The sequence below is a fragment of the Amblyraja radiata genome, chromosome 4, assembly GCF_010909765.2.
Source record: "Amblyraja radiata isolate CabotCenter1 chromosome 4, sAmbRad1.1.pri, whole genome shotgun sequence".
NCBI classification, from domain to species: Eukaryota; Metazoa; Chordata; class Chondrichthyes; order Rajiformes; family Rajidae; genus Amblyraja; species Amblyraja radiata.
Window position 1 is genome coordinate 80423998 of NC_045959.1, and position 64872 is coordinate 80488869.

The 64872-nt window shown below is 44.8% G+C and overlaps 1 protein-coding gene and 1 long non-coding RNA gene across 2 annotated transcripts; both read left to right on the top strand.

Annotated features, from left to right (window-relative positions):
• The first annotated feature begins 4396 nt into the window (after window positions 1–4396).
• dnajc5b (DnaJ heat shock protein family (Hsp40) member C5 beta) lies at window positions 4397–60570 on the top strand. Its single transcript, XM_033019809.1, has 5 exons — window positions 4397–4513; window positions 19435–19569; window positions 33893–34106; window positions 42299–42473; window positions 57817–60570. Exons 2-5 carry the CDS (start codon window positions 19463–19465, stop codon window positions 57915–57917), a joined length of 597 nt encoding a protein of 198 aa, XP_032875700.1. The 5' UTR covers window positions 4397–4513; window positions 19435–19462; the 3' UTR covers window positions 57918–60570.
• Window positions 34970–40423, top strand: LOC116972316. Its single transcript, XR_004411774.1, has 3 exons — window positions 34970–34981; window positions 39336–39342; window positions 40159–40423. It is a non-coding gene; the product is annotated as an uncharacterized LOC116972316 (long non-coding RNA).
• Window positions 60571–64872: the final 4302 nt, after the last annotated feature.

Consider the following 64872-nt stretch of genomic DNA (forward strand, 5'->3'; position numbering starts at 1 on the left):
GCGTATGCCTCGGCCTGCCTGTGCATGCTTCCGTAACACGGAACATATTTAGTGACACCATCTCCGATAGTCTTTCGAGTAGGAGAAATATTCCAGCCCTGAACCAGGGATAACTACAGGCATATGACTTGAATTGCCTGTGCATGCTTCCGTAATATGGAGCATAATATTTGGCACCATCTATACCACTCCTTTCATCTGAGTGGGAGGAATATTGCAACTCTGAACCAGGAGCTGCCGCAGGCGTATGACATGAACTGCCTGTGCATGCCTCCGTAACACGGAGCATAATATATGGTACCATCTCCACCACTCCTTTCATCCGAGTTGGAGGAATATTGCAACCCTGAACCAGGAGCTGCCTCAGGCGTGTGATTCAAACTGCCTGTACGTGCCTCTGTTAACAGGGAGCATTTCTCGTGCCACCATCTGATTCATCAGATGTCCCAATTGAGTCAAACGGCCAATCATATCTGGCATATATGTGGGGACAGCATCCTGTTGACCCAAATCGTCCTACAGGACTTGTCCCACAGACTTAGCTTTGACTTTGCCCCGACTTAGGGTTGTCAAGCTGCTCCCTCTAGGAGCCGAACCGGGACTAGCTGTGCAGATCGGTGCTCTGTAGGTATCATCGTTATACTTACCAGACAGGTTGCACTTGCTAGTGACTCCGAGTCCTTACTCCCTTCTGGAGCCTCAACGGAGTATTTCAGGGAGGAAATAGAGCGCAACCCTGTACTAGACATAGTGGGAGAAATACTGCAACCCTGCCAGACATTTCACAGTTCATATGATTTAAGCAGAAGCATAGCCCCATAGGATCAAAGATTCGACTGCTTTGTTGATCCCCATGGTTGGGCTCTTTTATGAAGGATCTCCAACAGTCCCCTCCACTGTGGAAATTATCATGACGCACCCCTGCACTAGGTATAGCTCCACAGATGTCTAATAGACAGCTGAAAAAAGGCTTCCCAAGCCAGGAGCTCTTTCCTGGAGCCTCAATGGAGCCGCCCGCTCCAGTGAAGTCCCATTCTGTGTTGAAATGGCAAATCAAAATTCCCTACACTATATGGTGTATGATAATAAATGTCCTATCTGCTGCGATAGTCACAAACGTGACCGAATAGCAACCGCTATTAAAAACTGTGAGTTCTATTTTAACTACCTTAACCAGTTCTTTTCACAAATTAAAGAATTATGTGTGATATAATAAAATGCCCCTATGAATAGAGCACACACTACACACAATACACACAATACACAATACAATTTATTTGTCACTTGAACCTCATAGAGGCTCAAATGAAATGTTGTTTCTGCAGTCATACACACATGAAAAAAAAGACCCAAGACACAACACAATTTACACAGACATCCATCACAGCGCATCTCCTCCTCGCTGTGATGGAAGGCAAAAAAACTTATCTCTCCCCTGCACTCCCCATTCCCCTCCCGATGTCAGAGTCAAAGCCCCCGGCGGGCAATGGCAATTGTCCCGCGGTCATTAAAGCCACGCCGGGCGATGCAAGGCCACGCTCCGGGTCTTGTTGTTGGCGCCCCCGGCGGGCGCTAGCAAAGTCCCGCAGCCGTTGAAGCCACGCCGGGTGATGATGTAAGGCCCCGCTCCAGGTCATCCTCGACCCCGCTACTCGGGCGGGAGAAGTTGCCGTTGCAGAAGCCTCGAAAAGCGGTCTCCCACCAGGGACCCGCGGGCTCCCGATATTACTGTCTGCCAGACCTGCGGTAAGCCTCCGAATCTCCGGGGGTCGGGTCACAGCAGCGCACCACCACAGCTCCACCCGCTCCGGACTCGGCCAGCTCCATGATGGTGAGTAGTCGGCAGCTCCGCAGCTGGAACCCCAGGTAGTTCCTGTTGGAGGCCGCTCCACGTTGCAGCCCCAACGACAACGGAAGCCCCGAAAAACGGTCACCCAGCAGGGACCCGCGGGCTCCCGATGCCGCCGTCCGCCAAACCCGCAGTTGCAGCCTCTGAAGCTCCGGAGGTCGGGTGGCAGCAGCGTCCGCCACAGCTCCACCCGCTCCGGACTCGGCCAGCCCCGTGACGGTGAGTAGTCGGCAGCTCCGCAGCTGGAACCCCAGGTAGTTCCTGTTGGAGGCCGCTCCACGTTGCAGCCCCAACGACAACGGAGACCCGACAAAGAAACGGTCGGGTCTCCCGTGCAGTGGAAAGATTTTAAAGTTACCCCCTCCCCCCCACCCCCCCACACACATACCCCAACAAAAAAAATAACAAAAACTACATAAAAACGAGACAAAAAATAATAAAACACAGACGGACTGCAGAGGCCGCTGCTCACGAGAGTCGCGCCGCCCACCGATATAATCATATCTGGATATGAATAGTCACCGACAAGTATAAAGCTATACAGTGTGTAGGAAGGAACTGCAGATGCTGGTTCACATTGAAGATAGACTCATATTTCTGGAGTAACTCAGTTGGACAGGCAGTATCCTCTGGAGAGAGGTCTGAAGAAGGGTCTCGACCCGAAACAACATCCATTATGTCTCTCCATAGATGCTGCCTGCACCGCTGAGTTACTCCAGCATTTTGTGTCTATCTATAGTTGTGTCTATCTACAGCATAGAAACAGGACTTTCAGCTCAAATCATCCATGCCAACCAAGGTGCATCCTGAGCCTTTCCCAATTGCCTGTATTTGGCACATATCCACCTGAAATTATCCTATCAAAAACCTGTCCTAATGTCTTTTAAACATTGTATTTGTACCCACTCCACCATCTCCTACGGCAGCTCATTCCATATATCCACCAACCTCTGCGTGAAAAACTCGCCCCTCGAGCCTTTTTTAATTATTTCTCCTCTCTCTTTAAAGTTATGCCCTCTAGTTTTAGATTCCTCTACCCTGGAAAATAGACTGCAGTCATCCACCTCATGTATGCTTCTCATAATTTTACAAACCTTTATGAAGTTATGCTTCTGCCTTTTACACTGTGTAAAACAGTCCCAACCTCATCAAAATCTCGTAACACTCAAGCAGTGCAGTAGCAGCAACATATTAGTGAATCTTTTTTACACCCTGTGTACCATAATCAATTCAATTCAATTATTTTCCATAAAATGGTGAATAGAACCGCACACAATATTCCTGTTATGATATCAACATTGTCCCACACAGCTGTAACATTATGTCAAATTTTCGTACTCAATATCCTGGTCGAATAAAAGCAAATTGGATTGCCTCTTTCACTTTCACATCTGCCTGTGTCATCACTTTCAGGGAATTATATACTGATACCGTAGGTTTCTTAGTTCTACAATACATCCCAAGGCCCTGCCATTTATTATTTGTCCTTCCCTGGTTTAATTTCTCAAAATGCATAACTTGGCTCTTTGTCTGAGTTAAGTTCCATTTGCCCACTTTCCAGATGGTCTAGAACCTCAAACAACCTTCTTCACTCTCCTCGACTCCATCAATTTTAGTATAATCTGCAAATTCACTTTTATTCTCATGCAAATTGTTAACAAACAACAAAGGTCTCAGCGCTGATCCTTGCAACACACCACTGATTGCGGGCTCCATTCTGAAAAACAACCCTCCGCTGCCATTGTCTGAACCCTTCCAGCAAGTCAATTTTGTATCAAATTGGCTAACTCACCCTGAATCTCATATGAGCTAACCTTCTGGACCAGTCTACCTCATCAAAAGCATTGCTGAAGTCCATGTAGACAATTTCTACTGCCCTGCCCTCATCAATCCTCTTGGTCACATCTTTAAAAAACTCTAAATTATTTTGGTATTCTTTATCTTTCCCCACCCGAGTTGCGGGGTTGAAGAGCACCTGGAGCGGGGCCTTACATCACCGCCCCGCGCGGCTTGGTATGGCCGCGGGACTTTGCGAGCGCCCGCCGGGGGCTCTAACACCAAGACCCGGTGCGTGACCTTGCATCACCCGGCGTGGCTTTAATGGCCGCGGGACAATCGCCATCGCCAGCCGGGGGCTTTGACTTTGACTCTGACTCTGACATCGGGAGGGGAGAGTGCAGTGGAGAGATAAGTTTTTTTTTGCCTTCCATCACAACGATGTGATGGATGTTTGTGTAAACTGTGTTGTGTCTCGGGTCTATTTGTTTGTAATGTATGGCTGCAGAAACGACATTTCGTTTGGACCTCAAGGGGTCCAAATGACAATAAATTGAATTGTATTGAATTGTATTGTATTGTATTAAGTGAATTACAAGGAAAATATTCCTTTTTCAAACACCTTTATTCTTGATTTCAATAAGCAGCCGGATTGGCTGGAGCAGTGTGCGATGCCTATTAGCTAACAGTGGGTGAAACACAACACCACCTTTCAGTCCCATTGGTTTCCAGGAGACTCTGACGATAAATGTTTTATTCATTCTGTCCTAGGTTTTATGATTGGAAGGCCAATCAAATACCTGCTTGAACAAAATAAGGAATATAATCCGAGTGACCTGTTTACCTCTTTACTGAGAACTGAGAGCAGCCGCTTTGTCTTCACTGCAGGTAGACTAAATACTGACAATATGTCTTATCTTGTTATATTTGTAATCTGTAGGAATTTCTATAAAACTACTTCAGAGACCATTGTAAGACCATACTATAAATATTACATCTGTGTCTATAATGTCACTAGAAGGCAGCATAACTTGCAAAAATATGATCAGTTGTTGGTTGTAGCTGGTTATGGAGGCGTTTGGTTACATCAGTTGATGAATGGTTTGTAAATTCAATTTGGCAACTGCTTGTGGTGATATTGCTCATTTTTTTACAATGAATATTCATTTGAGGTCTATCTTGACTGCCTAAAGTTGTACCTTTTGTGAATTATAAAAATATATTGCCGTGAAATACCTTTTGTGTTAAACCTAATATCACACTTTTCTTGCACCTTTATATTATCAATGAATCATTTTTTACATTTGCCATGGCCAAATAAATGTGCATTTTATAGGAATTGGTTCCTTGAATTTCATGATCAAATTGGTTTTAGTAGTCTGAGATACTTATAACTATTTCAATTTGGGCTTTAATCATCGTCAAGACTATTTTGTTTCCACTAGGTGAAATAATAAGTAGTGGGAATCCTGATACGTAAGGTAATACTTTAGGTCTGTGAAGAAGGAAAGTGCAATCTCAACGGACCTGGTCTAAGGACACCTGCTTCTAGCCTATTTTTAATGGATCTGGGCTTCCTGGTATGACCCCAACATCATGGTTTTCCAATGACTTTCCCAAGTTTACAGCTGTAATATATTGATGGTTTTCACTGCTTTCTTTCCCCAAGTTTGGAGCCCTTGAGTCTTTGTAATTAAATTGTGTTATTTGGTTTATTTTTGTTCAATCGATACTTTTCAAGTTCATTCCTATTTAACTACCTTTCATGTAGTCCATTGTCCCCACAACTGCAGTTAAATCTCTCTTTTTGGTGACACTTTCGAGGCCCATGACTCACTTCTGCTCCATTCATCTACATTGAACAAAACGTCCTTGTGATTTTTGTTGTTTGTTTGAGCAGTGCATTAAGGGTTTGTCATTGCAGCAAGAATAGAAACATAAACATGCCTGTGAGTGGCCTCAATCACAGAGTGCATTTTGCACGTGATAATGTGGCTGCTTTTTATCAGAGTTTCGGGGATGGTGTTATCAGGGCCGGCCTTAGGAGGTGGGAAAAACGGGAGCACACCAGGACAAGTTGAATCAGTTGTCATCTTATTGAATGACTATACTAGTTCAAGGGACCAATTGGGGGGAAAGTTCTTTTCACAGCGTGTGGGGAGTCTAGCCAGGGGTAAAGTTGCGGGGAGGGCGGGAGTGTAGAGAAGGAGGGGGTCGGGTTCATGCCAGTAACCCACTCACTCACCGCTGCCGCGGCGCTCCGGGCTTGGAGCCACCGCATTGTGGCTTGGGAGGGAAGTAGCTTGCGTGGCTACGAGTGGCCGCCATCACCGGACAGCGGAACTGACTGCCATCTCAGTGCCTTCTGCCGGCCCGCTCACCTCTGGCAATGCTCTCCATCTGAACAGTGATGAGACCAGCTCAAGAGCAAATATCATAGAGCGGAGTGGGTCAGCGGGTGATGGATAACATCACAGCGGGCGGTGAAGCTTACTCCTGTGTCAACGTGAACAAGGGATCAATTGAGGTTACTCGCACTGACATATGGAGTAAGCTCCACCGCCCGCTGTCCTGTTATCCATCGCCCGCTGACCCGCTCTTGAGCTGGATGCTGGCATGATCCCCGACCGCCTCCTTCTCAATGCTCCTGCCCTCCCCGCAACTTTACCCCTGGACAAACTACCCACACGCTGTGAAAGGAACTCCCCCCCCCCCCCCCCCCCCCCCCAGCAGCGCTGTCCTATTTCAGCCGCTTCCCACTTCACAGCCGCTTCCCATCAGCTGCTAGCAATGAGGGATAGACTTGGCTATCCCTCAGTACAGCAACATCATTCTTAATGATGCTGTACTGAGGGATAACGAAGCCTATCTTTCTTGGCTAACACCCTAACCTTCGGCCTCCAAGATGCAGGTACATTTTCTAGCAACGTAACAACATTTTCAGATTTTAAAAATCAAGTCTGCAATTGAGCCCATCAGATAAAGCATAAAACGAAGTTTAATTTGACACCTAATTCACTTTCATATCTTCAGTATTAACAAAGTTATGGCCATTTTCATACTCGGAAAATAGCATCTTGTTCCCTATTGCTTTTCCATTGACTTAACACAAAAGCTGTGATCGAGGACAGTCAAAAGCCCATAACTTTCTTAAAAATTAAGAGAACTGATTGAAATGTTCAGTTATTATAGATTGAGCATTCTGAAACAAATATAAAACATCTTAGTTGGACGACCTGAAATTAAAGCATATAATTAGTTAATTACCTAATTGTAGCTAATTACAAAATTGACCGTTGTGACGGAAATAGTAATAAACACCCAGACTGCCTTGAAAATTCAAAAATGTGATATTCTCAAGATCAGAACTTTAATATTATTGTATTATATGCTGTAAGTCCGTAACAGATAGGTAAATAAATTACAATGTCTAGCATTAGACCAGGTCTTTATGGAGAAGATCAGTTGCTAGCTGGTACATTGGCATATCATAATAAGTAGCATCATCATACTCCTCAGATTGTAACCAATAAACTCTGTACACCTTGTTTTTCCTCAACTTTTCAATGTTGGCATTGTAAACTACAAGTTTTTGCTCTTCAAACCACGCATGACACGCCTTTCTGCCCACTACTTTCCCATTAAGAATGTCCTGTAGATTCCATTTCTTAAGAAAAGGATAATTTAAAAAAATAGCGTAAGTATCCACTGTCTTGAATTTATATGCCAGATGGAAGGAATTTAATGTTTAATTCCCATAAATTAATCTAGAAACGTCCACTCAATATAATCAAAATCTCTGTAGAACCTGCAATATGGTGTTATATATATGTTGCAATCGGTGATGGAAATGGGTTTTAGGAACTAGGGCTAAGGTCTGTGAGGCTGAGGTTGGGAAGGAAGGCGGGGTGGGGGGGGGGAGTACTTGTGATTGTCTGAAGAAGGGTCTCGACCAGAGACGCAATCCTCTCCCCAGAGCCCCTGCCCATCCCGCTGAGCCACCACAGACAGGGAGTTGAAGGTAGACACAGAGGGGTACACCTTCAACTTCAGAGCCAAACAAAAAACATAGAGAGCCGGAGGAACTCAGCGGGCAAGGCAGCGCCCCACAGAGGGAACATATCACTTATCAGGAGCCGCCACGGGCTAGGACTCTCCCCCCCCCTCTCCCCAAAAGAAAAGAACCGCAGATGCATCCGTCACCGCAAAACGTATAAGAATGAACTGCAGATGCTGGAAAATCGAAGGTAGACAAAAATGCTGGAAAAACTCAGCGGGTGAGGCAGCATCTATGGAGCGTAGGAAATAGCTAACGTTTCGGGCCGGGTCTGAAGAAGGGTTTCGACCCGAAACTTTGCCTATTTCCTTCGCTCCATAGATACTGCCTCACCCGCTAAGTTTCTCCAGCATTTTTGTGTACCGCAAAACGTCAATGATTCCGGGAATGCCGAGAGAGCTAGAGGAAGACGAGATGGGGAGCAGGAGAGAAAGAGAGAGCGGGCGAGAGAGGGAGGGAGGGAGAGAGCGAAAGACAGAGAAACACAATGTGGGTCGGTAGGTAAATTGAATGACTAACTTGCTGCACACCAAGAAGCTCACCAAGAAGAAGCCCTCAATCATGATGGTGAGTTTTAAGAAATTCTCAATATGTCATCAATGCATCGATCTACATTCCTCAGCAAATGTAATTGTGTTTTGAACAAGTATTAATGACGCTGCGTGAATTGTATTCAAAGAAACGCAGTGTCATTAATACTTGTTCAAAACACAATTACATTCACTGAGGAATGTGGTTCGATGCATTGATGACACATTGTATAACTATGTGTTAACTACTGGCTGTTTGTGTCTGATGGCCGTGCAGCGGTTGTTATCCATGTTGGTTTTGTAAAAAAATCTGTATGGCGAATGATTCTTAAAAAATCTTTATTTAACAAAGCAAATTTGTATTTCCGTACGAAATATGGAAAATTAACGCGGGGCTCCCCTTAGGCGCAGGGCCCAATTGGGAGAAATTGGACCAATCGGCTTAAGGCCGGCCCTGGGTGTTATCGCTCGATGCTCCCATTTCTTCACTATCCCACAACAATGGCAGGTATTTCTGGGAAAAATACAAAAGGTGGAGGATCAGTTCATTCCAAAGAGGAAAAAAGATTTGGGGAGTAAGAGGCGACCGTTACTGATAAGGGAAGTCAAGCCTTTGATAAGGTGCCACATAGGAGATTAGTGGGCAAAATTAGAGCACATTGTATTGCGGGTAGGGTATTGACATGGATAGAAAATAGGTAGGCAGACAAGAAACAAAGATATGGATAAATGGGTCCCTTTCAGAATGGCAGGCAGTGACTAGTAGGGTGCTGCAAGGCTCGGTGCTGGGACCGCAGCTATTTACAACATACATTAATGATTTAGATGAAGGGATTAAAAGTAACATTAGCAAATTTGCAGATGACACAAAGCTGGGTGGCAAGGTGAACTGTGAGGAGGATGCGATAAGGATGCAGAACGACTTGGGCAGGTTGAGTGAGTGGGCAAATGCATGGCAGATGCAGTTTAACGTGGATTAATTTATGAGGTTATCTACTTTGGTGGCAAGAACAGGAACGCAGATTATTATCTGAATGGTGTCAAATTAGGAAAAGGGGAAGTACAACGAGATCTGGGTGTCCTTGTTCATCAGTCACTGAAAGTAAGCAGGCAGTGAATAAAGCTAATAGCATGTCGGCCTTCATAACACGAGGAGTTGATTATAGGAGCAAAGAGGTCCTTCTGCAGTTGTACAGTGCCCTAGTGAGACCACACCTGGAGTATTGTGTGCAATTTTGGTCTCCAAATTTGAGGAAAGGCATTCTTGCTATTGAGTGAGTGCAGCGTAGGTTCATAAGGTTAATTCCCGGAATGGCGGGACTGTTATATGTTGAAAGAATGCAGCGACTGGGCTTGTATACACTGGAATTTAGAAGGTTGAGGGGGAATCTTATTGAAACATATGACTATTAGGGGATTGGACACGCTAGAGGCAGGAAACATGTTCCCGATGTTAGGGGAGTCCAAAACCCATTGAGAAAGTGTGTGTTGCTTTTCTTATTCTGAACATTTGTTAGATTCTAGCAATGATGCTTCTTATCCAGATGCAGATTTCCTAAACAGGAAATATGGCCTCTGGCTTTCTTGATTGGTGGACAAAATGTTGAGACTCGCACATTTTTTCTCAGACCCACTCCTGGTCTCTCAGGATAAACTGGATGAATGGGTTGTGGCTGGTGTCATAAAGAATGAGGTTGCGAGGGAAAGATGGATCAGCCATGATTGAATGGCCGAGTAGACTTGATGGGCCGAATGGCTGATCATCCAAAATCAGTACCCTGCCCATATCCCTTGATTCCGTTAGCCCTAAGAGCTAAATCTGACTTTCTTGAAAACATCCAGTGAATTGGCCTCCACTGACTTCTGTGGCAGAGTATTCCACAGATTTACAACTCTCTGGGTGAAAAAGTTTTTCCTCATCTCAGTCCTAAATGGCCTACCCCTTATTCTTAAACTGTGACCCCTGGTTCTGGACTCCCCCAACATGGGGAACATTTTTCCTGCATCTAGCCTGTCCAATCCCTTAAGGATTTTATGTGTTTCTATAAGATCCCCTCTCATCAATAGACAATACAATAGACAATAGGTGCAGGAGTAGGCCATTCGGCCCTTCGAGCCATTCAAAGTGATCACGGCTGATCATCCCCAATCAATACCCCGTTCCTGCCTTTTCCCTATTTCCCCATCTCCCCTATCTTTAAGAGCCCCATCCAGCTGTCTCTTGAAAGCATCCAGAGAACCTGCCTTCCCCGCCCTCTGAGGCAGAGAATTCCACACACTCACAACTCTCTGTGAGAAAAAGTGTTTCCTTGCCTCTGTTCTAAATGGCTTACCCCTTATTCTTAAATCCTTCTAAATTCCAGTGAATCCAAGCTCAGTCGACCCATTCTTTCATCATAGGTCAGTCGCGCCATCTCGGGAACTAACCTGGTGAACATACGCTGCACTTCCTCAATAGCAAGAATGTCCTTCCTCAAGTTAGGGGACCAAAACAGCACACAATACTCCAGGTGTAGTCTCACCAAGGCCCTGTACAACTGCAATAGGATCTCCTTACTCCTATACTCAAATCCTCTCGCTATGAAGGCCAATATGCTGTATCTGCATGCTTACTTTCAGCTGTGATGATGTTATAGCTCTATAATCCAATTTTTTCACTATCCCTCCTTTACTCCTATTCTACTTCCTCTCATTGTCTAGATTTTACATACATTATCTCCATTCACCCATTCTCCATCCCCACTCCCCAAAGGAAGGGTTTGATTGATGCCACTGGGCCTGTACTCGCTGGAGTTTAGAAGGATGAGGGACACCTCATTGAAACTAACAGAATAATGAAAGACACAGATAGAGTGGATGTGGAAAGGATGTGGAAAGAAATGCAAGAATTTAATTGTCCTATCTGGGATACATTAGAAAGGGGTGGTGTGGGGGAAGGGGGGTGGTGAAGGGGGGGTGGGGAAAGGGGGGGTTGGGGGAGGAGGGGGTGGGGGAAGGAGAGGCGGGGTGGGAGATGGGGGGAGGGGTTGGGGAAGGGGGGTGGGAGAATGGGGGTTGGGGGAAGGGGGGTCTGCGGGAGTGCGGAAGGGGTGTGTGGGAAGGGAGGGTGGTCGCAGCAGACGCAGCTCGCACTCTGCTCACCCTGCACCTTCAGCAGCTCCCAGTCCCATTACGACTTCACTCAGACTTCCAGTTCAACTTAACAGCTCCCGCCCCACGCTGCTCTCTGCCCGCATACTGCTCACGAACTCAGCTCCGCCTCTGGGGTTTTATTCTCCCCGCGGAAAGGGCGTTACCTTCATGGTGAGTGACAGGGAAGAAGGCCAATCTGCTGATCTCACGATTTTTAAAATCATCATACCTTTTCTATTCTTTCACCGATCGGACAAAAACTTCATGCGTTTGGAACAGAGGGGAACGGTGAGTAAGGTGGCAAAAAATCCTAGCGATATAGGTTACCGATTTTGCACAAATTTATAAAAATGCAAACTGGAAGTGGTCAAGATGAGCGTTTTAGTAATAGTATAGATAGAAGATGGACAGAATGTTAATTAATACAGGTGTCAGGGGTTATGGGGACAAGGCAGGAGAATGGGTTCAGGAGGGAGAGATAGATCAGCCATGATTGTTCCATACTGGTGTGGTGGGCCGAATGGCCAATTCTGCTCCAATGCTTTATGACTTTGAGAGGCACATGAGAGGATAATGGGAACTGGGCATAGCTGCAATTTGAAACTCAGAAATCAGTGCCTGGGAAGCATAAATTGAACAGGGGTCCTCTTTTCATGTTGCACTTTTGTGAGGGTGGTATCCCTTGCCTTGTCATGGGATGGAGACAAAGAAGTTGAAGTGGATCTGATCACAGGAAGAAAATAAAGCAAAACAGAAACACACTGCAGAAAACCATAAGGTCAAATAATTGCATCAAAATCAACGGGTTAAACATCATATTTCAAACTGCAATGAAAGTATTCTACTGGTCCATCCCACAAATGTTGATATTTAAAACAATTCCTCCACTTTGATGGCCTCGAAAAGATCATCCACACATTTATCTCCTCCCACCTAGATTACTGCAACTCTCTTTACACCGGCATCAGCCAATCTTCCCTCTCCCGCCTGCAACTGGTCCAAAACGCCGCAGCGAGACTCCTGACGGGCACCCAAAAAAGGGACCACATCACCCCGATCCTGGCCTCTCTCCACTGGCTCCCTGTGCGGTTCCGTATACATTTCAAGACCCTCCTCTATGTCTACAAAGCCCTCAATGGGCTTGCCCCCTCCTACATTAAAAGTCTTCTCACCCACCACTCCACCTCCAGGTCCCTCAGATCGGCCGACTTGGGGCTGCTGAACATCCCGCGGTCTAGGCATAAGCTTAGGGGCGACCGCGCCTTTACGGTTGCAGCTCCTAGACTGTGGAACAGCATCCCCCTTCCCATCAGAACTGCCCCCTCCATCAACTCCTTTAAGTCAAGACTAAAAACCTATCTATACTCCCAAGCCTTTCCTGACGTCCACTGAGTGAGAGCTATATGTATATATGTATGTAGTTTGTTTGTTTATACTATTCTTATAACAAATGTAAAGCACTTTGGCCAACGAGAGTTGTTTTTTAAATGTGCTATATAAATAAATGTGACTTGATTTGACTATTTTCACTGCATCATAGACATCCCAATGAGGCCATTGTTGGCATGATTAATTACAGCTTACCGGAATGAGTTTGAATGCGTAGCCCAAAGTGCTAGTGTACGGGGTGATCGCTATTCAGGGTGGGCTTGGTGGGCCAAAGGGCCTGTTTCCATGCTGTACTCTAAAGTCTAAATCAGCGGTGTTTTGGCCATGAGTGCCAGCAGGTAATTCCAAGAAAGGTCACTGGGTGGCAGTATGTGCCAAATGTTCAGAATTATAGAAGAGAAACAGCAGGTTGAACAACACAGGCTCAGAAATAAGTCTGGATGTAAGGTGAAGTCTAAGTGGAACTAGAGAGTATTTCATGAAAAATAGCTTACATATTTTAAAATAAATGATGGATCATTTTTTCCTGAACGTTAACTGAGTTCCACTACAGCTTTGAGAATGTGTAATCATTCTCCCACATTATTCTCCTTCCCTTGGTTTAATTCCGCTAAGGAATAAGTTTATGTTCCAGGGAGAGAGGTGGAATCAGTGCAATTGGTGTAGAGGTTGTGGTCAGGCTTGAAGATTATGGCTTTTGTCTTCTAATAGTGTTTTTGGAACAAATATCTGCTCGTCCATAAGTTAATATTGGAAAAGAAAGAGGTGGCGGTAAAACTGACTGGGAACTGTGTAGAACTAAAAGACTTCATAGATACATAGGAAATAGGTGCAGGAGTAGGCCATTCGGCCCTTCGAGCCAGCACTGCCATTCATGGCTGATCATCAACAATCAGTACCCTGTTCCTGCCTTCGCCCCATATTCATTGATTCCGCTAAGGGTCTTAACCCGAAATGTCGCCCATTCCTTCTCTCCAGAGATGCTGCCTCACCCACTGAGTTACTCCAGCATTTTTGAGTAGCCCTAAGAGCTCTCTTTTGAATGCATCCAATGAGTCGACCTCCACTGCCTTCTGAAGCAGAGAATTCCACAAATTCACAACTCTCTGGGTGAAAAAGTTTTTCCTCATCTCAGTTCTAAATGTCCTACCCCTTATTCCTAAACTGTGGCCCCTGGTTCTGGACTCCCCCAATATCGGGAACATGTTTACTGCATCTAGCGTGTCAAATCCCTTAATAATTTTATATGTTTCTATAAGATACCCTCTCATCCTTCTAAATTCCAGTGCATACAAGCCCAGTCGTTCCATTCTTTCATCTTCTGACAGTCCCGCCATGTGGGGAATTAACCTCGTGAACCAACACTGCACTCCCTCAATAGCAAGAGTGTCCTTCCTCAAATTAGGAGACCAAAACTGCACACAATACTCCAGATGAGGTCTCACCAGGGCCCTGTACAACTGTAGAGGGACCTCTTTGCTCCTGTACTCAAATCCTCTCATTATTAAGGCCAACATGCCATTAGCTGTCCTCACTGCCTTCTGCACCTGCATACTTACTTTCAGCGACTGATGTACAAGTACACCCATGTCTCGTTGCACTTCCCCTTTTCCTAATCTGATACCATTCTGATGACTTCCCAAGTCTGACCAGTGGTGGGCAATGTTCCCGGGTTGTCGGTTAAAAATGCTGAATTCCTAGAAATTAGAAACCTTGTTTGTCCCTGTCACTGAGTCAAACGTTTTCAGTCTCCTTTTATGTAATGGTTGGCTTGAGAGTTGGCCAGAGGACAAGGCCTTCAATAGGATATAATAAGCAAGGTCTTTCTTTCTTCTTATGTCTGGTTCCGCACACACAATATCCAGAGTTGACACTTTCCTGTCAGACATTAGCCAGAGTGATTAGATGTGATTTAAAAACCTATGATTGATATGCTGTAAACAAAGGAATTTTGCTGCATTTGGGAAGAGGGGCCTGGTGGGAAATATTTCAGCTATGAATGCCACCAGCCACCAGGTGGCAACCAAAATACACTAGATCACACAACTTGTTTGGATCAGCTATTATAAAAGCTGCCACAAAAACTTCACGATTACGGTAAGAGCCTAATTGTGGCTTGATTCAACTTGCATGGCACAAACATTTTGGCCTAAACTTCCCCTTTCCTCTCAACATTGAGAGTTAACAAAAAATCCAGGACCAGGCCTGAGGACATGTAACATATTGCATACGTTACATGAAGGAACCCTCTACCTACTCCCACTTTGCCTATCTCCAAGACACCCTTAAAATATATTTTGGAAATAAAGCGTAGGAAATACATTCAGCGATGCCTGGCATCTGGTGTCAGCCAAAGCAGGCACCAGATGCAGGAATCAGACCAATATAATAAAGAAGGTACACAAAAATGCTGGAGAAACTCAGCGGGTGCAGCAGCATCTATGGAGCGAAGGAAATAGGCGACGTTTCGGGCCGAAACCCTTCTTCAGACTGATGGGGGTTGGGGGGGAGAAGGAAGGAAAAGGGAGGAGGAGGAGCCCGAGGGCGGGGGGATGGGAGGAGACAGCTCGAGGGTTAAGGAAGGGGAGGAGACAGCAAGGGTCTCATATAATAAATATAATATAATAAAGAGTTCAATGCACAAATATAGTCTGATGGCATTTTAAATCCCATTGAGAAACCTTTTCTCCATAAAGATTTCAGCTTGTTATGATCAGGATTACTTGGTCAATATTAAGCCTAACCAGTGCATGAAGAGGTGGGAATAAAACAGATATAGAATTGAAAATATAACCACTATCTCTTGAGAAAGAAATATGTTTTCATGTATTTTATCGTGACAGATATTGGTATTAGTTTATTATTGTCAAGTGTCCTGAGGTACAGTGAAAAGCTTTTGTCTGTGTGCTACCTAGTCAAATCAAATCATACCGAACATGAGTACAACCAAGTCATACACAAGTACAACAGTTAGTGCAAAGAGAAAAATATCAAAGTGAGGAATATGGTATTACAGCATTACAGTTACAGAGAAAGAGTCCAAGAACTGCAATGATGTAGGTTGGAAGACCAGGACTAGAGCCTAGCTGATGGCTCATGAGAGGACCATTCAGTAATCTGCTACGTGCTTTCAACCTTTTGTATCTTCGGCCCTGTTGGAAAGGGGAGCAGAGGGAATGACAGGGTTGAAAACGGTTCTTGGTTATGTTGACACAAGGAACTGCAGATGCTGGTTTACCAAGAAAGGCACAAAGTACTCAAGTAACTCAGTGAGTTAGGCAGCATCTCTGGATGATATTTCATTGAGTCATAAAGACATACAGTTGTACAGCACAGAAACAGGCCCTTCCGCTCAACTCATCCAAGCCCCATCTAAGTGCCCCAGATGCCTGCATTTGACCCATATCCCTCTAAACCTTTCCTACCTTTGTATCTTTAAAATGCTATTATAGTACCTGTCTCAACCACCTCCTCTGGCAGCTCGTTCCATATACCCACCAGCTACTGAATTTAAAAAAATGCTCCTCAGGTTTGTATCAAATCTTGTCGTTCTCACGTTAAACACTTGTCCTTTTATTTTTGATTCCCCTACCCTGGGTAACAGACTCTGTATTCCCCTCTTGTTTACCAATAATGGCACAAGAGATGCTGCCTGACCTGCTGGGTTACTCCACCACTTTGTTGACTGCTTTCTTGAGGCAGCATGAAGTGTAGATAAAGTCAATGTGGGCTGCTTTCTCAAGGCTGCTTGAAGCTTAGATGGAGTCTGGTGTTGAGGATGGTGTGTGTGATGGACTGGACAATTTACACTTATACAACTTACACAGTTTACACTTATACCAAGCCAATTAACCTACTAACCTGTACGTCTTTGGAGTGTGGGAGAAAACCCACGCAGGTCACGGGGAGAACGTACAAACTCCGTACAGACAGCACCTCTAGTCGAGATCGAACCCGGGTCTCTGGCACTGCAAGCACTGTAAGGCAACAACTCTACCGCTACGCCACCATGCCGCCAATGTTGGCTTTGGAAGAGCTGTCCCCAGACCACGTGGCTGACAGTCGATGAGAGCGTGGAGGACAGGCGTGGGGGAGGGGGAAGAACAATGGAGGACCCGGCGTGGGGGGATCGCGTGATGGGGGTGGGGGGAAGGATAATGGGGAGGGAGGGAGCGAAAATTCCATGCATGCTGTACTCCTCTCGCACCCATCTATCTTTGATTCTAGTATTCTCTGTCTCGCCACCATTAACCTCCGACCTTGGTTCAGTCTTTACATTTCCCCTCATATCTCTTCCTCTTTCGGCCGCCCCTTAAATCCCAAACTGGTACGCTAATCTCCCAGCTATGTCTACTTTGCCACCATTATGTTTTAGTTAAAACCAAGGTTACACATACCATTTTATACTGTTACATATTAGTTTATGTTTAATACAAAGATATAAATGTATTTATTAAGATCACAAAGGTGCAAAAGTAGAAATAAGTAACTTGTTTAGTGCCTTGATTACTTGATAAATGATTTGATTAAGTGCTGCTAAATGGCTAACAATCACGTGAGGCTAAATAAAATAAGCTGATGTCTGATTACGTAAAATAGCTGACATCTGCTGGCTATGATAAATGTTGTAATTAAGTGTTTTTCTATATAACTTCCATAGATCTTATAGAGACATAAAATTCTTAAGGGATTGGCCAGGCTAGATGCAGGAAAAATGTTCCCGATGTTGAAGGTGTTCCGAACCCGGGGTCACAGTTTAAGAATAAGGGGTAGGCCATTTAGGACTGAGATGAGGAAAAAAATTTTCACCCAGAGAGTTGTGAATCTGTGGAATTCTCTGCCATAAAAGACAGTGGATGCCTATTCACTGGATGCTGTAAAGAGAGAGTTAGATTTACTGCTTAAGGCTAAAGGGAGAAGAGGAAATAGCAGGAACAGGGTACTGATTTTAGATGATCAGCCATGATCATATTGAATGGCGGTGCTGGCTCGATGGCCAACTCCTACACCTATTTTTCTATGTTTCTGTTTCCATGAATTGTTTGTTGTGAATTGTTCCCAAATAGTAATTTTCCAGATTTTAACTATCTCCCTTTGATCACACATGAGCAAATCTCTTTGGTTAATGAAACACGTAGCAATTGTTTGTCCCAATCAGAAATATATAACACATATAATAATTCATTCCATGAGCAGAATTAATGCAAAATAATTAATTGTACACTCTGGAGTTTAGAAGGATGAGAGGGAATCTCATTGAGACATATAAGATTGTTCAGGGTTTGGACACGCTAGAGGCAGGAAACATGTTCCTGATGTTGGGGGAGTCCAGAACCAGGGGCCACAGTTTAAGAATAAGCCAATTAGAATGGAGACAAGGAAACACTTTTTCTCACAGAGAGTGGTGAGTCTGTGGAATTCTCTGCCTCAGAGGGCGGTGGAGGCAGGTTTTCTGGATGCTTTCAAGAGAGAGCTAGATAGGGCTCTTAAAAATAGCGCAGTCAGGGGATATGGGGAGAAGGCAGGAACGGGGTACTGATTGGGGATGATCAGCCATGATCACATTGAATGGCGGTGCTGGCTCGAAGGGCCGAATGGCCTACTCCTGCACCTATTGTCTATTGTCTATTGTCTATAATATGCAAGATTCTTCAAATTGTAGTTTGATGTGCTCATTCTGATATAAAAATGTCTGTCTAGGATCACAAAACCTGCTGCGAAAGCTGTTCAATTACAGTAAGAACATAAGATTATTCCAGCTGTCACGTACTGTTAGGAGGAATTTCTTTAGCCAGAGGGTGGTCAAATCTGTGGAATTCATTGCCACAGACAGCAACGGAGGCCAAGTCATTAGGTATTTTTAAAGTGGAGACTGGTAGTTTCTTGATAAGTCAAGGTGTCAATGGTAACGGGAAGAAGGCTGGACAGCGGGGTTGAGAGCAATAAATGATCAGGTGGCCTAATTCTGCTCCTCTGTCTTATGAACTTATGAACTTATGTTTCTTTTGTGAGTGAAAGTACATTTGCCTAAAGTTTAGTTTCTATTCAGAATGCAGCGAAAGCACATAGATCCCTGTGGATCTCTCTGGAAATTGGGAAGTGGAGCACCCTGTGGTGCTTCATCCATCAGGCTTTGTACTATCAACCAAGGATGAGGGTGTCAGCCCAGCATTTGTCAAAGGGCAATCCCAAGGCAGGTTGTTTAATTGAAACATAACAATTAAATTCTAAGATCCAGAGGAGCCAGCAGACCTTCAACTGGAGACCAGGCCCTGGGCCAGAAGCAACCTATGCCCCATGCATACCTGGCCACTCTGGAATTACTGTTCCTGTACAGATGCAGGGCAGGGAATGCTCGCATATTTGCAAACAAATGTGATGTCCATTTTTGCTGTGCGTGTATATAATGGTAGTTGAGAATATCTCTTTTAAAGCACAGGTGGAAAACAAGGAAAGTACTTAACAACATAAAACAATTATGGGAGCTTTGTAATTAATGTAATGTTTACACTGATAAATATTCCAAGACTCAACATGTAGCAATTGGCTTAAAAAGCAAGACTTGATTATAAAATCTTTCCACATGGATACCCAGCAAGACGAGCACAGAACTGTGGGTCAGTTCATCCAATATTTCAGTAAATAAGCTGTAATATTTTAATCTTCTGCCTTATAAAGTTTAGTTCCATTTTATTTTACAGGCACCAGATACAAGCACCTTAAGTTAAAATGGCTGATCAAAGACAGCGTTCACTTTCTACCTCTGGGGATGCACTTTATCAAATTCTAGGTTTAGAGAAAGGAGCATCACACGAGGAAATAAAGAAATCCTACAGGTATGTAATCCTTCAGGTGCATGAAGTAGTTCAGCAAATGTCCCAACAAAGAACAATCTGTGAACAACAATATTGTGAACAATTTTGGGCACCATTTCTGAGGAAGGATGTGCTGGCTCCAGAGAGGGTCTGGAGGAGGTTTACAAGAATGATCCCAAGAATGAGTAGGTTAACATATAGTATGATGAGCGTTTGATGGCACTCGGCCCCCTAGAGTTTAGAAACATGAGGGAGGACCTAATTGAAACAGAATAGTGAAAGGTTTAGATAGAGTGGATGTGGAGAGGATGTTTCCACTAGTAGAGAGTCTAGGACTACAGGTCATAGCCTCGGAATTAAAGGACGTTCTTTTTGGAAGGAGATGAGGAGGAATTTCTTTATTCTAAGGGTGGAGAATCTGTGCGGGCCAAGTCAGTGGATATATTTAAGGCAGAGATAGATAGATTCTTGATTAGTACAGGTGTCAGAGGTTATGGGGAGTAGAGAGGAAAATGGGGTTAGGAGGGAGAGATAGATCAGCCATGATTGAATGACGGCATAGACTTGATGGGCCGAATGGTCTAATTCTGCTCATATCTCATTGAATTGAATTGAATCGAATTGAATCCTTTATTTGTCATTCAGATCTTTCGGTCTGAACGAAATGTCGTTGCCTGCAGCCATACATGTAATAATAAACAACACACAATAAACACAAATTAACATCCACCACAGTGAGTTCACCAAGCACCTCCTCACTGTGATGGAGGCAAAAGTCTTAGGGTTGCTGTCTCTTCCCTCCTCTTCTCCCTCTGCGCTGAGGCGATACCCCACCGGGCGATGGTAACTCAGTCCCGCGGTTCAAGCTCCGCGGCCCGGGGGTGGTCGAAGCTGCCGCCCTCCTGTCCAGCAGAAGCAGTTGTTGCCACGGGAGCTCCGGAAAACAGGCATCAACCTGTAACCCGCGAGCTCCCGACGATGTCATCCACTGGCCCGCGGCCAAGCCCCGGATTCAGGTCGCCGCCGCCAGAACGCTGCCTCAGCCGCCGGAGCACTGTCTCCGCCCCGCACCGGGCCGCCCACATTGGAGCGTATCAGCCCCGCACCGGGCCGCCCACACGAGAGCGTCTCAGCCCCGCACCGGGCCGCCCACACGGGAGCGTCCCAGCCCCGCACCGGGCCGCCCACATGGGAGCGTCCCAGCCCCGCACCGGGCTGCCCACACGGGAGCGCCTTCCAGCCGGGAGCCGGGCCGCCCACACAGGAGCGCCTTCCAGCCCCGCACCGGGCCGCTCTCACAGGAGTGTCTCAGCCCCGCACCCGGCCGCCCCTACGGGAGCGCCTTCCAGCCGGGAGCCGGGCCGCCCTCACAGGAGTGTCTCAGCCCCACGCCGTCCACCCTCACCGGAGCGCCGAGTCGAGCCGCTGCCCGAACGCCGCCGCAGCTCGAAGACGGTCAGCCTCGCGTTGGTAAGTCCTGGCTTGCTCTACCTCTGGATCCTCGAGGTCAGTCGCAGGTTGGAGGCCGCCAGCTCCGCCATTAGGCCTCAGCTCAGACGGGGGACGAGAAGGGGGATACGACAAGAAAGTCGCATTCCCCCGAAGGGAGAGACAGAAAGCCCTGTTTCACCCCCCCCCCCCCCACACACATAACACAACCTAATAACCAAAAGTTTAACTAGACAAGACAAAAAAAAACAACACAAATAAGTAAAAACAGACAGACTGCAGGCGAGCCGCAGCCGTTTCACAGCGCCGCCACTTCCAGAATAATCCTATGATAGAAACATAGAAACATAGAAAATAGGTGCAGGAGTAGGCCATTCGGCCCTTCGAGCCTGCACCGCCATTCAATATGATCATGGCTGATCATCCAACTCAGTATCCTGTACCTGCCTTCTCTCCATACCCCCTGATCCCTTTAGCCACAAGGGCCACATCTAACTCCCTCTTAAATATAGCCAATGAACTGGTCTCAACTACCTTCTGTGCCAGTGAATTCCAGAGATTCACCACTCTCTGTGTGAAAAAAGTTTTCCTCATCTCGGTCCTAAAAGATTTCCCCCTTATCCTTAAACTGTGACCCCTTGTTCTGGACTTCCCCAACATCGGGAACAATCTTCCTGCATCTAGCCTGTCCAACCCCTTAAGAATTTTGTAAGTTTCTATAAGATCCCCCCTCAATCTTCTAAATTCTAGCGAGTACAAACCGAGTCTATCCAGTCTTTCTTCATATGAAAGTCCTGACATCCCAGGAATCAGTCTGGTGAACCTTCTCTGTACTCCCTCTATGGCAAGAATGTCTTTCCTCAGATTAGGAGACCAAAACTGTACGCAATACTCCAGGTGTAGTCTCACCAAGACCCTGTACAACTGCAGTAGAACCTCCCTGCTCCAATACTCAAATCCTTTTGCTATGAATGCTAACATACCATTCGCCTTCTTCACTGCCTGCTGCACCTGCATGCCTACTTTCAATGACTGGTGTACCATGACACCCAGGTCTCGTTGCATCTCCCCCTTTCCTAATCGGCCACCATTCAGATAATAATCTACTTTCCTGTTTTTGCCACAAAAGTGGATAACCTCACATTTATCCACATTATACTGCATCTGCCAAACATTTGCCCACTCACCCAGCCTATCCAAGTCACCTTGCAGCCTCCTAGCATCCTCCTCACAGCTAACACTGCCCCCCAGCTTTGTGTCATCCGCAAACTTGGAGATGTTGCATTCAATTCCCTCGTCCAAATCATTAATATATATCGTAAATAGCTGGGGTCCCAGAACTGAGCCTTGCGGTACCCCACTAGTCACTGCCTGCCATTGTGAAAAGGACCCGTTTACTCCTACTCTTTGCTTCCTGTCTGCCAACCAGTTCTCTATCCACATCAATACTAAACCCCCAATACCGTGTGCTTTAAGTTTGTATACTAATCTCTTATGTGGGACCTTGTCGAAAGCCTTCTGAAAGTCCAGATATAACACATCCACTGGTTCTCCTTTATCCACTCTACTAGTTACATCCTCGAAAAATTCTATAAGATTCGTCAGACATGATTTACCCTTCATAAATCCATGCTGACTTTGTCCAATGATTTCACCACTTTCCAAATGTGCTGCTATCCCATCTTTAATAACTGATTCTAGCAGTTTCCCCACTACCGACGTTAGACTAACTGGTCTGTAATTCCCCGTTTTCTCTCTCCCTCCCTTTTTAAAAAGTGGTGTTACATTAGCTACCCTCCAATCCTCAGGAACTACTCCAGAATCTAAAGAGTTTTGAAAAATTATCACTAATGCATCCACTATTTCTGGAGCTACTTCCTTAAGTACTCTGGGATGCAGCCTATCTGGCCCTGGGGATTTATCGGCCTTTAATCCACTCAATTTACCTAACACCACTTCCCGGCTAACCTGGATTTCACTCAGTTCCTCCATCTCATTTGACCCTATTTGTCCCCTGCTATTTCCGGCAGATTTTTTATGTCTTCCTTAGTGAAGACAGAACCAAAGTAGTTATTCAATTGGTCTGCCATGTCCTTGTTCCCCATGATCAATTCACCCGTTTCTGACTGCAAGGGACCTACATTTGTTTTAACTAATCTTTTTCTGTTCACATATCTATAAAAGCTTTTGCAGTCAGTTTTTATGCTCCCTGCCAGTTTTCTTTCATAATCTATTTTCCCTTTCCTAATTAAGCCCTTTGTCCTCCTCTACTGGTCTCTGAATTTCTCCCAGTCCTCTGGTAGGCTGCTTTTTCTGGCTAATTTGTACGCTTCATCTTTTGTTTTGATACTATCCCTGATTTCCCTTGTTATCCACGGATGCACTACCTTCCCTGATTTATTTTTTTGCCAAACTGGGATGAACAATTGTTGTAGTTCATTCATGCAGTCTTTAAATGCCTTCCATTGCATATCCACCGTCAACCCATTAAGAATCAATCGCCAGTCTATCTTGGCCAATTCACGTCTCATACCCTCAAAGTTACCTTTCTTTAAGTTCAGGACCCTTGTTTCTGAATTAACGATGTCACTCTCCATCCTAATGAAGAACTCAACCATATTATGGTCACTCTTGCCCAAGGGGCCACGCACAACAAGACTGCTAACTAACCCTTCCTCATTACTCAATACCCAGTCTAGAATAGCCTGCACTCTCGTTGGTTCCTCTACATGCTGGTTTAGAAAACTATCCTGCATACATTCCAAGAAATCCTCTTCCTCAGCACCCTTGCCAATTTGATTCACCCAATCTATATGTAGATTGAAGTCACCCATTATAACTGTTTTACCTTTGTTGCACGCATTTCTAATTTCCTGTTTGATGCCACCCCCAACTCCACTACTACTGTTAGGTGGCCTGTACACAACTCCCACTAGCGTTTTCTGCCCCTTAGTGTTTCGCAGCTCTACCCATATCGATTCCACATCCTCAAAGCTAATGTCCTTCCTTTCTATTGCGTTAATCTGCTCTCTAACCAGCAACGCTACCCCACCTCCTTTCCCTTTCTGTCTATCCCTCCTGAATATTGAATATCCCTGGATGTTCAGCTCCCAGCCTTGGTCACCCTGGAGCCATGTCTCCGTGATCCCAACTATATCATAGTCATTAATAGCTATCTGCACATTCAACTCATCCACCTTATTACGAATGCTCCTTGCATTGAGACACAAAGCCTTCAGGCTTGATCTTATGAATCTAGTGAGTGTTTGGAACTATCCGCGTTAAAACTGTCTTCATTAGAACAGCAGGCTGAAGATGGTTGTTTCATGAGACAATAAGTGGAGGGGAGAATTACATGTGTTTAAACATTACTTTCACAAAGCCCACCATTGGCGCAGCACCATAATTATGAACAGGCCAAAAGTCAATATTTTTTGCTGACTATATTCTGTGTCTAATCACAGAGAGAGCATATGCTAATAAAAATACGCCGCCAACTTATCAATCCCTTCCCAGAATTGCACTCAGTCATTGATGCTTGTATCTAAGTCTGATGCCAATACTTTCCCTCTCCTCGTCTCCATTACAGCTTTGTTTGGATGCTTATAAGAGACAACACTTTAACTTCTGTCTCCATTTGTTGCGTGCAGATGCACAGCAGTACCTGCCTTTAGTGTTTAAACTTTGCCACTTTTACCTTAAAGCTATGCCATCTAGTCCTTGGCATTTCCACCATGGGAAAAATGTTATGACTGTCCACAACTCATTTTCTCATACCTCTCATAATTTAACATATTTCTATCCGGTCTCCCCTTAACCTCCGGCATTCTTCTAATCCATGTAGCATTCTGGTAAACCTCTTCTGCGTCCTCTTGACAGCTTCCATATCCTCTGTGTAATGGGGCAAGCAGAACTGTACACAATACTTCAAATGCGGCCTAACCAAAGTCCTGTAAAGCTGCATCATGACTTCCTGGCTGTTATGATCAATTCCCTGACCAATGAAGGTAAGCATACCATATGCTGCCTTTACCACTCTCTCTACTTGTGTTGCCACTTTCAGGGAGCTATGGACTTGGACCCCAACATTCTTCAGTACATTAATGTTGTTTAGGATCTTGCCATTAACCATATACTTTCCCCTTACATTTGACCTCCCAAAGTACAACATCTTACACCTGCTCGGATTAAACTTTGTCTGCCATTTGCCAGACCATTTCTGTAGCTGATCTATTTACCGCTGTCTATTTGGACAACCTTCCTCACAGACTGCAACTCCAGCAATCTTAATGTTGTCTGAAAACTTACTAACCAACCCATCAACATTTATGTTCATGTCATTAATATATATCACAAACAACAGAGATGCCAGCACAGATCCCTGCGGAACTCCACTGGTTACAGACATCCAACCTGAATAATGACTTTCCACTACGCTTCTGTCTTCTAATTGTTAGCCTGTTCTGAATACATACCACCATTGTGATTTGGCAAGCAATGCCTAAAAGCAGCTCATGCACTTATAACTGTAATGGATTCTGATGAGAACAATTACATGGGTGGCACGATGGAGCAGTGGCAGAGTTGATGCCTTAGAACACCAGGGGCTACAGGTTCGATCCTGACTATGGGAGTTTTTCTGTACGCAGTTTGTATGTTCTCCCTGTGACCTGCGTGGATTTTCTCTGAGATCTTTGGTTTCCTCTCACCCTCCAAAGACGTACAGGTTTGTAGGTTAATTGGTATAAATGTAAAATTGTCCACAGTGTGTGTAGGATAGCGTTAATATGCGAGGATCACTGGTCGGCACGGACTTGTGGGCCGAAGGGCCTGTTTTCGCACTGTATCTCTAAACTAAACTAAACTAAACAAGTGGAGACACTAAAACTTTGTTAACGGTTTAGGCATTTACTAATCAATGGAATTTCTTTGCAAAATATGAGTGGAGAAAGCTGACACATTCTGAAACCTATGCGTTTATTTTTTTGACGATCTTATTTTTTTAAATCTTGTGACTGTTTGTTTGTTCCTGTCACATAAGTATAATGAAGTCAATAAGATTTTACATTACTAATCTTATTATCTTGCTAATGCTTCCTAATTAACATCTTAAAATTATCCTTAATTGAGCTATCAAATAGGATGAGTTGAATTATGTGTCTGTTGCAGGAACATGGAAAACATGACTTGAATTGCAAAATGGAATTTACTTATCTGATTAATGATGTGAATTACTAATTTGACACGACTTTCAAATAACTTGGCGACCAGCATTGCTAATGGAATACATGATTATGCACTCAAGAAAAACTGATCTCACTTGATTCAACAGAAGAAATAGTTATTTTAAATATTAATTTTCTCTTGTCATCTATCGACTTTTTTTTCCATCTGCTGGACGATCTCATCTCTTGAAGTTGAAACTCCTGATATTGATTCCGTGCAATTAATATTTTAATGACATAGTGTCTCACATCTTTGGAATATATTGCATCAAACACACTTGCACTAATATTTCCCCCATCTTCCAGCATCCCTTTACAACAGATGAAACAGTTTTGCTCACGGAATTCTGCATGATTCACCAAAATACACGTAGGATCATTAACAAACATGGACATATGGGGATTTTCAATCATTCCGACTGTAGATGGAACTTTTTAATCTTGCAAGGTACAGATAAAATTAGCTTACCTTAACAGCAGTATAACTTTTATGGCAATTGAGGTTCAATTATATTACAGTATACCCTAGTTAATATGGACCTCTTTATTAGGGATTTTGGTTACAGCGGATGGGCCCACCGACCCAGGCTGAGCTGCAGACGCCACCCTCGGTCCACATTGTCTCCATGGCCACATCCAGGCCGGGCTGCCAAAGTCATCCCCGGCTCACACCCTCTCCCCGGCTGCTTCCACGCCAGACCTACTGACCTTCACCACTAGGCCGAGTTGCTGGCATGGGCCTGCACCACCTCCCCAGCTGCTCCAGGCTGGACCTACTGCCACCACTGCCAGCCCACACAGCTTCCTCGGCCGTTTCCAGGCTGCACCAGCCGCTGCTGCCGCCACCACCACCGGTCCTTACTTGCTCTCGGGCCGACCGTGGGCCACGACCAACGACTACCCCAATCCTCGCCTCAATTCACCTAGATTCCAGACCAAACGTCTGAAGAAGGGTCTTGACCTGAAACGCCTATCTATGTTCTCCAGAGATGCTGCCTGACCTGCTGAGTTACTCCAACACTTTGGGTCCTTCTTTGAATTAACTAGCATTTGCAGTTCTTTGTTTCTACTATTTATACAATGATATGCTATTAGTCAGTAACCCTTTACTTGGTTATGGTGGACGATTGGCAATAATGGACACCATTCCCCCCTCTATGATCCATTACAGGTATCAGAGGTTATGGAGAGAAGGCATTAGAATGAGGTTAGGAGGGAGAGATAGATCAGCCATGATTGAATGGCAGAGTAGATTGATGGGCCGAATGGCCTAATTCTGCTCCTGTCACTTGATCTTTTGATTATAACGAGGGTTTACTGAACAGGGACTATTCTCTAGGCCATTAACAAAAAAGGACAAATATTGAGGAGTAAACTGCTGAGGAAATTGCAGAGGTACACAACAGCTATAGCATTATGGTAATAGTGTAACTGTCCAAAAAGCAAACGATAATGGGGAAAGTGAGAGAGAGGTTTTTAATTGTGTTCCAGCAATCTTTTTGGTTGGTTTGTTTCTAGCCCAACAAGGAAGGCAGAATTGCTGGAGTTTGTTCAATAAAATAATATTCATCATGTCCAGGTACATTTAGGAGACAGAATCATAATATCATAAAGTTTTGAATAGCTCTGGAAAAGCATGTGGACCAGACCAAGTTAAAAATCAGACAACTTGAGAGGGGCCAAATTTAATGGGATGAGAACAGGTTTGGACTGGGTAAAATGGAATTTGATGAACCCGGAGGTTCACAATCTATTGAGGACCAGATCTCTGGAATTCAAGATAAACACAAAATGCTGGAGTAACTCAACGGGACAGACAGCAATTCTGGAGAGAAGGAATGGTGACATGCCTCTGTTTGGAATTCAAGTCTGGTGACACAAGTTCATGTTGGAAGTTCAGGTATGATCAGAAAGACAGACACACTTATGCTCTAAACTGGAGGATGAGACAGGCGTCCGGCAGCTGCGGCAATGCTTGCACGCCGCCATTTTCGCCAAGATAAAACTAAGTGGCAGCTCACGCAATAACAAGGCATCACTCTCAGATGAACTCAATGCGTTCTACACTTACTTCAAAAGGGCGAACCACAATGTGGCTTCTCAGGCCGCCATAGCCCTGGATGGCATTGTGATCTCAGTCACCTGAGATTATCATTGTGCATTGCATTTGAAAGCCTGTTGGAGAAAATAGAAGTGTGTAGTGAGAATCAACAACATAGAAACATGCCACTGTGTCATTAAGTTCCTACCTGTAAAAATACAGTTTACCCATAACCTCATGCTTCCAAATGTTGTAAGGATGTCTGCTTCCATCAGCTCATGGCCAACATGTTCACCCTTTGGGTGAAAAGGTACTTCTCAAATCACTTCTAAATCTCCTCCCCTTGCTTTAAAACTATGTCCTCTGATTATATGCATATCTGCCAAGGGGAAACGTTTCTCCCTATCTATCCTATTTATAGAATCATAGAATTGTTCTGCACATAAAGGACTTTGAGGATCACCTTGGCTATGCCAACTATGATGCCGATCCATACATCCCATTTCCCTGTATTAGACCTGTATTGCTTTGTGATTTTCCTATCTATGTACCTCTCAAAAGATAGTTGCCAGCCAAATCTAGTAATCGCATCTGCCTCTGTCAGTTCATTCTTGATAAATGGCACGTCCTGTGTGTCAATTTTATTTCAGATCTTCATTAAATTCCTACCCTCTCACCGTAAACCTTTCCCCCTCTATTTCCAGAGTGCCAAGCCCTCATAAAAGACTATCTCAGTTCCCTTCAGCCTTCTCCAAGGACAATAAATCCACTTATCCAACCTCAAACCTGAAATACTCCATCCCATGCAACATCCTGGTGAATTTTCTCTGTGCCCTCCACATCCATGATTGAATGGCAGAGTAGACTTGATGTGCCGAATGTACTGTTTCTGCTCCTATCACTTATGACCTTATGTCATCCTTCCTGTCTATCTATCTATCTATCTATCTATCTATCTATCTATCTATCTATCTATCTATCTATCTATCTATCTATCTATCTATCTATCTATCTATCTATCTATCTATCTATCTATCTATCTATCTATTTTGTTATCTTCCGGTTTGGCGGTCATTCTATTTGCCCAAAAACGGTTCGCGATAGCACTACGATTTTTCATCAGTTCTCTCACCGTCCTCCTATGCTGCCAGTGCACCAAGTTTTGTTCCGATCGGTTGAATGTTGTAAAAGTAAGCGAGGTTTAAAAATCTTAAAAACCGCGCGTGCGCACATCGACCTCTTCTCCTGCCAGTCAGCGCCGCGTGGATTATTCTCTTCCCCTGTCACTCCCCGGAATGGTCTGCCCCTTCCTGCGCCATCATGTCTTTACTAGAGCTGAGAATGGCCAGCGGGGGTTTCCAACCGGACTTTCGGAAGGACCCGACCCAGCCCAGCATGGGAGACCCAGCCCAGCCCATATTCGGAGACCCAGCCCACCCCAGCCCACCCCAGCCCAGCCCAGCCCAGCTCAGCCCGGAGTCGGAGATGTCGCCGATGTCGCCAAACGGAAAGCGGAGACTCTGATCCCGGCAGACGAGAACGACCAGCACCCGCTGTGAGTCCAAACTGCACCGCCAATTCCAGCCCCTACCCCTCTGGTCCCCCGCTGGCTCCTCTCCCCCCCCCCCCCATGATGCCCCCCCTCTCCCCCATGGCTCTTCCACCCATCTCCCCCCACAACTTCCCCCCTGCCCCCACACTCCTCCCCCCACAAGCCCCCAGGCCCACACCTCCTGCCTACACACACACCCCCCCCACACACCCCACACACACCGCCCCCTACACACACCCCCGCCCACACCGTCCCACCCCCACAACCCCCCGCCCCTACAACCCTCTCTCCCCCCACACACCCACACTCCCCAGACACCCACCACACACCCACCCCCCCCACACCACCCACCCCCACCCCCCCCCACACAACCCCACAGACACCCCTCACACACCGCCAGCCGCAACCCCCCCTCCCCCTCAACTCCCCCTGCCCCACAACCCCCGCCCCCACAACCCACCCGCACCACAACCCCCCCTGCCTCCACACACCCCTGCCCCCACACACCCCTCCACCCACACCCCCCCCCCCCACACACACCTCCCCCACACACACACTCCCCTCCCACACACACACACCCTCCCCCACATAGCCCCCTCCCACACCCCTCCTCCCCCCCTCCCACCCCACCCGCGCACATACACATCTTCCCCCATCCCACACCCCCCCCCGCCACACACCCTCCTCCCCCACATGGCCCCCTTCCCACACCACCCTCACCCCCCCTCCTACACCTCCCCGTCCACACACACCCCTCCTCCCCTTCCACCACACACCCCACTTCCCCCCCCCCTCCCCTGCTCCCCTCCCACACATGAAGAGGAGGAGGAGGGAGTGCTCGGGGATGAGGGGAAATGAGCCGCACCTGAGCAGTTAGCGGCTATGGGTGAGTGGTGGAATATTGCGTTGGGGGAACGGGTTGTGTTGGGGGGCCAGGCCTCCCATGTGACTGGGACTCAACCAGTCCCACTTAGTCTAGTGTTTTATAAAGTTCAGTTTCAGTTCGGTTTAGTTTATTGTCACGTGCACTGAGGTACAGTGAAAAGCTTTTTGTTGTGTGCTAACCAGGCAGCAGAAAGACAATACATGATTAAATCAATCCATTTACAGTCTATAGATACATGGCAAAGAACAATGTTTAGTGCAAGATAACGCCAGCAAGGTCCGGTCAAGAATAGCCCAAGGGACATCAGAGGTAGATAGTAGTTCAGCACTGCTCTCTGGTTCAGTTGCACAATAACCCCATTGCTCTATTGAAGGCAAGTATCCCATAAGCCTTTTTTTTACCACCTTATGTACCTGTGTTGCTGCCTTCAGGGATCTTTGAACATGTAGACCAAGGTCCCTCTGTTCTTCAGTAATTCTTACCATTCTATCATTCATTGAGCTTATTACATCTCCTGTCATTTTTCAAGATGGATAGTGAAAAACATCTTCCTATACAGAGACACATGAAATGATCCAGCACCATTGTGGTGGCCGGTTATGTTTAATCTTTACATGGTTATGCATCTTGTTGCTTTTTCTATGACTGTTGGCAAATCAAATTCCTTGTATGTTTACATACTTGGCTAATAAATAAATTAATTACATTCTGTTTAATGTGAGGAGTGAGAGGGTTGGAGGGAATCTGTGGAAATATTATTTCACCCATAGTGTGGTTGCAAACTGGATCACACCACATGAGGAGGTTTTGGGGACAGGTACTCCCACATTTAAAAACTATCTGGACATGCACTTGAATGGAAACATAGAAAATAGGTGCAGTATTAGGCCATTCGGCCCTTCGAGCCAACAGGTAGCAATTGATTGGGACAAACAATTGCTACCTGTTTCATTAACCAAAAAGATTTGCTCACATGTGGTCAAAGGGAGATAGTTAAAATCTGGAAAATTACCATTTGGGAACAATTCACAACCAACAATTCATAAAAACATAGAAACATAGAGAAATAGGTTCAGGAGTAGGCCTTCGAGCCAGCACCGCCATTCAATATGATCATGGCTAATCATCCAAAATCAGTACCCCATTCCTGCTTTTTCGCCATATCCCTTGATTCTGTTAGCCCTATGAGCTAAATCTAACTCTCTCTTGAAAACGTCCAGTGAATTAGCAGAGAATTCCACAGATTCACAACTCTTAAACTGTGAACCCTGGTTCTGGATTTCCCCAACATGCGGAACATTTTTCCTGTTCAAGCCTGTCCAATCCCTTAATAATTTTATATGTTTCTATAAGATCCCCTCATCCTTCTAAATTCCAGTGGATCCAAGCCCAGTCGATCCATTCTTTCTTCATGTGTCAGTTCCACCATCCGGGGAATTAACCTGGTGAATTTACACTGCACTCCCTCAATAGCAAGAATGTCCTTTCTCAAATTAGGAGATCAAAATTGCACACAATACTCCAGGTGCAGTCTCACCAGGGCCTTGTACAACTGCAGTAGGACCTCCTTGCTTCTAAACTCAAATCCTCTTGAAATGAAGGCCCACATGCCATTTGCTTTCTTCACTGCCTGCTGTACCTGCATACAATTGCAGCATCAAATTAATACTGGAGCGAGAGAGAAAACGGGGAATGACAGACCAGTTAGCCTGACTTCAGTGGTGGGAAAGATGCTGGAGTCAATTATTAAAGAGGTAATAATGGGGCATTTGGATAGCAGTAAAAGGATTAGTCCAAGTTATGAAAGGGAAATCATGCTTGGCTAATCTTCTGGGATTTTTTGAGGGTGTGACAAGTAAAATGGATGAAGGGGTGCCAGTGGATGCAGTGTATCTAGACTTTCAGAAAGCCTTTGATAATGTCCCGCACGGGAGACTGGTAACTAAAATTAGAGCACATGGTATTGGGGGTAGGGTGTTGACATGGATAGAAAATTGGTTGGCAGACCGGAAGCAAAGAGTAGGAGTGAACGGGTCCTTTTCAGAATGGCAGGCAGTGGCGAGTGGAGTGCCGCAAGGCTCGGTGTTGGGGCTGCAACTGTTTACCATATATATTAATGATTTGGAAGAGGGAATTAGGAGCAACACTAGCAAGTTTGCAGATGACACAAAGCCGGGTGGCAGTGTGAACTGTGAAGAGGATTTTAGGAGGTTGCAGGGTGACCTGGACAGGTTGAGTGAGTGGGCAGATGCGTGGCAGATGCAGTATAATATAGATACATGTGAGGTTATCCACTTAGGCGGCAAAAACAAGGGGGCAGATTATTATCTCAATGGGGTTAGGTTAGGTAAGGGGGAGATGCAGCGAGACCTGGGCGTCCTCGTACACCGGTAACTGAAAGTTGGCTTACAGGTACAGCAGGCAGTGAAGAAAGCTAATGGAATGTTGGCCTTCATAACAAGAGGATTTCAGTATAGGAGTAAAGAAATTCTTCTGCAGTTGTATTGGGCTCTGGTGAGACCACATCTGGAGTATTGTGTACAGTTTTGGTCTCCTAATTTGAGGAAGGACATCCTTGTGATTGAGGCAGTGCAGCGTAGGTTCACGAGATTGATTCCTGGGATGGTGGGACTGTCATATGAGGAAAGATTGAAAAGACTAGGATTGTATTCACTGGAGTTTAGAAGGATGAGGGGATATCTTATAGAAACATATAAAATTATAAAAGGACTGGACAAGCTAGATGCAGGAAAAATGTTCCCAATGTTGGGTGAGTCCAGAACTAGGGGCCACGGTCATAGAATGAAGGGGAGGTCATTTAAGACTGAGGTGAGAAAAAACTTTTTCACCCAGAGAGTTGTGAATTTATGGAATTCCCTGCCACAGAGGGCAGTGGAGGCCAAGTCACTGGATGGATTTAAGAGAGAGTTAGATAGAGCTCTAGGGGCTAGTGGAATCACGGGATTTGGGGAGAAGTCAGTTATTGATAGGGGACGATCACAATGGATGGTGGTGCTGGCTCGAAGGGCCGAATGACCTCCTCCTGCACCTATTTTCTATGTTTCTATGTTTCAAATAATTCAAACAGATACAGTAAGTAATCATTCATCTAATTTTAAGATATATTTAAAATTCTTGTCATTGATTGACGGACATCTCCTGGTCCTTTTACTTTTGTTATTCATCCATAGAAAACTTGCTTTGAAACACCACCCGGACAAAAACCTCGACAATCCAGATGCCTCTGACAAGTTCAAAGAGATCAACAATGCTAATTCAATATTGACGGATATTTCAAAACGGAACATTTACGACAAATATGGCTCTCTAGGTCTTTACATAGCGGAACAGTTTGGCGAAGAGAATGTGAACACGTATTTCATGCTGTGTAGCCCGTGGGCAAAGGTAATATTTTTTTCCTCCCTGTTTTAAGGCACAACGAAATCTTACGGTTAGAGTTATAGAGTGATACAGTGTGGAAACAGGCCTTTCTGCCCAACTTGCCCACACCGGCCAACATGTCCCAGCAACACTAGTCCTACCTGCTAACATTCATTCATTGTTTCGTCCATATCCCTCCAAACCTGTCCTATCCATGTACCTGTCTAACTGCTTCTTAAATGTTGGAATAGTCCTTGCCTCAACTACCTCCTCTGGGAGCTTGTTCCATACACCCACCACTGCTGCTGGCTTTGCTGATTGTACATGATGGCAGTCTAAATATATACTTTCTATGGAAGATCAGAATTCAAAAAGCAGGAAACTGTAATTTAATGATGATGATTCAACTCCAATAGCTTGTCAGCACTTCTAACACTTCAATATATCTCTGGATGCTTCATGTAATCATCATCAGACAAATTTGCTACTGATCCTATCTCAATGAAAAGCTTGTCAGAGAAGTAAGTTTTAAGGTACATGATGAAGTTGGACGGAGAGGTAGAGAGGATATTTCAGAACCTAGGATGCCTTTGGGGCAGCACAAGGCCACAGCTACTATCGCAGCTGCCTCACAGCTCCGGTAGCCTAGGTTTGATCCTCACTACCAGTGTTGTCTTCCATTGTGAATGTGTAGTATTTCCCTCGGCTGCTCTGGTTTCCTTCCACATCCCAAACGTATGGAGGATCGTTGGTTATTTGGCCACTATAATTTGCCCCCAATCATAGGATCTGGGGAGAGTTGATGGGAATGTGGGGAGAATGAATTGAGATTATAGTCCATGGGCCAGAGGAGCCTACCGTCCACCCTCCCTATGATCCTACTTCTTGGGTGTCATTTTGTTCATTGGTATCTCTTCTGTCAGGAAAATGTGTTCCCATGAAAAAACTTTCTTTTTTTTAACCCTTATTTCAATATATGTCAAAATTATGTTTTCACACTTTGCCCTCTTTCTTGGGGTCTGTGAATTTGGTACTTGCAATTGAGTCTGTTTCTTAGTAAAGTTACATAAAAAATCCACTAAATCATCTTCAACTCTATGAAAATCATCAAGCTCTGCCAGAGGTTTCACAAATTTGTTGCATCAGTTTGATTGGCTTGACTTTGCTGATTCCTTTGAAAGCAGTTGTTGAGTCACAGCCTGAGAACGCATGCAGTCCAAGTAATGCTGATCAGTATTCTGAGGAGGACTGCTTTGCAAAATGGGTGACATCTATTAGCCTTTGCCTGTTGCCTCTCCCTGTGTCAAAGAACACTGTGGTGTCTTGAATGCTGTTTGCATAGTGAAGCAATATGAAAATAAATATGGCTGTCTGGGCTTTTGACTTGCACGTGGTCAAATCCTTGCTCTTTGCCATAGTTGCAGTATAGGATGACTCGCGAGTCTGTTTCTTCTTGGTTTGACTTCAGGGATTGAATCTTAGACTGTGGTGTCTCTTTCCCATTCTGAGAAGTATGAAGTGTGGCCTCTCCTTCCTTAACGAAGATCACCTTCCTTCCATGTAGCCTCTTTGCCATGTCATGTTCACTCCACACATCAAGAAGAAGTTCAATGAGCTGTTTCTTGTTCTCATCCTTGGTCAAGAACTGCTTCCAATCTCTTGGTTTTTTTGGTCTTTCCTCCTTTGATTATTCTCTTCTCCGCACACCCACGCCGTGTCAGTTCACTTGACTTCACTGAATCTGGTTTGTACATATCGGTACTGAAGACTACATCATTAGATGACAATGCATTGAAGATTTTGATGCCAATCTCTTTGAAGTTTGCAGGAATCTCTTTGAGATAGTAGAATGCAGCATTGCCATCTTTCACTATCAATATTTTGTTACTGGCAGGAGGTTGTGAGTTGTCTACATCTTTCAATAGGTAGCGTAGGCCCTTGGATTTATCAGTCTTTGCAAAGAAGTTGTCTGATGTACCAATGGAGTAGGGTACAGGCAGGGCCGGCCTTAGGAGGTGCGGGGCCCAATTGGAAACAATTTTGGTGAGCCCCAGGTTCCCAGCCAAGGTCTGTCAACCCTGTTATTTAATATATATTATCAAATTGTACACTATGGTGCTATGGATTATACACTGTCTTAATCACTCCTGCTCCCATTTGACTGTCAGTAGCTCCACTGGCTTCCAATCTTCACCGTAGCTGCTAATTACCATAAAATTGCATTATGTGATTGGACACAATGCCCTTGGAGACAGCGGTTGATTGGACGGGAGGAGACCGAATTGTTGATTGGACGGGAATTTTAAGGCAAGCTGGTTGATGATTGGACGCAACCCCCTTAGAGACAGCGGTTGATTGGCCACCAAATAATGGTGCACAAATTGACAAATAGGAAAATAATAAAATCGCTGGTCGGTGCTAAACTCAGTGGATTATCTGCCTGTATCTCCAAACTAAACAGTATAACATGCAGGTACATCCATTTAAAATAAAATTTAGTGATTATTTCACATGATTTCTCACTGTATCTGACCAATCTCTGTTTAATTCCTTCTATGTAAATACTTGGCCAATAAACTTACTTACTTAAGATGTTTGGTCTGCCTTCGGCAATGACTCTGAACTAAAAACCTAAACCAGACTCAATTGTATCGTCACATTGGACTCAGTAAACTCACACATCTCTGCATTCAGGAGGCGGCCATGGTTGGAATCACCGGCTCTGAGACCAGAGTGGGTAAAGCGACCTGAGATCAATTCATAAGATGATAGCTCTTCTCAATAAAAAAAACAGTGAAGTTTTTCACTCTAACCATGATGGCTAGAGCTTCTTGCAAGGTGATCTATGACCTCGCTAAGTAAATATTGTCGTAACGCTCAGTTGAGGTCAAATGAAGAAGATATTCATTACATTGTTCAATGGAGCCCATGGATGTGTCACTGAAAGCAGTGAAGAAAGCAATCTCCACACTGCTTGTCCCCGCGTTTAATGAAGTGACTTTTAATTTACTTGAAATAAAAGTTGATTTCTCTTTGTAACAAATGTCAGCCATGCTTCTAATGAAAGAGAAATTAATACACTTCTTTCTCTAACCTTCTGTAATTCATTTGACTTTTATTTAAAGTGGAAGATGCAAACATTGTCAGCTCCACCTGGACTTCACCCAGAGTGACTGGGGAGTCCAGAACAAGGGGCCACAGTTTAAGAATAAGGGGGTAGGCCATTTAGGACTGAGATGAGGAAACACCTTTTCACCCAGAGAGTTGTGAATCTGTGCAATTCTCTGCGAGAGAGAGAGAGAGATAGAGAGAGAGGGAGGGAGGGACGGAGAGAGCGAAAGACAGAGAGACACAATGTGGGTTGGTAGGTGAATGACTAATCTGCACACCAAGAAGAAGCTCGCGGTCTGAGCCCTCAACCATGATGATGAGTTTTAAGAAATTCTCAATGTGCCGTCAATGCATCGATCTACATTCCTCAGTATAATTGTGTTTTGACCAAGTATTAATGACGTCGCGATCCTTTGAATAAAATTCACAGGGCGTCATTAATACTTGGTCAAAACACAATTACATTTACTGAGGAATGTGGATCGATTAATGAATGACACATTGTATAAATATGTGTTAACTACTGGCTGTTAACGTGCTAGTAGTTAACACATCGTTTTTGTCTGATGGCCGGTGCAGTGGTTTTTATCCATGTTCGTTTAAAAAAAATCCGTAGGCGAATATTAAAAAAAAAAAATTGTATTAAGCGACACAAATTCGTATTTCCGTACAAAATACGGAAAATTAGCGCGGGGCCCCCCATTGGCACGGTGCCCAATTGGGAGCAATCGGTCCAATTGGCTTAAGGCCGGCCCTGGCTACAGGGGTCAGAGAGTACTTCATAATCTCCAGTAGATTGAGTTGACTGCCAGAACTTTGTGCTTTGACCATCAGTTGAAAAGCAATATCTCCTTGTTGCTTGTACTCTACAACCTTTCGTTCAGATGTTTTCAGCTTCACTCTTTTTTGTTTCTGCCATGGTTTTGAGTTTCAGATTCTTGATGGGTTTAGAGAATGTTGTCTTTTTCTCGTCGCCCTCTGATGAACTTCCCTTTCTGTTCTTTCCCTGTGGTAAGCACCTTTATGACATCTTTCTCAACTTCAGCCGGAACACGTGCACCAGAAGAGAGTACATACATCCCAGTCTTGTCATCTACGTCAAAATGATTCAGGAAGCTCTTTACAGCATTAATGGCTTTCTTTACACATGCCTCACTTTCCCTTATCTCAGTTGGTTGTTGATCTCTGCGTTGGCTTCCGCGATTGGTACCAGAAGTCATGTCTGCAAGGGTGAGAGTTGCAGAGAGAAAGTGTGCCTTTTCTGTTGAAGTTCGAACCCATCTCTGATAAGCACTGTACTCTCCAAGATGCCAGAGAGCCCAACACCACTACCACCACCTCGAGATTTGCCATGCATCATGATCGTCTCCTCAATCGTTTTGTCAACAGCACATCGGTTTCCTGGTATGAACAACCTAGCGACACTGATGGCACCTCTTTCGAGGGAAGCCAGGGCTCTGGGATGTGATTCTTCGATGTTTGCCAAGAACACAGCAAGGTACGTCAGATAACAGGAGTAATTGTGACCACCAAAGTTGAAGAAGAGATCGGGCTTAAGAAACAGATTGTGCAAGTACAAAGGAAAGTTGTTTTCTTTCACAGACCTAATCAATGAGAGAGCAATCCACACAGAATCCATGTACGACAACCAAAATTGTGCAGTCTTCCCGAGAGATCCTTTTCGAACATCAGCTTTGAAGCTCTCATACGACTCCATCAATGTGTTGAGATCTGCATTGGCCATGACTTCAGCAAGTGCCTGCTTTGTTGGCGATGGGATTAGCTCTTGAAAGATGCCCTTTGATTCCTCTGGTATACTGGACAGCACGGCATCTTTTCCAGCCACAGACAGGAATTCATCAAGAAGGAGCCTCTCATAGCACTCCACCATCGTCTTGTGGCAGTGCAGACTTCTGTCATAGTTCTTTCCTGTCATAACACTATGAGAATGCAGGGTGACTTGGACAGGTTGGGGGAGTGGGCAGATGCATGGCAGATGAAGTTTAATGCGGATAAATGTGAGGTTATCCACTTTGGTAGCAAAAACAGGAAGGCAGATTACTATCTAAATGGCGTCAAGTTGGGAAAAGGGGAAGTACAACGGGATCTGGGGGTCCTTGTTCATCAGTCTATGAAAGTAAGCATGCAGGTACAGCAGGCAGTGAAGAAAGCGAATGGCATGTTGGCCTTTATAACAAAAGGAATCGAATATAGGAGCAAAGAGGTCCTTCTGCAGTTGTACAGAGCTCTAGCGAGACCACACCTGGAGTATTCTGTGCAGTTTTGGTCCCCTAATATGAGGAAGGATATTCTTGCTATAGAGGGAGTGCAGCGTAGGTTTATAAGGTTAATTCCCGGGATGGCGGGACTGTCATATGCTGAGAGAATGGAGCAGCTGGGCTTGTACACTCTGGAGTTTAGAAGGATGAGAGGTGATCTCATTGAAACATATAAGATTGTTAAGGGTTTGGACACACTAGAGGCAGGAAACATGTTCCCGATGTTGGGGGAGTCCAGAACCAGGGGCCACAGTTTAAGAATAAGGAGTAAGCCATTTAGAACAGAGACGAGGAAATACTTTTTCTCACAGAGTGGAATTCTCTGCCTCAGAGGGCGGTGGAGGCAGGTTCTCTGGATGCTTTCAAGAGAGAGCAAGATAGGGCTCTTAAAAATAACGGAGTCAGGGGATATGGGGAGAAGGCAGGAACAGGGTACTGATTGGGGATGATCAGCCATGATCACATTGAATGGCAGTGCTGACTTGAAGGGCCGAATGGCCGACTCCTGCACCTATTGTCTATTGTCTATTGTCTAACACCTTTCATAGAACCAGTAGACATGAGTCCTGATTCCATGACGACATCCTGAAGTCTGGACCCTTCCATTTTCTTTCCAAGCATTTTGAAGTTTGCACAAATGACATGGAATGTGCCAATCAACACAATGTGTTTCTTGTACTGTGCAGGATGACTCCACACGAGAGGATCTGCCTTCATGCAGACACCCAAGTCGAATGTTGTAATGACATATTCTTGGCCAATCTCATGACTTGCTTCTTCAGAAGCTCGTAAACACTCTTGAACTGTACTAACTTCCGTGATGGGATGATTGATCATAGGATAGTAGTCAATTGTGGTCACATTTGAAGGCACCTCACCTGTTGCTGAGACAAATCCAGCCCAAGCTGGAAGCTCTTGACCTTTCTCACTACTCGCTTTCCGGGAAAGCATCCATGCAGATCTTTTCTTGTACACTGTTTGAATGCTTCATCGCCATCATCACGCTTCCAGTGCTGCACACGAAAATCTGGATTTGCTTTCCGGTTGACATAGGATGATGGAAGAGGGCAGAGTGTGATAAAACACAATTTTGACATAGATTGAAATAAGGGGTTAAAAACCATGGTCCAAATGAGTTTTATTCTTGGGAACATAATTTTTCCAACAAGAGAGATGCCAATGAACAAAATGACACCCAAGAAGTATGATCATAGGGGGGGTGCACGGTAGGCCCCTCTGGCCCACGGACTATTAGTGTAAATGGATGCTGATGGTCATCATGAACACAGTGGATCGAGGGCCGGTTTCTATGCTGCACCCTTCCATGATACATGGAGTGTATATCTGTATGTCCATGATACATGGAGTGTATATCTGTATGTCCATGATACATGGAGCGTGTATCCATGCATGTATATCTCTCTGTCCATGATACATTAGTGTGTATCCATGACTCTCTATGAACGGGAACAGAAGACACGATTGCTAATGGTGGAGTGACCTTTCCATTGACTGGTGCAATGATCCTGGGCTACTTGGTGACCGGTGATAGCAGCACTAGCCAGTCAGATGGACTCCCAGTGCCACCTGTGGCCTGCTTTAAAGCCTGAGGAGTCAAGAAACTGGAAATATAATGGGAGGCCACCAGCGTGAAGCAGGTTGAAAATCCCACCCAAACCCTGAATAGGAGAAGCACAAGAGAAGGAATTATTGTATTATACTGTATTAGACTGAAACATGTTTAACATACCTTGCTTTTGAGAGCAGTTCTGAGAAGAATAGCCAGTGAGATCTTCTTTGGGGTTAGTGTATCAGTATGTTCCTGATGGGTGATATTTCGGGTCGAGACCCTTTCTTCAGACCGGTCTAAAGAAGTCTCTACCCAAAACGCCGCCCATTCCTTCTCTCCAGAGATGCTGAGTTATTCCAACATTTTGTGTCCATCTTTGGTGTAAACCAGCATCTGCAGTTCCTTCCTACACAGTGTGTTCCTGATGTCTGCACTCATGCATTAAAACACAGAAGTCAGGAAGACACTGGAGGGCAGATACCAGTGCACCTCCCCTCCCACTGTGTTACTGGGCTGGCTCATTACATACCAGTCATGGGAGGTTATTTGCCATTCAGTTGAAATGAGTTGCAAATCTGGAATGAAATGGTAAGTGGTTTCTTCATTTTGCTTTTTAATTAATATTCATTAAAAAAATTATGCCATTTTAATTGTGTTTTAAGTAAAGCTATTACTTTTTCAAAATTATTGTTCATGTATTAAATTAGTTATATATATTTCAGTGCTCTTTAAATGGCTGTGATTATTAGACATTTAGAAATAGTTGAAAAGGTTTTTTATGTAGGAAGGAACTGCAGATGCTGGGTTATACCGAAGATAGACACAAAGTGCTGGAGTAACTCAGCGGGTCAGGTAGCATCTCTGGAGGAAAAGTTTTTTGACAGGACTGAGGTATTGAAAGGACAGTGTTACAGCAGGATCCCGCCACCTCTTGTAGACCATTCGATCTCACGGGACAGCAGCAGGACCCAGAGATCAAGTGCATCGATAGAGCAGCAAAGGTTCAGTGCCACTGTGAGGTGGTGTGTTTGAGGGGTGAGTATGATAACATGGGGCATAGGTCTGGTTGATCAAGATCTCGCCCATCACCGATTGTGGCAAATGGTCAACAATCGGAAACGTTTAACTCTGTTTCGCTCATCACAAATGCTGCCTGACCCACAGCACTTTCAGTTTTTAGTTCAGTTTTCTAACATCTGCAGTATTTTTTATTGTTATTGTCATTTCTGATTGTGTTTTTTTTTGCATTGTATCAGGGTCTCTTTGTACTCTGTGGGGTGATCACTTGCTTTTACTGCTGCTGCCTCTGCTGCTGCTGCTGTAACTGCTGCTTCGGTAAATGCAAGCCTAAGCCTCCGGGAGGTGAAGAATACGAATATTATGTATCATCAGAAGACCTGGAGGAACAAATCCGCATGGACACGGACGTGGGTAAGTGCTGGTGTCAAGGTACATTTTCTTCTTTGGCTTGACAGGAAGCTCTCAAGTCGACGTTGTGCCAAAAACCTGCTGCCTTGGTTGTTTCTGAGTTTCTTAAGACAAAAGGAGAAAATGAAGGGAACCCACTCCCATTATTCGGTCTGACCGCACAGTTACAGAGTCTCCTATCACTGTAACCCAGTCTGACTATACCCTACCCGGTCCGCCACAGAGCCAGACCTGGTGTACAGACATGGCTGTTGCTGCTTTTTCCTGCACATCCAATCTCCCCAACGGTGTTCAAAACAGACACAAAAAGCTGGAGCTACTCAGCAGGTCAGGCTGCATCTCTGGAGAAAAGGAATAGGTGACGTTTCAGGATGAGACCCTTCTTCAGACGATATGCTTGGTTTCAATGGAAATGGCCACTGGGGACTCCTGCACTCTCTGCCTACTCCGTTTATATTTCCTGGTAGTCACCCATCTACTTTCTGCTGCAGTTTTGGTATGACCACCTCATTGTAACCCCTATCTATGAAGCTTTCATTTTCCTGGGCGAAACTGAGGTCATCCAGCTGCAACTCCCGTTCCCTCAAGCGGTTTGTCAAGAGCTGCAGCTGAAATCCTCAGGGGCACTGGAGGTTTTCCTGACTTTCCGCATTCTGCAGGAGGAGCATATCCGTACCCTAATTTCCATCCAGCCTGCACTCAGAGTGAAGAAGAGAGTCGCAAAATAAGACCTAACCTTATCTTGCGGTCACCTCTACTCAGCCTCCTGCCCAAAGCCTCTCAAGTCAAAGGTTCAAAACCTACCCTCAAAACACAGCCCTTGCACCTCACCACAACCGCTCCTAATAAGCCACACCACTATACCTTCACTTCTTCTTTTTGGCCGCCGTGTCTTTCAATGAAAAACAAATCATGCTTTTTTAAACCTTCCCATTGTTGCTCTGCTCTGTCCCATCTCCGGGCTGGAAACTGACTACCTCGGCAGTTCACACTGAGGTCTTTTAACTTTCCACTGCTGCCCTTACCTATCTCTAGTCCCATTGACCTGTCTGGAACCATTATCCTTTGAGACAATAATTGTTTTATCAAACTCTCTTGATTTTGCACCTTAATCTTCGATTATTATTGGATGCTTTTAGCATCTTCAACATTGGAGAGATAACAAAATGTTTACATAGAACATAGAACCCGAAGAATAGGTCCTTCTGTGCTGACCATGATGCCAATGTAAACAAATACCATCTGCCTGCACATGGTCCATATCATTCCATCTATTGCCTATTCATGTGCCTGTCCAAATGCCTTTTAAATGTTGCCATCATATATTTTCCAATCACTTCCTCTGACAGCAAGTTCCAGGGAACTACCACTTTCTGTGTAAAAAAAAGTACCTCGTAAATCTCCTTTAAACCTTTCTCCTCTCGCCTTAAATCTATACCCTCTCGTTTTCAATCTTTCCACCCTGGGAACAGTGCCTGTCTTATTACTCCTTCATTTCCAGTTCCATCCTCTAAGCTGGTGCTTCCCAACCTTTTATTAAAAGACCCATCATTTATTTTTTCACCTCTGTATTCCACAATTTGTAATAGAAAAAACTCACATGTGGTTAAAGTGCACATTGTCAGATTTTAATAACGGCCATTTTTATACATTTTGGTTCACAATGTAGAAATTACAGCAGTGTTTATGCATAGTCCCCCAATTTCAGGGCACCATAATGTTTGGGACACAGCAATGTCATGTAAATGAAAGTAGTCATGTTTAGTATTTTGTTGCATATCCTTTGCATGCAATGACTGCTTCAAGTCTGCGATTCATGGACATCACCAGTTGCTGGGTGTCTTCTCTGGTGATGCTCTGCCAGGCCTGTATTGCAGCCATCTTTAGCTTATGCTTGTTTTAAGGGCTAGTCCCCTTCAGTTTTCTCTTCAGCATATAAAAAGCATGCTCAATTGGCTTTATATAGGGTGATTGCCTTGGTCACTCAAGAATTGACCATTTTTTAGATTTTAAAAACTCCTTTGTTGCTTTAGCAGTATGTTTGGGATCATTGTCTTGCTGTAGAAAGAACCGTCGACCAATGAGTTTTGAGGCATTTGTTTGAACGAGCAGATAGGATGTGTCTATACACTTCAGAATTCATTATGCTACTACCATCAGCAGTTGTATCATCAATGAAGATAAGTGAGCCAGTACTTTCAACAGCCATACATGCCCAGGCCATAACACCCCCACCACCGTGTTTCACAGATGAGGTGGTATGCTTTGGATCTTGGGCAGTTCCTTCTCTCCTCCATACTTTGCTCTTGTCATCACTCTGATATAAGTTAATCTTCATCTCATTTGTCCACAAGACATTTTTCCAGAACTGTGGTTGCTCTTTTAAGTACTTCTTGGCAAACTATAACCTGGCCATCCTATTTTTGCGGCTTAACCAGTGGTTTGCATCTTGCAGTATAGCCTCTGTGTTTCTGTTCATGAAGTCTTCTGTGGGCAGTTGTCATAGACAAATCGACACCTGACTCCTGAAGAGTGTTTCTGATCTGTCGGACAGGTGTTTGGGGATTTTTCTTTATTATAGAGAATTCTTCTGTCATCAGCTGTCGAGGTCTTCCTTGGCCTGCCAGTCCCTTTGCGACTAGTAAGCTCAACAGTGCTCTCTTTCTTCTTCACGATGTTCCAAACAGTTGATTTCGGGAAGCCTAAGGTTTGGCTGATGTCTCTAACAGTTTTATAACACATTCATTGGCACAACTTTGGTCCTCATGTTGATAAACAGCAATAAAAGTTTCCAAATGTGATGGAAAGACTGGAGGAAAGACTAGATGCTGAGAGCTCTCTTATACTTACATTGAGGCCTCAGCTCGCCGATATGTGATTGGATCCTGAACTTTCTGACGGAGCGACCGCAGGCAGTGAGACTGGGCCCGCACCTGTCCTCCACTATCACCCTGAGCACCGGCACACCACAGGGCTGTGTACTGAGCCCCATGCTCTACTCCCTCTTCACACACGACTGTGTTCCTGCATTCGACACCAACACCATCGTGAAGTTTGCAGACGACACAACAGTGATTGGGCTGATCACCAACGGTGATGAAACAAAATACAGAGCGGAGGTGCAGAACCTGGCGGACTGGTGTGCACGTCAACTTGTCACTAAACACCTCCAAGACCAAGGAGCTGATTATTGACTTCAGGAGGTCCCATAATGGAGAATACGCCCCAATCTCCATCTACGGGGAAAGTGTGGAGAGAGTGTCCAGCTTTAAGTTTCTGGGCACTCACATTTCAGAGGACCTCGCATGGTCCACCAACACCGCTGCGCTGGTCAAGAAGGCACAGCAACGACTGTTCTTCCTGAGGACATTAAAAAAGACTGGTCTGCCCCAACAGCTGCTGACAACCTTCTACCGCTGCACCACAGAGAGCATATTAACGTATGGCATCTCTGTGTGGTATCTCAGCTGCACGGAGGCGGAGAGGAGAGCTCTTCAGCGCGTCGTCCACAGAGCGCAGAGGATTATTGGGACACAGCTACCAGCCTTGGAGGGCATCTACCACACACGATGCTTCAGGAAGGCCATCAGCATCCATAAAGACTCCTCACACCCTTGTAATGGACTGTTTGAACTACTTCCCTCCGGCAGACGTTACAAGGCCTTCTACGCCCGAACCTCCAGACTCAGGAACAGCTTCATTCCCAGAGCTATAGCGGCTCTGAACCGGCCCTGCTGAGTGCCCCCCACCCCCCCTGGACTGTCTCCCTCGGATGGTCACGTCGCACAGACACATGTGCACTTTAGTCTGTTGAACTGTTTTGACTGTTTCACTGTTCTATTACAATCCATGTTCTCGGGATATCAATATCTAAATCCAAATTTTATTAGTTATTTATGTTATGACATCGGTTGGAAGCTGCATACCAAATCTCGTTGCGCTTATGTGCAATGACAATAAAAGATATTATTATTAAACACACCTGACCAATTACAAATATATGTGAAGCCATGTATCCCAAACATTATGGTGCCCTGAAATGGGGGGACTATGTATAAACACTGCTGTAATTTCTACATGGTGAAACCAAAATGTATAAAAATGGCCTTTAATAAAATCTGACAATGTGCACTTTAACTACATGTGATTGTTTCTATTACAAATCTCAAATTGTGGAGTACGGAGGCAAATAAATAAATGATGGGTCTTTATCCCAAACATTATGGAGGGCGCTGTACAGTATTTTATTCAATTACAATCTAAATATGACATTCTTTGATTCTATGATCTCTCTTCCCAAAAAGGGTCTGTTATGAAGACATTACTAATTAATTAACAAAAATGTTGGAGAAACTCAGTGGGTGAGGCAGCATCTATGGAGCGAAGGAATAGGTGATGTTTCGGGTCGAGACCCTTCTTCTGACTGATGTGGGGGTGGGGGGGGGAAGAAGAAAGGAAAAGGCTGAGACAGTGGGTTGTGGGAGAGCTGGGAAGGGGAGGGGAAAGAGGGAGAAAGCAAGGACTACCTGAAATGTGGAGAACACCTCAGCATCCTCCACTTCAGCGCTACAATGCTGTGAACGTTGTTCTGCACTCTGCATTTTCCCTTTGTTCTACATATTGTATTTGAGTTTGGCTTGATTGTATTTATGTATAATATTATCTGGTTTGGTCAGATAACATGCAAAACAAAACATTTCACTGTACCTCTTTCAAAAATAAACCTAAATCTAAACCTATCATAAACAGGCCCAATTTGAGCCAGAGTCTCTACCAGCAAATAAGCTCATGACACTGTCCATTCTTTCACTATCTCAATCACTACTTCCCCAGCAATATGAACTCAACACCTCCTAGTTCAAAACCCTAAACTGGCCTAAGATCTACCAATTTTGCACTTCACACCACCCACAGCCAGTGTGCTTGCAAGCCTTTCCCCACTATGATCGCCCCGTGACCTACGAACTGTTACCTGTTACCTGAAACAAAGGGAGCAAATATCTCTCTTGGAGTTAAAACACATGTGTAAACATCAAGAGTCAAGTCAAGAGTGTTTTATTGTCATATGTCCCGGATGGGACAATAAAATTCTTACTTGTTGCAGCACAACCGAATATGTGAATATGTAAACATTGTATATAACGGGGAAAAAAAGAAAAAGTTCAATAAATAACAAATATCGTGCAAATAACAAATAATAATATCGTTTTTTGCAGTTCAGAGCTCATAGCTTATTCGTTGTGTTTAATAGCCTGATGGCTGTGGGGAAGAAGCTGTTCATGAACCTGGGCGTTACAGGCTTCAGGCTTCTGTACCTTTTTCCTGATGGCAGTGGTGAGATAAGTGTGTGGCCAGGTTGGTGTGGGTCCTTGATGATTTTGGCTACCTTTTTGAGGCAGCGACTACGATAGATCCCTTCGATGGAGGGGAGGTCAAAGCCGGTGATAGACTGGGCAGTGGTCACACCTTTTTGTAGTCTTTTTCACTCCTGAATGTTCAAGTTGCCGAACCAGGCCATGATGCAGCCAGTCAGAATGCTCTCTACCATGCACCTGTAGAAGTTTAGGAGAATCCTCTTCGACATTGCCGAATCTTCGTAATCTTCTCAGGAAGAGGCCGATGTCAGGCAACACCATGGTAGTTGGAGACTCCATTGTGAGAAGTACGGACAGGGGTTTCTGCGGCAACAGACGGGATTCGAGGATGGTGTGCTGCCTCCCTGGTGCCAGGATCCAGGATGTCACAGAGTGCAGAAAATCCTCAAGGGCGAAGGTGAACAGCCGGAAGTGGTACTGCATGTCGGCACAAACGATGTCGGAAAGGAGGGGATGAAGCGTGACTTTAGAGAGCTCGGAAAAGTGCTGAAAAGCAGGACATCCAGGGTCGTTTGCTTCCAATTCCTCGTGTTAGGAAGCAGGAACAGGGACCTACAGGACTGCAGGGGGCAGGGATTTAGATTCTTAGACCACTGGGATCTGTTTTGGAGTAAGGGGGAACTGTACAAAAGGGATGGATTGCACCTTAACAGGTGGGGGACCAGCATTCTGGCAGGCAGGTTTGTAACTGCTACACAGGTGGCTTTAAACTAAATAAGGGGGGGGGGGGGGGGGTCAAATGGGATAGTCAAGGATGGAGTTAAAGGGAAAGGAAGTAAAGGGATAGTTAATGACCCCAGAATTAACGGGAAAGAAAGCTCACAAAGGGATAGGAGAGTATGGCCAAGTGTAATAGGGATCGATGTGAAAGGTGAGATGCGTAAGGAATTAAAAGTATTGTATATGAATGAGCGAAGTATAAGAAGTAAAGTAGATGAGCTTGAGGCTCAGTTAGAGGTTGGTAGATATGACATTGTGGGGATTACTGAGACGTGGCTGCAGGTGGATCGGGCCTGGGAACTTAATATTCAGGGTTATATATCCTATAGAAAGGACAGGCAGGTGGGCAGAGGGGGGGGGGGGGGTAGCTCTGTTGGTGATGGATGGAATTCAGACCCTTGCGAGGGAAGACAAAGGGTCTGACGAGGTAGAGTCACTGTGGATTGAGTTGAGGAATTGCAAAGGCAAGAAGACACTAATTGGTGTTATCTACAGACCCCCAAATAGTAGCCCGGATGTAGGGTATAAGTTGCAGCAGGAGTTAAAACTGGCATGTAACAAAGGAAATGCCACTGTGGTGATGGGGGATTTCAATATGCAGATAGACTGGGAAAATCAATTTGGTTCAGGACCCCAAGAAAGAGAGTTTGTAGAATGCCTCCGAGATGGATTCTTAGAGCAGCTTGTAATGGAGCCGACCAGAGAAAAGAGAATTCTGGATTTAGTGTTGTCCAATGAACCAGATTTGATAAGAGAACTAGAGATAAAGGAAATACTTGGAGGTAGTGATCATAATATGATTAGTTTTAATCTGCAATTTGAGAAGGAGAAGATTAAATCGGAAGTGTCAGTGATGCAGTTGAACAAAGGGGACTATGAAGGCATGAGGGAGGAGCTGGCCAAGGTAGACTGGAAAGGGATCCTAGCAGGAATGACGGTGGAACAGCAATGGCAGGAATTTCTGGGCATAATCCGGAAGATGCAGGATCATTTCATTCCACAAAGGAAGAAAGATTCTAAGTGGAGTAGGAGGCAACTGTGGCTGACAAGAGAAGTTAGGGATAGAGTAGCCAGAAGCCAGAGGATTGAGAAACTTTCATAGGACAACAGAAGGAAACAAAACGGGCACTACGGGCTGAAAAGATGAAGTATGAAGGGAAGCTGGCCAGGAATATAAAGAAGGACAGTAAAAGCTTCCTTAGATATGTTAACGGAAAAAGAATAGCAAAGTCAAATGTGGGTCCCTTGAAGGCAGACACGGGTGAAATTATTATGGGAAACAAAGAAATGGCAGAAGAGTTGAACAGGTACTTCGGATCTGTCTTCACTAAGGAAGACATAAACAATCTCCCAGAAGTACTGGAAGACAGATGGTCTAAGGGGGTAGAGGAACTGAAAGAAATTTTCATTAGGCGAGAAATAGTATTGGGTAGGCTAATGGGACTGAAGGATGATAAATCCCCTGGGCCTGATAGTCTGCATCCCAGGGTCCTCAGGGAGGTGACTCTAGAAATAGTGGACGCATTGGTGATCATTTTCCAATGTTCAATAGATTCAGGATCAGTTCCTGTGGATTGGAGGATAGCTAATGTTATCCTACTTTTCAAGAAAGGAGCGAGAGAGAAAACGGGGAATTACAGACCAGTTAGCCTGACTTCGGTGGTGGGAAAGATGCTGGAGTCAATTATTAAAGAGGTAATAATGGGGCATTTGGATAGCAGTAAAAGGATTAGTCCAAGTCAGCATGGATTTATGAAAGGGAAATTATGCTTGACTAATCTTCTGGAATTTTTTGAGGATGTGATAAGTAAAATGGATGAAGGGGAGCCAGTGAATGTAGTGTATCTAGACTTTCAGAAAGCCTTTGACTGGTGACTAAAATTGGAGCACATGGTATTGGGGGTAGGGTGTTGACGTGGATAGAAAATTGGTTGGCAGACCGGAAGCAAAGAGTAGGAGTGAACGGGTCCTTTTCAGAATGGCAGGCAGTGGCGAGTGGAGTGCAACAAGGCTCGGTGTTGGGGCCGCAATTGTTTACCATATATATTAATGATTTGGAAGAGGGAATTAGGAGCAACATTAGCAAATTTGCGGATGACACAAAGCTGCGTGGCAGTGTGAACTGTGAAGCGGATGTTAGGAGGTTGCAGGGTGACCTGGGCAGGTTGAGTGAGTGGGCAGATGCGTAGCAGATGCAGTATAATATAGATAAATGTGAGGTTATCCACATTGGCGGCAAAAACAAGAGGGCAGATTATTATCTCAATGGGGTTAGGTTAGGTAAGGGGGAGGTACAGCGAGACCTGGGTGGCCTTGTACACCAGTCACTGAAAGTTGGCGTGCAGGTACAGCAGGCAGTGAAGAAAGCTAATGCAATGTTGGCCTTCATAACAAGATGATTTCAGTATAGGAGTAAAGAGGTTCTTCTGCAGTTGTATAGGGCCCTGGTAAGACCACATCTGGAGTATTGTGTACAGTTTTGGTCTCCTAATTTGAGGAAGGACATCCTTGTGATTGAGGCAGGTTCACGAGATTGATCCCTGGGATGGCGGGACTGTCATATGAGGAAAGATTGAAAAGACTAGGTTTGTATTCACTGGAGTTTAGAAGGATGAGGGGTGTTCTTATAGAAACATATAAAATTATAAAAGGACAGGACAAGTTAGATGCAGGAAAAATGTTCCCAATGTTGGTCGAGTCCAGAACCAGGGGCCACAGTCTTAGAATAAAGGGGAGGCCATTTAAGACTGAGGTGAGAAAAAACTTTTTCACCCTGAGAGTTGTGAATTTGTGGAATTCCCTGCCACAGCGGGCAGTGGAGGCCAAATCATTGGATGGATTTAAGAGAGAGTTAGATAGAGCTCTAGGGGCTAGTGGAATCAAGGGATATGGGGAGAAGGCAGGCACGGGTTATTGATTGGGGACGATCAGCCATGATCACAATGAATGGCGGTGTTGGCTCGAAGGGCCGAATGGCCTCCTCCTGCACCTATTTTCTATGTTTCTATGTTTCTATGAAGTAGAGTCGCTGATGTGCCTTCTTTACAATTGTATCGGTGTGCTGATATATGCACGCCCAGGAATTTGAAGTTATTGACTTCAGTAGCATTTATCTACTTTATCACTTCATCTAGCAGCAGCAGACTTTCACAGAAAATCTACATGCAATTGACAACACTCATTTAACACATTTATTCTGGCAGAATTTCTAAACATTAATCTTTGTCACAAATGAACAAGTATGTTTTATGCTGTCCTAGTGGTTTAGAAATTAATTCTGCCTGAGTGCTGAGTTCAGGCTCCTGTGTGGAGAAGTCCAAGTCTCACATAATACTGAGCCTGAAGCCTCATCGTCAGTTAGATACACACTCTCAGTAGCTCGCCAAAAATGGTCTCACCTGTTGGGTCAGTGTATTGAAAATCATAAAATTGCAGGTATTGCAAATCTGAAATAAAACAGAACATGCAGGTAACACTCAGGAGATCTGTAGAGTCTGTAGAACGAGAACCAGAGTTCATGTTTCAGGTCAGAAATGGCAACGAGAATAATAGATATCATATAACATAAAAGTTAGTTTTCCATTGCAGAAAAAGGTGGGGAAGACATGGTAAAACAAAGGCAATTAGGGTGAGACAAAAGGGATATTGTAGTAACTCAAAAGCACATGAAGCTGCTTTGCGTGAAGCGTTGCTAACATAAGGCTGTGGGACTCAGGCACTCAGAACCAAAGATACTAGTATATTTGCTCAGAACTGAAATGTTAACTGTTTCTCTTTCTACTGATACTGCTCCACCTGTTGGGTGTTTCCAGTATTTTCTGTTTTTATTGGGCCTTTTCAATATTAGCAGAGAAATGTTGAAGGACTGAATAGAATTTGAGAATATTAGCGGATCACGCAACCTTGTTTGGGATCGGGGCAGTAGTTTTGAGTAAGTGGGAGTGACATCTGTTACCGGGACACTTTACAAGATGGCAAAATTATTTGTGAAACCCCACCGCACACTTACACCCACGTCCACGCAGGCAATAATAATCGCCATGAAGAGTATGTGCCTGCAAGTCCATGGGCCCCGATTTAACTGCATGGACCTGGATTTCTTACTTGGCCTTGTAGTAAAGAGATGGACAGTTTGATACATCTGATTGTAGTTTTTTATAGAACAGCTACTTTCCTGTGATCAAAATCCACAAATACCTGTTCAGTCTTAGCCAGTGTATTTGCAGCAAAGGGTTGTCTTCCTGTCCTGCATTGGTTCCTCTGGAGTCACCCAAAAAGCAGTGTACATCCTCTTCCTTATACACCTACTGCTCCTCGGCAACCGTGTCTGAAGGCATTGTGTCAGGTTATACACTCTCACTGTCAATATTCGCCATCAAGCCATGGGGCGGCACAGTGGCGCAGCGGTAGAGTTGCTGCCTTACAGCGCTTTCAGCACCAGAGTCCCGGGTTGGATCCCGACTACGAGTGCTGTATGTATGAAGTTTATAGGTTCTCCCCGTGACTGCGTGGGTTTTCTCCGAGATCTTTAGTTTCCTTCCACACTCCAAAGACGTAAAAGTTTGTAGGTTGATTGGCTTTGCATTAATGTAAATTGGCCTTAGCATATATAGGATAGGGTTAATGTGCTGGGATCGTGTTAATATGCAGGGATTACTGATCGGTGCGGACTCGGTGGGCCTCCTCGCCTTTGATACTTTATTTAGCTTTAGCTTTATTTAGCTTCCATTTATGTCTGGTAATGAAATAACTCCAATATGATTTCTGATCTCCAAATGGTGCCAGGCTGGGAAATATGAATGGTGACATCTGATCTCAGGGGATTTGTACAGTACTAGATATAGTCATGCTGTGGTTAAGTTACTGGACATATATCCAGAGGCCTGTGTCATTGAGCTGGAGACATGCATTTAAAGCCCATTTAAAATCAGGTAATTTAATCAATCTGAAACAAAAACCTTGGGTAAAAGATGGGTGCGGTTAGTAGAGCTGTTGGCTTACATAGAAACATAGAAAATAGGTGCAGGAGTGGGCCATTCGGCCCTTCGAGCCTGCACCGCCATTCAATATGATCATGGCTGATCATCCAACTCAGTATCCCATCCCTGCCTTCTCTCCATACCCCCTGATCGCTTTAGCCACAAGCGCCACATCTAACTCCCTCTTAAATATAGCCAATGAACTGGCCTCAACTACCTTCTGTGGCAGAGAATTCCACAGATTCACCACTCTCTGTGTAAAAAATGATTCTTACAGTTCCAGTGAACAGGGTTCAATCCTGACCTCAATAGAGGTTCTCTGAAACTGTAAGGCAACCGCTCTACTAACTGCACCACTCTTGTACCCAAGCTTTTTGTTTCAGATATATTCAATTACTTGATGCTGTCTGAGTAGGCTTCCTCCAGGTACACCGATTTCCTCCCACATCCCAGAGGCATGTTGGCTGGAAGTTAATTGTTTAGTTTAGTTTATTGTCACGTGTACCGAGGTACAGTGAAAACCTTTTAGTTTGGCCACTGTAAATTGTCATTAATGTGGGAAGATGGTACATTGATGGCCATGTGGGGAGAATATATTACAGGGAAAATTATTGTGAGTTGGCATAGACTTGATGGGCTAAATTGCCTTTTACGTTGTATACATATGGTTTTCTTTCGTAATCACAAAATTACTAATTTGTCATCTGGTTTTGTAAATCCAATGCCTGTCCCATGTTAAAAGAAGTCCCGCACAGACACCAACCATTCCTCACTATGACTCACAGAGTAGAAGCAAGTCATCCTCAATACCGAAGGACTGGCTGAGCAACTAGAGGGAGGTAGGACATCTGCCATCAGGTGAACCCAGGCCCAGCAATGTGAATGGTTCGTAACTGTCCACAAGTTAAAGTCCTAAACCTGGACAAGACCAATTATGAAGGTATTAGATAGGAACTTGCAGAAGGTGCTTTGGAGATGCTCTTTACCGGTAATGAAATGCCTGGCTTTTAAAGATGAGATTGGAAGAGTTCAGTGAGAGAATGTTCCAATTAGAATGAAGGGCAAGATTGTTTTTGGAGTGCGGGATGACTAGGGATATCGAGGTGCCAGAGAAAAGAAAGCATATGTGTAGGAAAGAACTGCAGATGCTGGTTTAAATCGAAGATAGACACAAAATGCTGGAGTAACTCAGCGGGACAGGCCCGAGAAGGGTCGAGACCCTTCTTAACGTCACCCATTCCTTCTCTCCAGAGATGCTGGCTGTCCCGCTGAGTTACTCCAGCATTTTGTGTCTATCTCAAAAGGAAGCAGATGTTAGGTATAGGCAGATGAGATCGCAAAGCTCTTGATGAATGTATGAGTAAGAGGAAATTGTGAGGACAAAAAGAGAACACAAGATAGTTGTGGCAGACAAGATAAAGGAAAATCCTGAGATTCTACAGGTATATTAAGAGCAGGGGAGAGAATGAGATCTCTTAAGCATCAACCATGAGTGGAGCTGTAAAAGATAGGGCAAGTGTTAATTCAGTACTTCTCATTTGTATTGACTGAGGTGAAGGTCATGGAAGCAAAGGGACTGAGGAAATCAGTGGTGATGCCTTGGACTATATCTGAATTACAAAAGACTTGGTACTAGCAGTCTTAAAGAATATTAAGGTGGGTAAATCCCTGGGGCCTGACCAAATGTATCCGCAGACATTCCGGAAAGCTAGGGGAGAAATTATTGAAGCCCTGGAAATAATATTGGCACCATATTTAGTTATGGAGGAAGTACCAGAGACTAGAGGGTGGCTAATGCTGTACCTTTATTTAAGATGGTTTGCTAAGACAAGTCAAGGAACTAAATATCATGAAAGATAAGACAGAAGTAAATAGTTGGTTCCATTTCTGAAATGTCTTTACGTGGATGTTCCAGAGCAAGATGACACACACGGGGAAGGCAGAGGAAGCAGCAAACAGTTGGAGAAAGAGCTGAAAAGTTCATATTTTTCAATTAATTTTTAATATACTTTCCAACATAAAGTAAATCCCCTGGTTGGGTGTAATTCTCTGAAATACACTGGAGACCAGATTCTCAAAGTTCCCACAGTGACTTGACAGCGAGAATTTCCCAGCATAAACCATCTGTAGTTGTTTAAAGTGCTTTATAAATAAAGTTATTATTATCAATATGGATGTATTGCCACAATATTTGCAAGCAACATGTTGCCTTATAAAAGCTTTTGAAATATTTCTGATAGCCTGCCACATGATCTTTCTATTTTTAAAACTTGGAAACAGATTACTATCCATTCGCCAGCCTAAACTTCAACAGCATTGAAGTGTCAATGAGCAGACCTGCCCTGTGCAAGTTTCAGTGAGAGCGTAGGCCACTCTGCTACTCCTTGGTCAATAGTATTTAAGTTACTTGATTTGATTATGACTATTGCTGGCACCGCATTTACAATTGTCCTTGACCTTAATGTTCTTAATGTAAAGAAATGGTTTATTAGCATGGCTCTGACCGTGCGGGGTTTTTTGTTCACTTTTTCATCATGCCATTTTTGTCAATAAAGACTTACTCCGTTGGGAATGCTGGCAATTCCATACCAAACTGCCAGCTTTTAATCCACTGTAGGTGTCAAGGTGTTTTGGGCTCCCAAATTTGTCAGCCATATTGATAGTTTCACCACTCTGCTCGAATGTTGGACTCCACAGAGAGTCCAGCAGCAGAGCACTGCCATGCTGAATTTTCCAGCACTTAGACTGGGCATTCTGCTGAGCTTATAAAAAATTAAACTTGGCACAGAAATGGAATGAAGAGGAATGGCTGCAAAGGAGAAGGGGAAGCAGTAATTTTCACTTTCTGAACTAATTGAGTTTATTTAAATAGATCAGCCATGATTGAATGGCCGAGGGCCTAATTCTGCTCCAATGCCTTACGGTCTTATGGACTATTATTTTTGAGTTGTATATTGTATCCTTTCACTCTCCCTCTGTGCCTAACCCAAAAGAAGTGACTTGACCAAGTTCAATATCAAAGGATCTGGGAATCTCCATTCTTGGTGCTCTGTGTTCACTCACAGTTTCCAGAAGGGGGTTATTGGACAGAGATCTGGAGCAGAAATATTTATTTGAACAGATCAGATTTTAAACCAGGGAATTTAATGCCTTACATCTAATCAAATGGTGAATTTACTTAAATTATGTGAGGAATCCACACATTGTATTTTAAAGAGGCATCACCTCATGATAGCAACTGCAGTGTAAGACATATCACATTCAAATCCCCAGAGATATAAATCATTCTCCTTAATACATCTACTCGTATCTAGATTTTCCTGAATCAGCTCATGGAGATGCTTTATGAATTTGTTAATATTGACACAGCACAGTGGTTCATTTGAATTTTGCTTGCTTTAAAACAGGTGAGAATTTCCAAAGTAAGAAACAACATACCAATCTCGTTTATGCAATTTGCTCAACGATGGATGGTGGGGAATGTTTCTTCAGCTGTCTTGGCTGAAATGGATTCCATCAATGATTTAGCTGTGGAGCCACCCCTGAATACTTGCAGTCATCTGCGCAATGGAGACACGGTTTATTAATTATTGCAGAATGTTTTGGCCTTGTTTCCATAGGAGAAGAGAAATTATTTATTAACTGAAAATTTTGAGGGAAAATAAACTGAAATGTTTGAGGGAAAATAAAAACATGCCTTTAACACAATTGCACTTTTTATAGGCAAGAAATAAATGCAAAAATGACCAGCATAGACAATAGACAATAGGTGCAGGAGTAAGCCATTCGGCCCTTCGAGCCAGCACCGTTATTCAATGTCATCATGGCTGATCATCCATAATCAGTACCCCATTCCTGCCTTCTCTCCATATCCCTTAACTCTGCTATCCCTAAGTGCACTATCTAACTCTCTCTTGAAAGCATCCAGAGAACCAGCCTCCACTGCCCCCTGAGGCAGAGAATTCCACACTCACAGCTCTGTGTGAAATGCCAGTTCATCAGATAGATAAGGGTCCCGACCCAAAATGTCACCCATCCTTTTTCTCCAGAAGTGCTGTCTGATCCGCTGAGTTACTCCTGCACTTTGTGTTTACTGCGGTATATACCAGCATCTGCAGTTCCTTTCTGTACACTGCTGGTTGATCAGAATGGCTTGGTTTTGCTGAAGCGTGCAGTAAAATCTTCTGTTAACTTTTGGATATTTCCAAGCATACAGTATCCACACTCACACCAGTTTAATGTGCTAATGCCGCCGTCCTTGTTGCTTTGTAGTTGCAGATGGAGAGGCTCCAATCGTTCTTCAGCCAACAAACGCAAATGAGAAAACTCAGCTGATTAAGGACAGTCGGCGAACCTACAACACAGATGGGTAGAACCTGAGAGGACGGGAAGTTGAGCTGAAATTCCATGCAACCTTTACACTAGGATGTGCCTTGGAGAGAGGTTGCAGTTTTCATTTGGAAAATTAAGCCATCAGCTACCGACGTTTAGTCACTTAAAAGACACCGTCAATTGTTTCCAGCAGTTTAAAGAATTGATCTACAACATCAGTCTAATATTGCTCTGGACACTTCAATAACAAATTGCATTTTTTCTCATTTTGATCTTATAACATTATCGGGAAATAAGCAGTCATTTATTTTTAATTATTCTGGTGAATAATGTGTTTAATGTACTTCAACAGCCCAACCCCTCCTCAAATTAATTGTCAGGCTTTGTACAACATGTAACCGATTTCATCGTTTTGGGTAAGACAATATATTTATTAAACAGACTCCAACAATACCGGAAGAGAAAACTGACTCACTTCTTTCCACTTTACTCATTACCCTAACAGAAAGTTGGAATTGAATCGTCTGCTACTAAATATTTCAGCAGGTCCGTTGCTTATAACTGCATTCTCTGTCTGTGCAATATTGGCACTGTTTGTCTAAAACCAATAGACATACTCATTGGTTTAGTGCTGCTAAAAATTGGGTTTCAAATGCAAGTAGACAGATTGGATGATCCATGTCAATAAACAATGCTAAAGATTTTAGCAGGGTGCTTCAGGTCAAAATAAAAGTTCATTAAAATAATTTTAATAAATGCAATACAGAAATGGTTTGATGTGGCTTTATAGCATGTTCTGTAATGTATTTCCAACTGATCTCAACTGTAACTTTGCCTGTCATCTGCATGTCTGCTCTGTAAATTTAGGATGCTGTATTTTAGCTTTAATAAGCTACACATTTCTCAAATACCTGTTACTAAAAGGAATATTTTTTTTATTTTGTGTGTAACAGAATTAGACTAATATTGAAAGCTTTCTAAAGATTGTAATTGCTGTATTTATAGAGCTATTGTATTTCTGGAACAAAACTGTATTATGTTTTGTTGTTAATATCTCTGAAATCTAAAGTCTAAATGTCTGCTCTCTTAAAATCAAATAGAAGAGCATTCTTTCAAAGGCTGGATTTATATATATTTATGTTCTTTGTTGTTACTTATATTGTACATATCCTATTAGTTTTCACAAACCCTAGTTAACCACTTTTCTTTGCTTTGAGCAATGTGAAAGCATCATCTGTTATTCAACTGTGAAGGAAGAGTGAATTTGTAGTTTAGGATATTTTAATATTGGTTCATATTATACAACACATTCCCCTTGTAAGTTACTACTCTTGGCTGCAGTACTTCACAGATTCCAAGATTATCTTGTTTCTCCCTCTCTTCCAAGACTTGAAATTGTAAAAGTCTGGAATGCTTTTGGAAACCTATATCCTGCACTATATTTGGCTACATTGCTTGGCACAACTATTTTAAAGTTCCACTGATTAGGAACTTTGCATTCAATGCTGGTCTTTATCATTTCTTCCCACGTAAGCCTTGAAATGTTGCAGCCCTGTTTCTGAGAAGAAATCACAAGCTTTACAGTTACTCAAAGAAAATTTGTTTAAATGTTGCAAATATGATTTTTTTTTTTAAATTTTCAAATATTCATGCTTCCTGCATTCCTGAGCATTTCCAGTACTTTCTATTTTGTGCCCTATAATTAATTGTATCATTTCTGAGATGATGATTCCTGATTATATTATTTTGACTAGAGTTTATCCGTCAACAAATATAAATATAAATAAAAAATAAGAATCTGCTTAGGTATAAATATAAAGCACAGTCCTCAGAGCTATTAGCATGGCGAATAAACAATTATTTATATAAAAAAGGTGAAAAAAAGGAATGTCTGAAAGAACTTTTGAAGTAATCACTTAAAGCAATATTTATTTTCGAGTCATAGATTAACCCAACACAAAAACAGGCCCTTCGGCCCAATTTATCCAAGCTGACCGAGGTGCCCCATCTAAACTAGTCCCATTCACCTGTGGATTACTCCTATCATTCTAAACTTTTCCTATCTACGTACGTGTCCAAATGTTTTTTAAATGTTGCTATTGTACCTGCCTCAACGACTTCCTTTGGCAGCTTCTTCCATATGTCAACCACCATCTTTGTAAAAACGTTGCCCCTCGAGTTCCTGTTAAATATGTTCCCTCTTATCTTAAACCTATGCTTTCTAATTCTTGATTCTCATACCATGGGAAGAAGACTTTGACCATTCACCAACCTCTTCCTATAGCTCTAGCCCTCAAGTCCTGACAACATTCTCGTGGATCTTCTCTTTCCAGCTTATCTTTTCTATCGCAGGGTGATCAAAACTGAATACAATACTTCTATATTCAATGCCCTGACTGATGAAGGCCAACATGCCAAAAACCTTCTTCACTGCTGCCACTTTCATGAAACTATGCATTTGAGGGAAATATGTATTTATTTTACTTTTGCATTTCATGTTTAACCTAATGTTTCTGTTCTGCTTAACAAAAATACATAACCACCAAAAAAAGGAAAGACAAATTTAATCAGGAATATTATTTAAAATATATGGCTGGATTGGATGACAATAATTAGGTATATTTCAGTATTTATGTTTTGTGTACACATTGCCTATGTTAAAGAATATTATTAAAAAGGTTACTGTTCTAAAAAGCTTGTACTTGCTCAATGCTGACTAGAAATCTCATAATTGAATGTCTACGTTTCTTTCCCTGATTAAGTTAGTAAATGTTCTCAATGTGTTTTCCATGTCCATAGCTTCATAACAAGAGTGTATATTGAAATTTGAATATGAAGAATTCTGCGCCTGGCGCTCTTACTGTTAATTAATCAAAACATTTTTTGCTCCCTTTGATTTCCATATTGCACTCTTAGAACAAGATTCTGATGCACACATCTCTATCCATAAAATATATATTCATGTCCCTGTTTAGGACATTGTATATCTTTGTTTGGGAAAATGTCCTGCAGAACGTGTGTGTTTAATATTCCCAGATGTTCTACATGGTTAGTGAGTTCACTACACCCAGATGTTCTGCATGTCAGCATGTTCAATATGCACAGATGTTCCACATGCCAGCGTGTTCAATACATCCAGATGTTGTGCATGGCCAATTAGTTCATTACACCCAGATGTTCTGCATGCCAGCATATTCTATATGCACAGATGTTCCACATGCAGCATGTTCACTATATCTAGAAGTACTGCATGCCAGTAGGTTCAATATGCACAGTTCCACATGCAAGCATGTTCACTATATCCAGATGTTCTGCATGACAACATGTTCAATATACACATATGTTCCACATGCCAGCATGGTCACTATATCTAGATGTTCTACATGCCTGCATGTTCAGTATAACCAGAAGTTCTGTTTGGTCAGCATGTTCAATATGCCCAGACGTTCTGCATGACAAGTGGCAATAGCAAATCAGTGAATGCGGCTGTAGAATTGCATTGACGATCATGGCAATTGGCTCCCATCAACTCTGTGGAGCTATTTTCATGCCCAAAATATATGATTTCATTTTAATATGATATTTGCATGAGTAATTCCTAATTTTCTACTGGGAAAGCATGGAACTCGTATCACATATGAAGTGAATCAATCTGGTTCAGAATTGGTGGAAGGGGGTACAATTTTGTTTGCAGTACATCAAAGTGGATATTAAAGGACAAATTATCCAAAGAATATACAAAAATAGGTAATGGATAATTCAATCAACTTGACCCCACAAAATGGGGGGGTTGCACGTAAGGTAATCGGGTCAAAGGGCGTGTCGCACGGAGCAGCTCAATCCATCTGGAGGACATGGCAGCCTCGGCATACACTGTTAACACATGAAACGCGTACTTTCTTACCTGTTAAAAAACGCCGAAATGTTCAAGTTTTGCGCTGTAAATAATTGCGGAGGGTGACTGAGCGCTCAGAACCAAATGCTCTAGTATCTTTGCTCTGAACCCGAGCACCAAGGTGAAAGCGGCCGAAGGAGCGTGTTGTCTATGAGAATATGATTAGCATATTGAATGTCTTGCGCAATTGTACGCATGCGCAGAGAGACTCAAGATGGCGATTTGAATACAAGAAGCATGTTAAGTACCTGTGTGTTCCGAGTCTTATTTAAGTCAGTTTCCCGCACCAATACATAACAATTTATCGATGAGGATGTCGATTTCGTTAGCAGGAACAGAATTGTGGTCGATTCGAGGTATTCTCAAGATCAAACAGAAAGTTAAAGAAGAGTATGTATTTGGCGCGCAAAAAGTTGGAACGGGAACATACAATCGCCATGTAACAAGCAGTGCTGTAGCGGGGCAGCGAATCTAGAAGCCCACGAAAACCTAGCCAGCAGAATAGCAACCTTGTTTGCTTACCTGAAACACTTTCCAGTGCCGTGCAGCCCAGGGACGAGGCCAGCAACCGCCACCGACGACGAGAAGCCGAGTCTCCGAAAGCCAGCGCTGGTGATAACGCAAGGACACATCGGTAAGTGGTGTAGCTCTGATGCAGTCAACTTACCTAGCCGGAGGTCTACCGTGTCGCCAGCCGTACGTCGCGTAATCAGCAAAGCCAGCCCGTGAAGCCAGCAAAGCCAGCCCGTGAGGACCGGTGAATTCAGCGCAGCAAAAGCTGAACGTTACAAATTTAGTGTATTGTTCATTGATAAAAATAATTTTGAGGATATATGTGTATATTGCATGTTTATGGCTTGAAATATATTAGTATATTATTATATTAGTATATTATTAATATTAGTATGTTGGTATAAATCGATTATTATATTAGTATATTATTACAATGGTATATTAGTATAAATCGATTAGTGTAGGGGGGTTGCATGTAAGGTAATCGGGTCAAAGGGCGTGATGCACGGAGCAGCTCAATCCATGTGGAGGACATGGCGGACTCGGTATACACTGTTAGCACACAAAACGCGTACTTTCTTTCCTGTTAAAAACCGCCGAAATGACCATTTTTTGCGCTGTAAAAAATTGTGGGTGCTGTCATTGAAAGCGGGAAGGTATCATGTAAACTGGTGTTATCTCATGGTGTAGTGTCTTTTACAATCCGCGACTAATAGCCGCATTCATTGTTGTGTCCAGAGAGACAGCACCATCTCGATAAGCCTTTGCTAAATAAAGCGAAAGTCAGAGCAATTTGATTGCAATATTGCGGGGTTATTTTTTTGGGTGACTGAGCGCTCAGAACCAAATGCTCTAGTATCTTTGCTCTGAACCCGAGCACCAAGGTGTAAGAGGCCGAAGGAGCGCATCCCTCGGGACAGCCCCCACTCTTCCCCCCAGGGTCAGCGCTGTCTGGCCACGGCCGTCCTCCGCCCCGTCTCCCCCTGTGGGCTGCAATGTCAGGGGCTGTGGGTCGGCAGCACCCACACACGGGGCCGGGTGGAGCGGGGCCGGGTGGAGCGAGGCCGGGTGGGGCGGGGCCGGGGGGGGCGGGGGGGGGGGGGGCGGGGCCGGGTGGGGCGGGGCCGGGTGGGGCGGGGCCGGGTGGGGCGGGGCCGGGTGGGGCGGGGCCGGGTGGAGCGGGGCCGGGTGGAGCGGGGCCGGGTGGAGCGGGGCCGGGTGATGCGGGGCCGGGTGATGCGGGGCCGGGTGGGGCGGGGCCGGGTGGGGCGGGGCCGGGTGGGGCGGGGCCGGGTTGAGCGGGGCCGGGTTGAGCGGGGCCGGGTTGAGCGGGGCCGGGTGGAGCGGGGCCGGATGGAGCGGGGCCGGATGGAGCGGGGCCGGGTGATGCGCGGGGCGGGTGAGGGGGGGCCGGTGGAGCGGGGCCGGGTGGGGCGGGGCCGGGTTGAGCGGGGCCGGGTGGAGCGGGGCCGGGTGGAGCGGGGCCGGATGGAGCGGGGCCGGGTTGAGCGGGGCCGGATGGAGCGGGGCCGGATGGAGCGGGGCCGGATGGAGCGGGGCCGGGTTGAGCGGGGCCGGGTGGAGCGGGGCCGGGTGGAGCGGGGCCGGGTGGAGCGGGACCTGGTGATGCGGGGCCGGGTGTTGCGGGGGCGGGTGATGCGGGGCAGGGTGATGCGGGGCCGGGTGATGCGGGGGCGGTGATGCGGGGCCGGGTGATGCGGGGCCAGGTGGAGCGGAGCCGGGTGGGGCGGGGCCGGGTGGGGCGGGGCCGGGTGATGCGGGGCCGGGCCGGGTGGAGCGGGGCCGGGTGATGCGGGGCCGGGTGGGGCGGGGCCGGGTGGAGCGGGGCCGGGTGATGCGGGGCCGGGTGATGCGGGGCCGGGTGGAGCGGGGCCGGGTGATGCGGGGCCGGGTGGGGCGGGGCCGGGTGGGGCGGGGCCGGGTGGGGCGGGGCCGGGTGGGGCGGGGCCGGGTGGAGCGGGGCCGGGTGGGGCGGGGCCGGGTGGGGCGGGGCCGGGTGGAGCCGGGCCGGGTGGGGCGGGGCCGGATGGAGCGGGGCCGGGTGGAGCGGGGCCGGGTTGAGCGGGGCGTGGGCAGCAGAGTTGGGGACAGTCTGGTCCCTCCGCCCACTCAGAGTCACTGACCGCGCTGTACCGGCACCCCGACCCCCCGCCCGACCACCCTCCGCCGACCACCCCATTCCCGACCCGACCACGTCCCATCCTCCTCGACCACCCCCCACCTGCCCCCCCCCGGACCACCCGGCAGCATCCCCTACAGCTGCAGCAGAGTTGGGGACAGTCTGGTCCCTCCGCCCACCCAGAGTCACTGACCGCGCTGCACCAACACCCCGACCTCCTCCTCCCCCCAACCCCCACCCCCGGCCGTGAGTGTAGAACCAGTCTACTTGGAGTTCGGAAGCTGGGACAGAAGAAGGGCCCGCTGTGCTGGCAGCCATAGTAAATGCTTACCTGCAGTTCATCGCGTGTACTCCAGTTGGCGTTGCGTGGCAACAGTACGGGTCACGGGTCATGACCTCGACTGCGTGCAACCTCCCTATAAGAGAATTATTTGTAGTGAATTTACTG

Bases quoted from the DNA above. Each gene is read 5' to 3' on its own strand.
- dnajc5b (XM_033019809.1), top strand. From the start codon at position 19,463: ATGGCTGATCAAAGACAGCGTTCACTTTCTACCTCTGGGGATGCACTT. The intron at 34,107-42,298 runs GTAATATTTTTT...GCATTGTATCAG, and splicing joins TGTGTAGCCCGTGGGCAAAG to GGTCTCTTTGTACTCTGTGG. The intron at 42,474-57,816 runs GTAAGTGCTGGT...GTTGCTTTGTAG, and splicing joins CCGCATGGACACGGACGTGG to TTGCAGATGGAGAGGCTCCA.